We start from the raw sequence: 72,089 nt of genomic DNA, 5'->3' as shown, positions 1-72,089 counted from the left end.
GGCATGCGGTGATTGGGCATGCGGGCTACATGACTCAGCCAACGCAGCTTTGCCTGCGGAAGAAGCTCACTGATGAAAATGTGTTAAGACATTTCAAGGATTTGTGAGCTCCTCACACAATTCATCCTGGTTAAACTCTGGATGGATCGTAGGGAGGCCAGCCTGAATGCTTCTAACTAGCGCAGATGTTCCATTAGAGGGGTCCACGTTTCACATGAGTAGATACGGGAGGGCAGATCTGTGGCCGAGCAGATCTGAAGCTTCGTGCGGAGCGACAGACCAGATAGCTTCCACACAGCGTAACGCAGCCGATGAAAAGAGAATGCCGCCCGACTGATTCGGAGTGAGACCTCTGCTGTCAAACCGGAGCTGGCCTGCCTTACAAAGACAAAGATCCCTCATATAGCCTTAACATTCTGTTGGGGCAAGTGCTGTTAGCGAGCACCTACATAAACACGCACATGCCAGAACGTTAGACGCACCCACCTAAATGTGTGCCCGGTATGCAAATCTGATCTCTCACGCAGACAGGCGCACGCCGGCTGAACATCTCGCCACGGTGGCTAGCACTGGCGGAGCCAGTGAGGGGGGGCACGTGCCCCCCCCCCCCCCAATGATCCGATCGAAATCCCTAATTTGGATTGGATTATTGTGGTTTATTAATAATAAATCGGTATTTTGCGACCCCCACTGCCACTGTGTAGCATATTATTATGGGCCAGAGACTCTATGAGATGATAGGACATTAGTTTGAGTCCATAATTGGCAATTAGTAACGGCAAAGCAGTTATAAGTGACTCAGAATTGTGCGCAGTTGCGTATACAGTACACGACTTCCCTGAAAGCAAACACCTTCAGCAAGCGCGATGCCGATTACACAACGCGGTTTGAATTCGACCCTCGATCGACGGCTGGGCCATCGCCACACATGCGTCGAATAAAAAGCAAGGGACAAGTCCTTACTTACTAACAACTCCTCTATCATTTTTCATTGCTGGAGGCTCTGCCATTGGTGGCTAGGATATGTTAACTACCTCAGCTGGTATACAGGAGGCCGTGGGTTCAATCCAGCAGACCCTGACGCCTGCTGCTGTATAATTCGAGTTTTCGTCTCTCTCTCCCCGTGGTCGCGTGGATTTTCTCTCCGGGTTCTCCGATTATTCCCCCTCCGCAGTATTTGTCTGCTACTATAAATGTCCACACAGTGATGATGATAAGCCACTATGTTGAGCTAAAATTTGTGATAGCCAGGTCGCTTCTAAAAAAGAGCTACATACAGTGAGGGAAAAAAGTATTTGATCCCCTGCTGATTTTGTACGTTTGCCCACTGACAAAGAAATGATCAGTCTATAATTTTAATGGTAGGTTTATTTGAACAGTGAGAGACAGAATAACACCAAAAAAATCCAGAAAAACGCATGCCAAAAAATGTTATAAATTGATTTGCATTTTAATAAGGGAAATAAGTATTTGACCCCTCTGCAAAACATGGCTTAGTACTTGGTGGCAAAACCCTTGTTGGCAATCACTGAGGTCAGACGTTTCTTGTAGTTGGCCACCAGGTTTGCACACATCTCAGGAGGGATTTTGTCCCACTCCTCTTTGCAGATCTTCTCCAAGTCATTAAGGTTTCGAGGCTGACGTTTGGCAACTCGAACCTTCAGCTCCCTCCACATATTTTCTATGAGATTAAGGCCTGGAGACTGGCTAGGCCACTCCAGGACCTTAATGTGCTTCTTCTTGAGCCACTCCTTTGTTGCCTTGGCCGTGTGTTTTGGGTCATTGTCATGCTGGAATACCCATCCACGACCCATTTTCAATACCCTGGCTGAGGGAAGGAGGTTCTCACCCAAGATTTGACGGTACATGGCCCTGTCCAAGTTGTCCTGTCCCCTTATCAGAAAAACACCCCCAAAGCATAATGTTTCCACCTCCATGTTTGACGGTGGGGATGGTGTTCTTGGGGTCATAGGCAGCATTCCTCCTCCTCCAAACACGGCGAGTTGAGTTGATGCCAAAGAGCTCCATTTTGGTCTCATCTGACCACAACACTTTCACCCAGTTGTCGTCTGAATCATTCAGATGTTCATTGGCAAACTTCAGACGGGCATGTATATGTGCTTTCTTGAGCAGGGGGACCTTGCGGGCGCTGCAGGATTTCAGTCCTTCACGGCGTAGTGTGTTACCAATTATTTTCTTGGTGACTATGGTCCCAGCTGCCTTGAGATCATTGAGAAGATCCTCTCGTGTATTTCTGGGCTGATTCCTCACCGTTCTCATGATCATTGCAACTCCACGAGGTGAGATCTTGCATGGAGCCCCAGGCCGAAGGAGATTGACAGTTCTTTTGTGTTTCTTCCATTTGCGAATAATCGCACCAACTGTTGTCACCTTCTCACCAAGCTGCTTGGCAATGGTCTTGTAGCCCATTCCAATCTTGTTCCTGACATCCTTGGAGAGCTCTTTGGTCTTGGCCATGGTGAAGAGTTTGGAATCGGATTGATTGATTGCTTCTGTGGACAGGCGTCTTTTATACAGGTGTAGTGGAGTATGAAGGTGTGTTGTGGAAACTGCGTGATTGCATGATCACACGGACAGTGGGTTATCTTGGGTCAGCCTGTGGAGAAGGCGAAAACAGTGTGGGTCATGTTAGGACAGCCAGGTGCAAAGGCTGGGATGATGAGGTAACGGTTGGGCCAATTAAGCCAGAGGATCAGCAACGGCGGTGATTGGCTGTGGCTGTTGTCAAGGGCGAGGAGGCGTCGAGATGTCTGGAGAAAGGCAGGTGTTTGAGGACGCGAAGCGTGCGGAGGCACGCGGGCCAATTAATTAGCAATAATGAGAATGGTGATAAATTGGGGGGAGACACACAGAGAGCAGGGAGTTGGAGTTGGGAGCTGGACGAGGAAGACGTGGATTTTGGAAACAGAGTCTGGAGACAGAGTCTGGAGACAGAGTCAGGAGACAGAGTCTGGAGACAGAGTCTGGAGACAGATGAAGTAGTTAGCAGCGGAGCGAGCATAGCGGTAGCGGAGCTGAAGACGCTGTGTGCGGAGTTGCTGAACGTGAAGTCGCTGAGTGCGAAGCAAGTGAAGTGATAGTGGGGAGACAAGGTGGTGAGCGAGACGAGCGGAGCACGGCGAGCGAGCCGTGGTGACCAGGATATTGTGGAGTGTGGAGGACATGTTGAATGTTGTAAATAAAACGGTGTTCGAAGAAAGACAGAAGTTGTCCGCATAAAGTCGAACACTACACAGGTAACAAGCTGAGATTAGGAGCACTCCCTTTAAGAGTGTGCTCCTAATCTCAACTCGTTACCTGTGTAGTGTTGTAAGGACGAGCAGACTTCTTAGGAGGCACACTCTGTTTATTGTATTATTTCCTTATATAATGCTTAACACACACAGAGGGATATACGGTCCCCTCACCCGATACCCTAGGGAGGTACAGCCTCCGGACTTGGCGGGACTCACACATCTACCGCTAACCTCCTTGATACCTAAGGAGGTACAGCCTCCGGACTTGGCGGGACTCACACGTCTACCGCTATCCTAGTCCTCCGGCTAGGACCTAGGGGAGGCTATCTGACCCACCGCTGGCCCGGTGGGTCCTGACCACTGAGTATGCCGAGCCTTAGCCCTTAGAAGGGCTGGAAGGCTGGTCCAGGGTCCTAGCTAGGCTCCAGCCCAGTCTTCTGTCTTCGTGTAGGGAGAGAACTCCCCGAGGTCCGTTGGGTCAGCCATCTTATACTCCTTCGTGGCCAGGAAGAATCGATCATACATTCCCACGTGGAACCGTCTGATTGGTTCATACCAAACCTTGGCTACGATCCGTTTCACCTCAACTGACCCCAACTGTTGTACCCAGGGGTAATGCTGCACTGCCCTGGTGGCAATGCAGGTTACGCAACAGCGCGTAGTTAACACCTCTACACCTGTATAAAAGATACCTGGGAGCCAGAAATCTTTCTGATTGAGAGGGGGTCAAATACTTATTTCCATCATTAAAATGCAAATCAATTTATAACATTTTTGAGATGCGTTTTTCGGGATTTTTTGTTGTTATGCTGTCTCTCACTGTTCAAATAAACCTACCATTAAATTATAGACTGATCATTTCTTGGTCAGCGGGCAAACGTACAAAATCAGCAGGGGATCAAATACTTTTTTCCCTCGCTCATTGGGCCGTACCTGGTAAAATAATGTCAATATAATACGAATATGCCTCAAACGAATCGACGCACATAAACAACGCACACACCGGATTTTTAGACACACCCAAGGGGTCGGCAACCCAAAATAAAATTTTTGAACTTGATGTGATTATATGGTTTTCCCCTTTTTTCTGGCAACAAAACAGTTGTGTTAAGATGTTAAAACACCAAACTGAAACCTTTTACAATGAATCATGTCTGCATTAACCACAATGCTTGTGGTCAGTCACGTAGAAATAATAAATAACAATAAAATTACATAATAGCATACGACGTTTCGATTGCAACGCAAGCAATCATCATCAGGTACAGAAGAGCTAAATTTAAGAGAGAGAGGAAGCACAGAACCGCAGATGTATATACAGACACCTAAGTAGAGGGAATTAACACAGAGACACAAAGAGAGACACAACGTATGGAGCACAGAGAGATTGGGTCTCTGTGCTGAGGCCTTAGCATGTAGGGGAGACAAGGAGAGATGGAGAAGCACATCAAATCGAACACGATTTAGTAAAATTTGGAAACAATATAATGCAACACAGAGGGTCGGTCAAAACACAATTAACGCATGGTCTGGTTGATTACGTTATTTCAAAGATTGCTAAATTATAGGTTAAGTGTTAAAATTTGAGAGAGAGATAAGAACCTATATACGGAGACACAAAAACAGACATATAAGTAGAGAGAGAAGAAGCAGAGACACAGAGAGGAATATAATACAATACAGCGTAGATAACAGGCCAACATAACAGTCAACACTCTACCTGGCTGATTACGTTCCTCTAAGGATTGCTAAATTTAAGAGAGTGATAGAGTACAGATCGCAGACACATATATAGACATCTAAGCAGAGAGAGTTAGCACAGAGACACACAGAGAGAGACACACACATGGGACACAGTGAAACAGTGCCTCTGTGCCAAAGCCTTAAATAGAGGGAGAGGGGGGGGGCGGAGACTGAGAGATAAAGGGATACAAATTAGCAGGGACTGACTTGGAGCAAGTGGAGGCACACCACACACATGTCGCCGCAGCGTGGGGAGGGGCACAAAATCAGCATGCCCACTGGGACTGCGGAGAGAGACAAGACACATACACGTAGACACAAAGGCAGAAACACAGGTAGAGATAACACAGAGACGCAAACTTAAGTTAAGTGTGACATTTGAGAGAGAGACAAGACACATACACGGAGACACAAAGGCAGATACACCAGCAGAGACAACGCAAAGACACAGACTTGATACCTCCCCGTAGAGGTGGTTTAAACTTGATTCGGCGCTTTCGTGACTGCAGGAATTATCTTTGTTTTTTTTCGGTAAAGTCACGTGTAGAAATAAGAAATAATAATAAAATTACATAATAGCATACGACGTTTCGATTGCAACGCAAGCAATCATCATCAGGCTCAGAAGAGCTAAATTTAAAAGAGAGGAAACAGAACCGCAGATATATACAGTAGAGAGAGTTAACACAGAGACACAAAGAGAGACATGCAGTGTGTGTCTCTCTTTGTGTCTCTGTGTTAACTCCCTCTACTGTATATATATCTGCGGTTCTGTGTTTTCTCTCTTTTAAATTTAGCTCTTCTGTGCCTGATGATGATTGCTTGCGTTGCAATCGAAGCGTCGTATGCGATTATGTAATGTTATTATTATTTCTTATTTCTACACGTGACTTTACCGAAAAAAAACCAAAGAGTAATTCCTGCAGTCACCAAAGCGCCAAATCAAGTAAAAAAAAACATACTTTGATAATATATGTGGCATTGTCCTTGAAACTGATTGGTCCACACCAGAGACGGCTTTCTTTCCAAAAAAAACCCTCAGTATTTCAAGAGCCGCAATGCAATATGACTACAAGAGGGTGATGGTGCTTTATAAATAATGACACAGAGGTTTCCGACCCCCTGAGTTAGAGGGCCTGGCTAGAGAGGTCCTCTCTAGCACTCTCTAGCCAGGCCTTCTCTAGAGAGACCCTCTCTAACCCTGTCTAACGCGGCCCTCTCTTGAGAGGGCCGGGCTAGAGAGGGTTTCTCCAGAGAGGGCCTCTTTACAGAGCTTCCTCTTCTACCAGCAGTGACGTACGCGAGCACTCCCAAGGGCTGCGCCTTCATCCCTTGCGCTGTCCCAGTCCACGAGCGGAGCGCCTGTGTTGGCCTTAGACTCGGCGGGGGGAGGGGGGCCTCCTCGCCCCCTCGATGTTGAATGTTTAATGCATTCATTGTCGTGCGCGTTCAATCACAGCCGCCAACACGTTTACGCAACACGCGCAACACACGTGTGTGTTGTGCGTGTTTATGGCTGTGTTTGTTTATGCGCTTGTGCGTGTGTTTTACTGAGCGGTAGTATAGCGGTTAGTGCGTTGCGCTAAGAACTCGGCGACGCGAGTTCGATTCACTCTTACAGCCAATGCCAGTGACGATTATCTGAACCGGTCCTGGGCCTCCCCGAGGTCGACTCAGCCCCCGTATAGCCAGGCTGTTGGGCAAGTGCTGTTCGCGAACACCTCACACACAGACACACACAGGCACACACACACGCAGAAACAGACACACACACAGACGCATGTATACACAGACACACAAAGAGGCACGCATGGACACAGACACACACAGGCACACACACACACAGGCAGAGAGCGAGATAAGGCGCGGCGTGTAGAGCCATGCGTGAAATCGGTCGTGCTCATGGTACGACTCCCTGGCTGCCAGAGTCCGTGTGGACCGCGCGGTGCGAGCCCGGTCTCGACATCGTGAACTCACACGCACAGGCAGGCACACAGACAAAGATCTCCCGTGTAGCACTGATGAACGCTGGCACGGCACACGAGGGGGTTGGTGGCTAGCACCACCTTTGTCTCCCCAGTGGTGATGTTTATGCACCGAGCCAGGTACTCATTTGACGCTGAGTCGGGACAGATAATAATCGGTCCCGATAATCGTCACTGGTGTTGGCCGTGAGCGGGAATGGAACTCGGGTGGCCGGGTTCGTAGCGCAGCGTAGCGCTAACTGAAGCACAGGCACGAGACAAACAATGACGCGAAAATATGTACGCAGAGAAATAAATACTCAGCGACCCACCCACACAGAGACACACACAAGGATACGTATAGGCACACTTTTTATTTTCCCAGGTAAGGTCCACTGAGCTCTGCAGCTCTTTTTTAGATGTGGCGCATCATCATCACCACCACGTGTAAATGTCAAGTGGCGTATCATCATCATCACCACGTGTAAATGTAAAGTGACGTATCATCATCATCACCACGTGTAAATGTGAAGTGACGTATCATCATCACGTGTAAATGTCAAGTGGCGTATCATCATCACCACCACGTGTAAATGTGAAGTGACGTATCATCATCATCATCACGTGTAAATGTCAAGTGGCGTATCATCATCACCACCACGTGTAAATGTGAAGTGACGTATCATCATCATCATCACGTGTAAATGTGAAGTGGCGCATCATCATCATCATCACCGCGTGTAAATGTGAAGTGGCGTATCATCATCATCATCACCACGTGTAAATGTGAAGTGACGTATCATCATCATCATCACGTGTAAATGTGAAGTGGCGCATCATCATCATCATCACCGCGTGTAAATGTGAAGTGGCGTATCATCATCATCATCACCACGTGTAAATGTGAAGTGACGTATCATCATCATCACCACGTGTAAATGTGAAGTGACGTATCATCATCATCATCACCACGTGTAAATGTGAAGAGGCGTATCATCATCATCATTATCACCACGTGTAAATGTGAAGTGGCGCACCATCATCACCACGTGTAAATGTGAAGTGACGTATCATCATCACCACGTGTAAATGTGAAGTGGTGTATCATCATCATCATCACGTGTAAATGTGAAGTGACGTATCATCATCATCATCACGTGTAAATGTCAAGTGGCGTATCATCATCAACACCACGTGTAAATGTGAAGTGGCGTATCATCATCATCATCACGTGTAAATGTGAAGTGACGTATCATCATCATCATCACGTGTAAATGTGAAGTGGCATATTATCATCACCACGTGTAAATGTGAAGTGGTGTATCATCATCATCACCACGTGTAAATGTGAAGTGGTGTATCATCATCACCACGTGTAAATGTAAAGTGGCGTATCATCACCACGTGTAAATGTGAAGTGTTGTATCATCATCACCACGTGTAAATGTAAAGTGGCGTATCATCACCACATGTAAATGTGAAGTGGTGTATCATCATCACCACGTGTAAATGTGAAGTGGAGTATCATCATCACGTGTAAATGTATAGCAGCAGCCAAATACTCTGAACGCGTGTCGTTGATTTTAAATGTGGAGGGAAAACCAAAGGACCCGGAAGAAAATCCACGGGGAAAAAGAGACGCAAACTCCAAATATACGGCAGGCGTCTGGGTCTGGATCGAACCCACGCGCTCCTGTATACCAGGAGAGGCAGGAAACATTTCGCCACCGCGGCGCCACCCACAGACAAATATCCCCCGTATAGCCTTAACAGACTATTGCGGCAAGTGCTATGAGCAAGTAGCACCTATTAAAGTTGGCACGGCATACGAGGGGGTGTGGATGGCCAGCACCACGCCCGGCCAATAGACTTAACACTGCCCATAAACCCAACACTGCCCATAGATCCAATACAGTCCATAGACCCAACACTGCCCATAGACTCAACACTGCCCATAGACCCAAAACTGCCCAAAGACCCAAAACTGCCTATTTTAATGAACAGTGCCCATAAACCCAACACTGCCCATTGACCAAACACTGCCTATCGATCGAACATACGGATCCGAATAAGAACCAGAATATGTATTTATATTGGAGGAAGAATCCGCTGAGCTATAAAACTATTTTTCACAGATGTCTAGTAAAAGGGCACTGGGTCGGAACATTACAACAACAAATGATACGAAAGCACGATCGGAGCGCAAAGTATAATACATGTAAACAAATCACTTAAAAAATACATACAAAACTAAAAATATTATGTTTTACTTAATCAGGTAAAGCCCACTAAGATAAGCTTTTTTTCGGAAGCGACCACATCACAATTGATGGCTAATCATAACGTCAACATTTACAGCAGCCAAAAAATGTATTACTCTAAACGCGTGACATCAATTCTACATTTGGAGGGAAAACTGTAGAACACAGAGATATATACGCGAACACGGAGAGAGAGAGAAAGAGACACGTTAATTCCGAATATACAGCAGCAGTCAGGGCTAGGATCGAACATACGCCCTCTTGCATACCAGGCGAGGTCGTTAACATCTCCTAGCCACCGGACACAAGCCACTTTGGATGTCCATAGATGGCTGTCCTCGGGGCCCTGGGCCAATCACTGCCTCTCGCCGTGTTGCAGGGTATCTGTGAAAAAGACAGCTTCATAGCTCATCGGATTCCTCCGGAATAAATAAATATTCTGATTCTGTATGCAAGGCCTCGGCCATGAGTTATTATCTGCTGTCACCGTTCCCCGTTATTAATCAAAAAAGGTCGCAATACGAGCTTTGGCTAAATTTTTCCCCTTCTTTAATAGAGAAAGCATATTTATTTAACACATGATAATGAATCAATGCATCTTCCACACCGTGCAACACGTATATTTATTTTATGGAAGAGGCTGTATTTCATTAATATTTTATGAAACGGTAATTTTTTTTAATGACATTTTTTTGACACATCCCATCAGCCACAAACAAGCCCCTGCTTTTGAGGAGGGCAGCTTCTCAGCAGAATAGATTTTTGTTCGACCACGACTCTAGGGCTGGTTTCGATATTTAGTGGCTCATCAGCAGCTGTCAAGATTTGCAGATACAGTATATGAAGGAGACGTATACTCCGATTATTTATATTGTTTATCTGGTCATAGAGAGGGGACCGTAAAGCTTGGGAAATTATTTGTTAGCACTGGCATCACCACTGGTCTGGCTCATGCTGCCTCTCTCCGCGTGGTTTGTCGCTTCTCCTCGTCTCCTCCCTCTGAGTCCCCCCCCTCTCTGAGTCGTCCTCTTGCTCAATCTGAGTCATCCTCGCCTCTCTGCCTCTCTGAGTCGCCCTCTCTGTCTCTCTCTGAGTCGTCATCTGTCTTTCTCTCTGAGTCGTCCTCTCTCTCTTTATGAGTCATTCGCTCTCTTTCTGAGTCATTCTCTCTCCTTGACGGGGGGCTTACCTTAGGAGTCCCCGAGCGGGATCGTCTGGACAGCCCCGTCACCCTGCAGGAGCTCCACACCGCTGTGAAAGGGCTCGCAGCTGGTAAAGCCCCGGGGATTGACGGCCTGCCAGTTGAGTTTTATGCGGCCTTCTGGGATGAGCTTGGCCCTCCACTACTGCAATTGTTCACGGAGAGCCTGCAGAAGGGTGAACTCCCACAGAGCTGCAGAAGAGCAGTGGTCTGCCTGCTTCCCAAGAAGAGGGACCTGCGCCTCGTCGAGAATTGGTGACCCATATTCTTGGTTCATTCGGTAAAGTCACGTAGAAGGGAAACAATAGAATAATAAAAATATAAAACAATAAAATTCTCACGACGTTTCGACTGCAACACAAGCAATCATCATCAGGTGTGAAAACCACAGCAATTTTTCTTTCGTTTTTTCGGTAAAGTCACGTAGAAATAAAAAATAATAAAATAACATAATAGTGTACGATGTTTCGATTGCAACACAAGCAATCATCATCAGGTACAGAAGAGCTAAATTTACGAGAGAGAGGAGACACATAACCGCAGATATATATACAGACACAGATACAACAGGGGATACAGAGAGAGAGAGACGTGGGAGCACACTAAATCAAACAGGTTTTAGCAAGATTTGGAAACCATATAACGCAACACAGACGGTCGGTGAAAACACAATTAACGCAGGGTCAGGTTGATTACGTTATTTCAAAGATTTCTAAATTGTAAGTTAAGTATGGAATTTAAAATAAAAAAAATATACAGACGAGTTAGCACAGAGACACATGGAGAGAGACAGGCACACAGTGAAGCATCATCTCTGTGTCAAGGTTTTAAATAGACAGAGAGGGCGGGGCTGAGATGTAATGGGACAACAAATTCTAGCGCGGCCTCGAGGGCCAAAGCAGAAACGACACATGCTCGGCGAGACAATGGGACACAAATTAGCATGAAGCATGCAGCAAGGGGCGGCGCGGAGCCAGCAGAGGAAACGGCACACACTCGGAAACCCAAGGCACAAACACAGGCAGAGACAACACAGAGACACAAACCTATGTCAAGAACACAAAGGTACAGACACAGATACAACAGGGGATACAGGGAGAGAGAGGCGTGGGAGCACACTAAATCAAACAGGTTTTAGCAAGAATTACATCTCAACCCTGCCCTCTCTGTCTATTTAAAACCTTGACACAGAGATGATGCTTCACTGTGTGCCTGTCTCTCTCCATGTGTCTCTGTGCTAACTCGTCTGTATATTTTTTTTATTTAAAATTCCATACTTAACTTACAATTTAGAAATCTTTGAAATAACGTAATCAACCTGACCCTGCGTTAATTGTGTTTTCACCGACCGTCTGTGTTGCGTTATATGGTTTCCAAATCTTGCTAAAACCTGTTTGATTTAGTGTGCTCCCACGTCTCTCTCTCTCTCTGTATCCCCTGTTGTATCTGTGTCTGTATATATATCTGCGGTTATGTGTCTCCTCTCTCTCGTAAATTTAGCTCTTCTGTACCTGATGATGATTGCTTGTGTTGCAATCGAAACGTCGTACACTATTATGTTATTTTATTATTTTCATTTCTACGTGACTTTACCGAAAAAACAAAGAGTATTTACCGAAAGAACCAAGAATATTAATCCCTGCAGTCACGAAAGCTTTAAATCAAAATTGGTGATCCGTGTCCCTCCTGTGCACCGGCTACAAAATCTTCTCCAAGGTTCTGGCAAACCGTCTCAAGACAGTGTTGGGTCAGCTGATCCTGCTGGAACAGTCGTATTGCATCCCCGGATGGTGCATATACGACAACATCGGTACGGTCAGAGACATAATCTCCCTTGCAGAAGCGCACAACATGGACTTGGGCCTCCTCTTCTTGGATCAGGAGAAGGCCTTTGATAGGGTGAGCCACGAGTACTTGGACATGCTCCTAACGTCGCTTCGCTTCGGCCAGGCCTTCATCTCGCACGTTAGGCTCCTGTACACAGGGGGCACATCCAGCCTCTTGAAGATAAACCAGCAGGTCGGCGCCCCTTTCCCTGTGACGAAGGGGGTCAGAGAGGGATGCCCCCTATCGGGGCTGCTGTACACCCTGTTCATTGAGCCACTGCTACGCCACCTCAGACGAAATCTCTCTGGCCTCAAGGTCCTGGGACCTGAGAATGGGGTCGTCAAGCTCTCGGCTTACGCAGACGACGTCATGAGTCGTGCTCAACGACGCGCATGACGCCTCCGCGCTCTGCCAGGCGGTTGCAGTGTACGAGAGGGCCTCCTCCGCAAGGGTCAACTGGGCCAAGTGCGAGGCCCTATATTTGGGGTCACGTAGCGGCGTTCGCTCTGTGCTCCTCCCAGGAGGAGTCAGGTGGTAGGCCGACGGAGTCAAGTACCTGGGGGTTTACCTCGGGAAACCATGCGTCACTCTGAACAACTGGACCGAGCTGGCCGACACAATCGAGACTAAATTACTGACATGGGCACGCCTCACTCTGCAGTTGTCTTTCAGGGGCCAAGTGCTCTGGTAGGTCGGCTAGGTTGGCGCTAACGCCCTGGCAGCATCCGTGCTGTGGCCCAAGACCAAGGCCCTCCAGCCTCCTGCTTGGCTACTCACCTGAGTCAACCACTCAATCGCGCACTTCGTCTGGCATGGAAAGCACCGGCTCAGGCCGGGCGTTCTCTGCCTGCTGGTGGGCGAGGGTGGCCAGGGTCTGGTGGACGTCGCCGCCAGGGTAACGAGTTTCAGGCTCATGGCCGTCAGGCGGCTGCTGTACGACCAGGAGGAGCTACCCTGGAAGTCGCCGGCCTTCGTCCTGCTGGGGAATGCAGGGGGGTCCCTGGGGTACAGAAAGGAGCTCTTCCTGATGGACCTGAGCCTGGTCGACTACACGAGGCTGCCAGGTTATCACCAGAGCCTCTTGGACGCGTGGCGGATCTTCGAGTGGAGCAGAACACGCGCGCCCTATGACCCCGCGCAGTTCCTGAACGAGCCCTTATTCTGCAACGGCCCCTTCCAAAGGATTAGAGGAGAGAGGACCCTGGCCCTACGCCTCACATCAGCAGGGCTGCGGACAGTCTTCCACCTCGTGCACGCCCACCAGCGCAAGTGGAAGACGGCAGCTGAGATTGTCAGCACCGCTAGGGGACTCCGCTCCGTGCTCGCTGGGGAGAAGCTGTTGTGGGACGTGTTCCATGCCATGAAGGAGCTGCGCCTGAAGCTGGAGGCGCCGGGGGATGGTGGCGGCCCTCCCCCCTCCTCCTTCCCGGAGTTGTGCTTCTCCTGCGCGCAGCCCCCTGGCCACAGCGACTCTGGCAAGCTCCTGAAGTTCCAAGGCTGCAGGAATGTGCCCCTGAAGAGCACCCCGAACAAAGCGCTCTACACGTGCTGTGTCAAGGTGCTGCATTCCCGGGACCTGGCCGACCTACCGGACACAAAATGGAGAGACCATTTCTCCCCCCTCATTGCGGCCGCCCCCCAGTGGAAACAAATGTACAAGTCTCCCATAGCCAAATGCTGCGGTGACCTCCAGTGGAGGTTGGCACACTGCACGTTGCCATCGGCCGTGTGGCTCAGCCGAACCTCGCCGGGGGTACCAGACTTGGGCATTTCCTGCGGTGCCAGGGAGGATCTGCCCCACCAATACTTATGCTGCCAGCACCTCAAACCAATGTTCCGCCTTTTGGGAGACATCTTCAGGAGACTGGGGGTGCCCGTCTACAACAGCAGCTCCGTATATGGGGTGCCTTACCTGGCATAACAAGCGCCATGGCCTCGCCAACTTCGCCTGTGCTCAGGCGAAGATGGCGCTGTACAGAACGAGAAAAAAGATGCTGGAAGGTGACACTGACGGCTGCTCTGTGCTTCCAGTGTTCAGAGGCTTGCTTAAGGCGCGGCTCTGGCTGGAACACGCATACCACACACATGTCGGTGATGTGCGCGTCTTCCTCAAACGCTGGGGGGCCGGAAAAACCCTCGATACCAGCGTGGACAGCACCCTCATGTTCACCTTCTGAAGCGCTCGCTCGTCGCAATGGCTCACGCGATGACCACCACCACGTGACTTTTATTTTGTGTTGTGCGTGTCGCATTTAGCGCCACAGCGCGTGGATTTATAGCGTTTGTTATTTGTTTGCTGGTGACTGTATTTCGTATCAGAATCGCCTCCAGTGCTGTTGCTGCTGGCGGAAATAAAGTTGTTTAAAAGTCTCCGAGTCATCTCCTCCTCTCTCATTTTCTCTGAGTCGCCCTCTCTCTCTCTCTCTGAGTCGTCCTCTCGATCAATCTGAGTCGTTCTCTCTCTCTGAGTCGTCTTCTCTCTCTCTCTCTCTGAGTCACCCTCTCTCTGAGTCGCTCTCTCTCTCAGTCGTCCTCTGTCTGTCTCTCACTCGGGGTGAGATAAATCTGTGTAGCGTTGCGCTACGAGCTGAGATTATCAACATTATTCATAACTACTATAATTCATGATTAATCATAATATTAATGATTAATAATATTTATAATATTATTCTGCGCTGCTGCAGCATTCTGCCCGAGGCGATGTCGCTAAAGCCACTGAACGTGCCCACAGCCACGAAGCAGAATGCAAATCGAGAATTCAAGTCCCGTACGCTGTCTCAGCAAACACTCATTATATCATCCGTATGTATATAGGCACAAAAGACAAACATCCCCGTATAGGCTATTAACAGACTGTTGGGGAAAGTGTTGTTAGCGAGTAGCACCTATGAAGACGGCACGGCACACGAACCGGTATGGGTGGCCAGCACCACGCCCGGCCGCCTTTGTCTTCCCGGGTGGTGATGTTTACACACAACCTATTGGAGGCCCATGACCGGTTCAGATAATCCTCACTGGTGTGGGTGGCCATGAGCGGGAAACGAATTCGGGTCGCCGGGTTCGTAGCGCAGCGCACTAACCGTTACACTCCCGCTCCCCATGTGTATATAGACACATACACACACATACGTATAGTATATGGACTCTCCGGGAGGGTGAGTGAGTGCGTATAGCTATTGTGGGGAGCAGTGGCGTAGCAGTTAGTACGCTACTATTACGAACCCGATGACCCCGAGTTGGATTCCTGCTCACGGCCACCAGTGACGATTATCTATATCGGTGCTGGCCTCCCATAGGTCAACCCAGCATCAAATGAGTACTTGGTGGCAATGTGTAAAAACTTCGCACACAAGGGAAACAAAGGCGACCGGGCGTGGTGCTGGTCATCCACCTCATCGTGTGCAGTTCCGGCCATCATAGGTGCTGGCTAACAGAACTTACACCAGCAGTATGTTAAGGCTATAGGAAGAGGATCGTTGACTCCCAGCAATAGAGCGCCACGTCTTAGTTGCGCAACATTAGCGAGATGTTAATTACCTTGCCTGGTATACAGAAGGTCGTGGTTTCGATCCCAACCCTGACGCATTTTGTATATTTGCAGTTTGCTTCTCTCTCTCCTCGTGGTCGCGTGGATTTTTCTCCGGGTTTTCCCTCCACCTTTAATTATAATCAACATCACGTGTTTAGAGTATTTTACTGATTCTATACGTGTCCACGTGATAAGCCACTTCGTTGAGCTATCATTTGTGGCCAGGTCGCTTCTGATAAAGAACTACATGGCTCAGTGGGCCTTACCTTGTAAAATAAATATTTTAAAAAATGTATGCGTGTCTTTGTCTCTGTGTGGGCGCGGTGTTGGCCACCCACCCTCTCCTGAGCCCTACCGGCCATCATAAATGCTAAGAGCTAACAGCACTTCCCCCAACAGTCTGTTATAAGTATAGGGAGGATACTCTTTGGTTCTATTGGGTAAAGTCACGTAGGTAAAAAATAAAATAACAAAAATAACGACGTTTCGGCCACAACACAAGCGGCCTTCATCAGGTGAAGGGACGAGACTGTCTGGAGGACAGCGCTGGAGTGAAAAAGCCACGCTCAGATCACGACCTTTAAGCTTGTGATCGCGGCATCTTTTGAGGAAGGTCAGCGTCTCGATGAGCTGTGACTTCTTGTCCCGTTGTCTGTTAAAAGCTCTAACAGATAGGTGAAAGCCCTCCCCATAGATGTTATCAATTCTAGATTTAAAGCTTTCGTGACTGCTAGGATCCATACTCTTTGGTTCTATTGGGTATTTTTTACCTACGTGACTTTACCCAATAGAACCAAAGAGTATGGATCCTAGCAGTCACGAAAGCTTTAAATCTAGTATAGGGAGGATCTTTGTTTTAGTTTGCACTTTGTGTCTCCCACTCGTGGTATTCGCGCGGATGTAGCGCCCTCTCGCGTCCGCCACGCAGAAGCCAATTGCCATTACAAATCAGGAACATTATCATTGTTCTTAACGCCACTACGACATACAAAGAGGGCTGAGAGGACGTCATCCTAGGAGATGGAGCGATGGTGGAATCGTTTCATCGAGTATAGCGGAGCAAGTGCCGGGTGGATCGTTACATCCAGCAGTGGATTGACCATGGCTGCTATGATGATGGTGGTTGGCGGAGGCATTGGGAGGCTTTCATCCAGCAGTGGATTGACCATGGCTGCTATGATGATGGTGGTTGGCGGAGGCATTGGGAGACTTTCATCCAGCAGTGGATTGACCATGGCTGCTATGATGCTGATTAATGTAATGCATGAGCAATGAAGGTGGTTTCAAAATATGGCTGTATATTTTAGATTTGTCGATTTTAGTTTAAATGCGTAACGAGTAAGGAAGGACATGTTTGCTTCTCTCATTGTGCGAGCATAGTCAGCTGACCAGCAAGTTTTTCCAACATCGGGCTCGTGCAGCATGTTCACAATTGTTGATATATAATATAACCCATCGATCCACACACAGACCCACAGATTCACCTAGGTGAGCGTGGCGGTAAGTGTGGTGGTGAATGTATAGGTGAGTGTATAGGTGAAAGTTTAGGTGAGTGCGGTGGTCATGTTGTTAGGTTGTTAGTCCCCTGCTGAGTGAGATTTACTTGGCAGCCGATGCACCGATTCAGATATCAATCGTCACTGATGTTAGCCGTAGCAAGGAATCGAAGTGAAGCGGCCGAGTTTGTAGCGCAGAGCGCTAGCCATTGCCCCAACGTGACCCACACAGACACGCACTCTCGAGACAAAGACAACGATCTCCCGGGTCGACTCAACCGACTGTTAGCCAGCACGGCACATGAGGAGATGGGTGACCAATACCACACCGGCCGCCTTTGCCTCCCGAGTGGCGATGTTTGCACATCGAAGCAGGAACTCATTTGAGGCTGAGTCGACCTAGGAGAGACGCAGGACCAGATCATCGTCACTGGTGTTGACCGTGAGCGGGAATCTAACTCGGGTGGCCTCGTTCGCAGCTTCCCACACACATGCACGCACACGCACAAAACACACACCTTGTGTATAATTTCAACCGGAGCTGTCCAGGGCTGATCTCAGGAAAATCTCCCTCCCCCCATAGCTACCACCCCAGCCCCCCCCCCCCCTGCTATATGCAACTAGAGGGAGGGGGAGCCTCAAAAATATTCCATAAGAAATTAAGCTGCGTGCATCACCCCTACCCACCATATACACAAACGCACGTACACACAACACCCATATATATACACACACACCACCACTAGCTCTCTCGCATAGAGAACACGGTCCAGGGACAATCGCACACGACTGCTCCTCTATCATTGCGGTGCGTGTGCGTGCGTACTGTGTACACAGATAGACACACGCGTACACACAGCACACATATATATGCACCACCACTCGCGATCTCGCATAGAGAGAACCCGGTCCAGGCACAGTCGTGCACGACTGCTCATCTCTCATTGTCGTGCGTGTGTTCGTGCGTGTGTACACACACAGACACACAGGCACACAGAGAGACGACAGCGTATACACACAGTGCTACAGCCAACACACCACACACCACACAGGAGACACGCAGGGAGACACGGCAGGGAGACACGTGTATGCTATTGCAACCGCAATGGAAGCGTAGCGTTGAAATTGAATTGCGGGGAGGCAAAAATAACGTTTTGATATTGAATTTAAAAAAAAATTCATTGTTTTATTTTATTATCTTAAATATTTTACGCGAAATAGCCACTACCACCACCACCCCACCTCACCCCCGGGGGGGGGGGTGTTCGTGACATGCGTGGGAAGCAAAGCCGCGGGGAACAATGGAAGAAGAAGCACCGCTAAGGAACATCGCCAGCGGACACCACGGTGGAGGGGGTTGCCGGGGAGGTGGGGGCGCGGGGGATACAAAGGCGGCTGTGGGGAGGTGGACTGCTGTGCGCGCAATGTGACTGACACTGGGAAGGAATTATCCATCGATATTTAATCACTGAGAGTCGGATCGTCTAGGTGAGTTACATTTTTTTTAAATAATCAACGGCATTGGTGATGATGATGGTGGTGGTGATGGTGGTGGTGATGGTGGCGATGGGGAGCGGTGGTGTAGTGGTTAGCGCTACGCTGCGCAACGAACCCGGCGACCCGAGTTTGATTCCCGCTCACGGCCAACATCAGTAACGATTATCTGAACCGGTCCTGGACCTCCCCTAAGTCGACTCAGCCTCAAATGAGTCGCTGGTGCGGTGTGTAAACATCGCCACTGGGGAAACAAAGGCAGTCGGGTGCAGTGTTGGCCACCCATCCCCTTGTGTGCCTTCCGGCCTTCAAATGTACGTTGAACTTCTTTCGCACCGTACATAGCCAACCGTGCTAATTGGAGGTGCTTCTCGCTAACAGCACTTGTCCCAACAGTCTGTTACAGGCTATTCGTCTTTGATATTGGTGGTGGTGGTGACGATGGTGGAGATTGTGTTTATGATGGTGGTGATGGTGGTGGTTGGCGATGGTTGTGATGATGTTGGTGATGCATAATACCGGGAGGGTTAGATGTGAGGGAGCATTCCGGATCTGACCGTGCGCTCTGACTGCGAAGACAGTATATATGTATACTGTAATAATAACAACGGTTCTATATGCTGTCACTAATGCAATACGCGGAGGGGTAGGGTAAGATGTGGACACGTGCGAAATATGGAGACCTGGGGTGTAAAAACATCTTATTTTAGACGGCAAATGACGGCAGCTCCCCTTCCGAGGACAAAGACAGTATGTAATAATAGACTGTATATATACTATTACTTACAATATATACTATTACTGGCAGTATATACTATTACTGGCAGTATATATTGTAAGTAATAAACGGACGAGAAGGAAGGGATGACGCGGAGTCAACGTGCGGGTCAGTTCGTCTGAACACTGCAGGTGTGACAGGTGTGACCACTACAGGTGTGAACACTACAGGTGTCACAGGTGTGAACACTACAGGTGTGCACATTACAGGTGTCACAGGTGTGAACACTACAGGTGTGACAGGTGTCAACACTACAGGTGTGAACTCTACAGGTGTGACAGGTGTCAACACTACAGGTGTGAACACTACAGGTGTGAACTCTACAGGTGTGACAGGTGTCAACACTACAGGTGTGACCACTACAGGTGTGAACACCACGTGTGTGCACACTACAGGTGTGACCACTACAGGTGTGACAGGTGTGAACACTACAGGTGTCAACACTACAGGTGTGAACACTACAGGTGTGACAGGTGTGGACACTACAGGTGTGACAGGTGTGAACACTACAGGTGTGGTAGGTGTCAACACTACAGGTGTGAACTCTACAGGTGTGACAAGTGTGAACACTACAGGTGTGGACACTACAGGTGTGAACACTACAGGTGTGACAGGTGCGAACACTACAGGGGTGAACACTACAGGTGTGACAGGTGCGAACACTACAGGGGTGAACACTACAGGTGTGAACGCGCATCCGCGCGTGTGTGTGTTAATGTCTTTGTGTGTAACAATACATGAACACACAATACATGTGTGTTTCTGTACATGTGTGGTCGACTCAGCCTTATTTGAGTACCTGGTGGCGGTGTGCGGTAAACATCGCCACTAGGTAGACAAAGGCGGCCGGGAATGGTGCTGGTCAACAATCCCCTCGTATGCTGTGCCGGCCCTCATTGGTGCTACTCGCTAACAGCACTTGCCCCAACAGTCTGTTTAGGCTATACGGGGGATCTTTGTCTTTGTATAGGGAGCGGTAGTGGAGCGGTTCGCGCGCTGTGCTACGAACCTGGCGACCCAAGTTCAATTCCCGCTGATGGCCAACACCAGCAACGGTTATCTAAACCGATAATGGGTCTCCCCGAGATCGACTCAGCCTGAAATGAGTACCTGGTGCTGTGTGTAAACATCGCCACTGGAGAGACAAAGATGGCCGGGTGTGGTGTTGGCCATCCACCCTCTCGTGTGCCGTGCGTGCTTTCGTAGGTGCTCGCTAACAGCACTTGCCCCAACAGTATGTTCAGGCTATACGGGGGATCTTTGTCTTTGTCATGTCAATGTAAGTCGTCTTGCATACGTCTGGCTGTGTGTTGTGTGCGTGTTGAAATTATTTCGCACCGTACGGTGCCAACCGTGCTAATCTGAGGTGCGGAGGAAGGACAACAAACTAAACACAGAAAGCAGTTATAAAGAAATGAGATTTAAAAATGCATATCTCGAGTGTCTTCCTAATATCTGAAAGAAGAGCGTTCCAGACGGCCGAAGAAGCGCATCTGAAAGCGCGCGATGCAATGACCATATTTGTTCGATGGCTGAGCCAAAAGCTGCTACAGCGAAGATGATCGGAGTTCGCGTGATTGTTCAAGCCCCTTGACGCGATCCGCAAGGTATTGTGGTTCATTTGAGGCTTGTGTGTAATGAGTGCGAACTCATAATGTATTCGTTCAGCAACCGTATGTATGTACGTGTGTCAGTGTACCTATGTATGTGCGTTTGGAGATCGGTGGCGTGGTGGTTAGCACTCTGCGCTGCGAACACCTTGCCAACATCAATGGCGAATGACGAATATCTGAACCGGTTATTGTTCATGGCTTCTCATAGGTCGGCTCAGCATTAAATGATTCGCTGGTGTGATGCGTACACGATTAACACTGGGAGACAAAGGTGGCCGGGCGTGGGTCCTCGGCCCAACAACAATTTACACCATGCCGACCGTTATCGGCGCTCGCGAACAGCATTTGCCCCAATAGTCTATGTCGGCGACACGGGGGGGGGGGGGGGGGGGTCCTTGTCTTTGTATGAGTGTAGCTGTGTCTGTGTGTAGCTGTGTCTATGTGTGGCTGTGTCTGTGTGTGTCTGTGTCTGTGTGTAGCTGTGTCTGTGTAGCTGTGTCTGTGTGTGGCTGTGTCTGTGTGTAACTGTTTATGTGTAGCTGTGTCTGTGTAGCTGTGTCTGTGTAGCTGTGTCTGTGTGTAGCTGTGTCTATGTGTGGCTGTTTCTGTGTGTGGCTGTGTCTGTGTGTAGCTGTGTCTGTGTAGCTGTTTCTGTGTGTAGCTGTGTCTGTGTGTAACTGTGTGTAACTGTGTCTGTGTAGCTGTGTCTGTGTAGCTGTGTCTGTGTAGCTGTGTCTGTGTGTGGCTGTGTCTGTGTAGCTGTGTCTGTGTAGCTGTGTCTGTGTAGCTGTGTCTGTGTGGCTGTGTCTGTGTGTAACTGTGTCTGTGTAGCTGTGTAGCTGTGTCTGTGTGTAGCTGTGTCTGTGTGTAGCTGTGTCTGTGTAGCTGTGTCTGTGTAGCTGTGTCTGTGTGTGGCTGTGTCTGTGTAGCTGTGTCTGTGTAGCTGTGTCTGTGTAGCTGTGTCTGTGTGTAGCTGTGTCTGTGTGTAGCAGTGTCTGTGTAGCTGTGTCTGTGTAGCTGTGTCTGTGTGTAACTGTGTCTGTGTAGCTGTGTCTGTGTAGCTGTGTCTGTGTGTAGCTGTGTCTGTGTAGCTGTGTCTGTGTGTAGCTGTGTCAGTGTGTAGCTGTGTCTGTGTGTAGCTGTGTCTGTGTGTAACTGTGTCTGTGTAGCTGTGTCTGTGTAGCTGTGTCTGTGTAGCTGTGTCTATGTAGCTGTGTCTGTGTGTGGCTGTGTCTGTGTAGCTGTGTCTGTGTGTAGCTGTGTCTGTGTAGCTGTGTCTGTGTAGCTGTGTCTGTGTGTAACTGTCTGTGTGTAGCTGTGTCTGTGTGTAGCTGTGTCTGTGTGTAGCTGTGTCTGTGTGTAGCTGTGTCTGTGTAGCTGTGCCTGTGTAAATGTGTCTGTGTGTGGCTGTGTCTGTGTGTAACTGTGTCTCTGTGTACCTGTGTCTGTGTAGCTGTGTGTGTAACTGTGTCTGTGTGTGGCTGTGTCTGTGTGTAACTGTGTCTGTGTGTAGCTGTGTCTGTGTAGCTGTGTCTGTGTAGCTGTGTGTGTAACTGTGTCTGTGTGTAGCTGTGTCTGTGTGTAACTGTGTCTGTGTAGCTGTGTCTGTGTAGCTGTGTGTGTAGCTGTGTCTGTGTAGCTGTGTCTGTGTAACTGTGTCTGTGTGTAGCTGTGTCTGTGTGTAGCTGTGTCTGTGTGTAACTGTGTCTGTGTAGCTGTGTCTGTGTGTAGCTGTGTCTGTGTGTAGCTGTGTCTGTGTAGCTGTGTCTGTGTGTGGCTGTGTCTGTGTGTAGCTGTGTCTGTATAGCTGTGTCTTTGTAGCTGTGTCTGTGTGTAGCTGTGTCTGTGTAGCTGTGTCTGTGTGTAACTGTGCCTGTGCAGCTGTGTCTGTGTGTAGCTGTGTCTGTGTAGCTGTGTCTGTGTAGCTGTGTCTGTGTAGCTGTGTATGTGTAACTGTGTCTGTGTGTGGCTATGTCTGTGTGTAGCTGTGTCTGTGTGTAGCTGTGTCTGTGTAGCTGTGTCTGTGTAGCTGTGTCTGTGTAGCTGTGTCTGTGTGTAGCTGTGTCTGTGTGTAGCTGTGTATGTGTAGCTGTGTATGTGTAGCTGTGTCTGTGTGTAGCTGTGTATGTGTAGCTGTATCTGTGTAGCTGTGTCTGTGTGTAGCTGTGTCTGTGTGTAGCTGTGTCTATGTGTGGCTGTGTCTGTGTGTGTCTGTGTCTGTGTGTAGCTGTGTCTGTGTAGCTGTGTCTGTGTGTGGCTGTGTCTGTGTGTAACTGTTTATGTGTAGCTGTGTCTGTGTAGCTGTGTCTGTGTAGCTGTGTCTGTGTGTAGCTGTGTCTATGTGTGGCTGTTTCTGTGTGTGGCTGTGTCTGTGTGTAGCTGTGTCTGTGTAGCTGTTTCTGTGTGTAGCTGTGTCTGTGTGTAACTGTGTGTAACTGTGTCTGTGTAGCTGTGTCTGTGTAGCTGTGTCTGTGTAGCTGTGTCTGTGTGTGGCTGTGTCTGTGTAGCTGTGTCTGTGTAGCTGTGTCTGTGTAGCTGTGTCTGTGTGGCTGTGTCTGTGTGTAACTGTGTCTGTGTAGCTGTGTAGCTGTGTCTGTGTGTAGCTGTGTCTGTGTGTAGCTGTGTCTGTGTAGCTGTGTCTGTGTAGCTGTGTCTGTGTGTGGCTGTGTCTGTGTAGCTGTGTCTGTGTAGCTGTGTCTGTGTAGCTGTGTCTGTGTGTAGCTGTGTCTGTGTGTAGCAGTGTCTGTGTAGCTGTGTCTGTGTAGCTGTGTCTGTGTGTAACTGTGTCTGTGTAGCTGTGTCTGTGTAGCTGTGTCTGTGTGTAGCTGTGTCTGTGTAGCTGTGTCTGTGTGTAGCTGTGTCAGTGTGTAGCTGTGTCTGTGTGTAGCTGTGTCTGTGTGTAACTGTGTCTGTGTAGCTGTGTCTGTGTAGCTGTGTCTGTGTAGCTGTGTCTATGTAGCTGTGTCTGTGTGTGGCTGTGTCTGTGTAGCTGTGTCTGTGTGTAGCTGTGTCTGTGTAGCTGTGTCTGTGTAGCTGTGTCTGTGTGTAACTGTCTGTGTGTAGCTGTGTCTGTGTGTAGCTGTGTCTGTGTGTAGCTGTGTCTGTGTGTAGCTGTGTCTGTGTAGCTGTGCCTGTGTAAATGTGTCTGTGTGTGGCTGTGTCTGTGTGTAACTGTGTCTCTGTGTACCTGTGTCTGTGTAGCTGTGTGTGTAACTGTGTCTGTGTGTGGCTGTGTCTGTGTGTAACTGTGTCTGTGTGTAGCTGTGTCTGTGTAGCTGTGTCTGTGTAGCTGTGTGTGTAACTGTGTCTGTGTGTAGCTGTGTCTGTGTGTAACTGTGTCTGTGTAGCTGTGTCTGTGTAGCTGTGTGTGTAGCTGTGTCTGTGTAGCTGTGTCTGTGTAACTGTGTCTGTGTGTAGCTGTGTCTGTGTGTAGCTGTGTCTGTGTGTAACTGTGTCTGTGTAGCTGTGTCTGTGTGTAGCTGTGTCTGTGTGTAGCTGTGTCTGTGTAGCTGTGTCTGTGTGTGGCTGTGTCTGTGTGTAGCTGTGTCTGTATAGCTGTGTCTTTGTAGCTGTGTCTGTGTGTAGCTGTGTCTGTGTAGCTGTGTCTGTGTGTAACTGTGCCTGTGCAGCTGTGTCTGTGTGTAGCTGTGTCTGTGTAGCTGTGTCTGTGTAGCTGTGTCTGTGTAGCTGTGTATGTGTAACTGTGTCTGTGTGTGGCTATGTCTGTGTGTAGCTGTGTCTGTGTGTAGCTGTGTCTGTGTAGCTGTGTCTGTGTAGCTGTGTCTGTGTAGCTGTGTCTGTGTGTAGCTGTGTCTGTGTGTAGCTGTGTATGTGTAGCTGTGTATGTGTAGCTGTGTCTGTGTGTAGCTGTGTATGTGTAGCTGTATCTGTGTAGCTGTGTCTGTGTGTAGCTGTGTCTGTGTGTAGCTGTGTCTGTGTAGCTGTGTCTGTGTGTAGCTGTGTTTGTGTAGCTGTATCTGTGTAGCTGTGTCTGTGTGTAGCTGTGTCTGTGTGCAGCTGTGTCTGTGTAGCTGTGTCTGTGTGTAGCTGTATCTGTGTATCTGTGTCTGTGTGTAGCTGTGTCTGTGTAGCTGTATCTGTGTAGCTGTGTCTGTGTGTAGCTGTGTCTGTGTGTAGCTGTGTCTGTGTAGCTGTGTCTGTGTGTAGCTGTGTCTGTGTAGCCGTGTCTGTGTAGCTGTGTCTGTGTGTAACTGTGTCTGTGTAGCTGTGTCTGTGTAGCTGTGTCTGTGTAGCTGTGTCTGTGTGTAGCTGTGTCTGTGTGTAGCTGTGTCTGTGTGTAGCTGTGTCTGTGTGTAGCTGTGTATGTGTAACTGTGTCTGTGTAGCTGTGTCTGTGTGTAGCTGTGTCTGTGTGTAGCTGTGTCTGTGTAGCTGTGTCTGTGTGTAGCTGTGTTTGTGTAGCTGTATCTGTGTAGCTGTGTCTGTGTGTAGCTGTGTCTGTGTGTAGCTGTGTCTGTGTAGCTGTGTCTGTGTAGCTGTGTCTGTGTGTAGCTGTGTCTGTGTAGCTGTGTCTGTGTGTAGCTGTGTCTGTGTAGCTGTGTCTGTGTAGCTGTGTGTGTAACTGTGTCTGTGTGTAGCTGTGTCTGTGTGTAACTGTGTCTGTGTAGCTGTGTCTGTGTAGCTGTGTCTGTGTGTAACTGTGTCTGTGTAGCTGTGTCTGTGTGTAGCTGTGTCTGTGTGTAGCTGTGTCTGTGTAGCTGTGTCTGTGTGTGGCTGTGTCTGTGTGTAGCTGTGTCTGTATAGCTGTGTCTGTGTGTAGCTGTGTCTGTGTGTAGCTGTGTCTGTGTGTAGCTGTGTTTGTGTAGCTGTATCTGTGTAGCTGTGTCTGTGTGTAGCTGTGTCTGTGTGTAGCTGTGTCTGTGTAGCTGTGTCTGTGTGTAGCTGTATCTGTGTATCTGTGTCTGTGTGTAGCTGTGTCTGTGTAGCTGTATCTGTGTAGCTGTGTCTGTGTGTAGCTGTGTCTGTGTGTAGCTGTGTCTGTGTAGCTGTGTCTGTGTGTAGCTGTGTCTGTGTAGCCGTGTCTGTGTAGCTGTGTCTGTGTGTAACTGTGTCTGTGTAGCTGTGTCTGTGTAGCTGTGTCTGTGTGTAGCTGTGTATGTGTGTAGCTGTGTCTGTGTGTAGCTGTGTCTGTGTGTAGCTGTGTATGTGTAACTGTGTATGTGTAACTGTGTCTGTGTAGCTGTGTCTGTGTGTAGCTGTGTCTGTGTAGCTGTGTCTGTGTGTAGCTGTGTTTGTGTAGCTGTATCTGTGTAGCTGTGTCTGTGTGTAGCTGTGTCTGTGTGTAGCTGTGTCTGTGTAGCTGTGTCTGTGTGTAGCTGTGTCTGTGTGTAGCTGTGTCTGTGTAGCTGTGTCTGTGTGTAGCTGTGTCCGTGTCAACGCACTGCGCTACGAACCCGGCGACCCGCGTTAAATTTCTGCTCACGGCCAACGCCAGTGGCGAATCTGTGAATCGTCTTCGGCCCTGTCCTCGGTCGACCCAGCCTCAAATGAGTATCTCATGCATTGTGTACATATCAGCGATAGGGAGACAAAGGCGGCCGGGGGTGGTGCTGGCCACCCACCCCCTCGTGTGCCGTGCCGGCCTTCATAGGTAAGAAAATGTGTGGCGGGGAGTGGGGTGAGATGAGAGGGGATAGGCAGGAGAGATCGTGGGGATGCGCAGCCTCCCGAATAATCTGTGGCGTGTGGAGCAGCCGGATTCGAACCCATCGAAGCTCTTCATTTTGGTCCGAGCCTACCTAGGGGATGGCCCGTGCCAGATGCCGCGGTGGCGAGATGTTAATTATCTCGCCTGGTATACAGGAGATCGTGGGTTCGATTCCGACGCTGACGACTCCTGCTGTATATTTGGAGTTTGCGTGTCTCTCTCTCTGTGATGCATTATTCTCCGAGTCCTGCGGGTTCTCCCTCCACGTTTAGAATCAACATCACGCGTTCAGAGTATTTGGCTGCTGCCAAACATTTCCGCGTGATGATGATGATGATAAGCCACTTCGTTGAGCTATCATTTGTGATAGCCAGGTCCCTTCTGAAAAAGAGTTACATAGCTCAGTGGGGCCTTATCTCGTAAAATTAAAATAGTGTAATGTGTTGATGCTACAGAAACATACTCTTTGGTTCTATTGGGTAAAGTCACGTAGGTGAAAATAAAATAACAAAAAAATAACAAAAAATCACGACGTTTCGGCCACAACACAAGCGGCCTTCATCAGGTGAAGGGACGAGACTGTTTGGAGGACAGCGCTGGAGTGAGAAGCTACAGAAACAATTTAACGATGGCAGGAGTCGACCTCGGGTAGGGCATGGTCAACAGCGCGTGAATTGCCACCTGACTGCTGCAGGTTGACCTACAGCGGGTTGTCAACTGGTGTCTGAACTTGTACAACGGGCATCTTATCTCGGTCGACTCAGCCTTACATTTGGATGCGTAACTTGTGCCGTGTGCGTAAGGAACAGCAGTTCTGGGGATACAAAGGCAGCCGAACACACTTTCGTGTGCCCCGCTGGTATTCATAGGCGCTGCTCGCTCACAACACTTGCCCCAACAGTCTGGTGAGGCGATACGGGGGATATTTGTCTGTGTGTGCGGGGAGTGGTAGTATAGCGGGTAGTGTAGCGGTTACCACGCTGTACTACGATCACGGCGACACGAGTTCAATTAACGCCTACGGCCAATACCAGTGACGATGTACTGAATCGGGCCAGGGCCTCCCCTAGGTGGACTCAGCCACAATGTATGTGTGTGGAACTTCTTTCGCACCGTACATAGCCAACTGCGCTAATCGTGTGCTGATGCAAGCCTTCACAGGCGCTCGCTCACATCACTTGACCCAACAGTCTGATAAGACCTCTCCGGAGACCTTTATTTTATTTGTGTTTGCGTGCTAAGGCCGATTACAGCACACGAGGGGGTAGTGTGGCTAAAAACCACGCCCGGACGCCTTTGTCTTCCCCAGTTTTTGCACATCGCAACAAATACTCATTTAGGGCTTAATCAGCCTCAAGGAGGCCCAGCACGGGGTTCAGATGTTGGTGGCCATGAGCGGGGGATATCCAACGCAGTTGCGTAGCGCAGAGTGCGCCAACCACTGCGCCACCGCTCATGACATATCGGTGCTGCTCGCTTCACAGCCCTTGCCCCAACAGTCCGTTAAAGGCGATAGGGGCGATATTTGTCTTTGCGTGACATGTATTGTTATGGGGAGCGGTTTGTGTAGTGTTTAGTACTTTGCGCTACGAACCTTACGACCCGTGGTGATTGTCTGGAACTGGTCGTGGGCAGCCTCAAATGCGTATTTTATTGCGACGTGTTAAAACGTCACACTGGGGGGAGACAAAGGCGGCTGGGCGTGGTACCCCTCGTGTGCCGTGCCGGCCTTGATAGGTTCTGCTACTCGCTTACAGCACTTTCCCCAACAGTCTGTTAAGGTCATACTGGGGATCTTTGACTATGTACATGTGCGCGTGTTTGTGGGAGCGGTAGTGTATGTGTGTGACGTGTGTGTACGTGTATGTGTGTGACGTGTGTACGTGTGTGTGTATGTGTGTGACGTGTGTGTACGTGTGTGTATGTGTGTGACGTGTGTGTACGTGTGTGTGTGTATGTGTGACGTGTGTGTACGTGTGTGTGACGTGTGTGTGTACGTGTGTATGTGTGTGTACGTGTGTGTATGTGTGTGACGTGTGTGTGTACGTGTGTATGTGTGTGACGTGTCTGTACGTGTGTGTATGTATGTGTGTGACATGTGTGTGTATGTGTGTGTATGTGTGACGTGTGTGTACGTGTGTATGTGTGTGACGTGTGTGTGTATGTATGTATGTGTGACGTGTGTGTACGTGTGTGTATGTGTGTGACGTGTGTGTATGTGTGTGTGTATGTGTGTAACGTGTGTGTACGTGTGTATGTGTGTGGCATGTGTGTACGTGTGTGACGTGTGTGTACGTGTGTGTGTGTGTGACGTGTGTGTGTATGTGTGTGACGTGTGTGTACGTGTGTGTGTATTATGTGACGTGTGTGTGTACGTGTGTATGTACGTGTGACTTGTGTGTGTGTGACGTGTGGTGTATCCAGAGTAACAGCATTACGGACGGCAATTTGATTGCACAAATGGCATCAGGGCCTTTTAGCTGATGAATCCCCTCTTACGCAACAATGCCCCTACAGAGTAGAGTCGTGAGCACGACAGAGCGGCAATACCCCGGCGGTTTACATCACGGGAGGGGTGATGCGTTCACTGAAAGGCGCGAACGACGTCAATCGAAACGAAGGACAGAGGCGGTGTGGTTCTGCATTGTCAAGGCCCCGCGCGGGGCCCTGACAATCCACAAGCGAGGAAAACACCACCCCATCGCCATCGTGCTGCTGTCTAAAACCCGCCAATGGCTTCAAACGCGTGGCGGCCCTCACTCCCTCACACTGATTATTGTCGAATCGGCGAATGCGCCTCCTCTCTCGTCTGAAGATGGTTGAGGAACATTACGTTGGAGCCTCGTTGAGTCTCTGTGGGTCTCTGTGCATGTCCATGGGTTTCTGTACGTGTATATGGGTCTTTGTGTGAGTCTGTGGGTCTCTGTGCGCGTCTATGGGTTTCTGTGCATGTTTTTGTGAGTATGTGCGTATCTATGGGTCTCTGTGTAAGTTTGTGGGCCTCTGTGGATGTCTATGGCACTCTGTGAGTGTCTATGGGTCTCTGTGTGCGTCTATGGGTCTCTGTGTGTGTCTATGGGTCTCTGTGAGTCTGCGTGTCATCGCTATCATCATCATCACCGCAATCATCATAATCGCCATCATCTTCATTAACGTCACTGTCCGTTATGATCCCCGAGTGAACAGATTTTCAACTTTTATTATTTTCAACGAAATTATTTCAACAAATTCCTTATCTCGTACGTATTATTTAAATATATATAATTCCAATTTCATATTCTTTAATATACAGATACATCTATCTGTGGCTACTGCAGAATCAATTCGACTGTTGAGAGAGGAGAATGCTGGGATAGGCGAGCTATGTGCACAACAGGGTTGCTGTAGGCTGGGTAGCGGGCAGCACAGCAAAAGCCAGAGTTGTGCTGTCCTGTACTTGCATGCTCCCATGTGTGTGTATGGATGAGTAGTCTCTTATGTGTGGGGAGCGGTAGCACGGTGCGCTTCTAACCCGGCAAACCAAGTTCGATTCCCGCTCACGGCCAACGCCAGTAACCATTATTTGAATCGGTCCTGGACTTCCTCTCGGTCGACTCTGCTTCAAACGATTACATGCTTTGATGTGTAAACATTGCCACTAGAGAGACAAAGCCGGTCGGACGTGGTGCTGGCCACCCACCCCCTCGTGTGCTGTGCCGGCCTTCATAGGTGCTCGCTAGCAGCACTTGCCCCAAAAGTCGGTAAGGCTATACGGGGGATCTTTGTCTTTGGTGTCGTGACCCCACAGAGAGAAGTGCCTATTGCGAGTCGAGTCTGTGTGAGTGGAGTTTGTATGTTCTCCCTCTGTTATGGAGAGTGTGAGTGAGTGTGCGAGTGACTGAGTGATCTTGTGTGTGTGAGTGGAGATTGTATGTGCTTCCCCTGCGTTAGTGTGCTCGAGTGGAGTTTGTATTCTTTCCCCCTCTTCTGCCAGGTTCTCCAGTTTCCTCCTCCTTGTCGCTAAACCTACACCCACAGTAGCACTAACTGCTATCGGCTAAAACCACATCCACAATAATGATAACAAATCACCAGGAGATCACTCGACTGGGATCACAGCAACAGCACATCACCCCAGACCGCAAAAACACAAACTGCTGGAAGGCAGTAGCAACAGCCACGTGATGAGGAGCCAGCGATACCAACAAGTTCCCAAGCTCTGCGGTCCTCTAAATATGTGAAGATGTTTCATCCAATTTCTAAGCGTCATAAATTCATGAACATCACGATCTGTAATGGGCAGTTCGCAGGTAGTAGGTGCCCACTGCACATTTCGTCATTTGTTTCCACATTTCTATCTGACTTGTTGTGCCAATCTGCTCATGTAGTGGCCACATCTTTCTGGCACCAATCTCTTAATTTTGTCGTCAAGCCTTTCTCGGTTAGGTCTTCCTCTCTTTCTGGTTCCTTAATATATAATCGATTTTTAATATTCTATGGGTCTTTCGGTAAAGCCACGTAGATAGAACAAATAATAAAAAATATATAATTACAATATCACGACATTTTGATCGCAACACAAGCAATCGTCATCAGGTGAAAAAATATATTCTCAGAAGCTCTCCCGCTACATTTTTCACCTGATGACGATCGCTTGTGTTGCGATCGAAACGTCGTGATATTGTTATTATTTTTATTATTTTTATTATTTGTTCTAACTACGTGGCTTTACCGAAAGACCCAAAGAATATGAATTCCTGCAGTTACGAAAGCTTTAAAAGTCAAGATTCTATTCTTAATACATAATCACGTAAAAGTCCATAACCAATCGGATCCTAATAATCTATAGTTGCACTGCTTGATCTGTTGCCATACATCCTGCAGCTACCGGCTTGATCATATCTATATTTTGTTATTATTTAACAGGTAGTAGGCTTTCTTATTTGGGTCCTTCGGTAAAGTCACGTAGATAACACAAAAACGACGTTTCGATCGCAACACAAGCGGTCGTCATCAGGAAAAGGGGGTTAGTCTCTCAAGGCAAACTGTTTATAAAGGTTTAAAAATGGGAGTAGCCCAAGTGTCAGCAGCATGGGCGGTGTAGCTAATGTTAATGTAAGGGAAGTTGCTGCTAGAGGTGATGGTAGTCGTTGGTAGTGATGGTGCTAGTGGTGGGCTTCCATCAATTAAAGGGAGTGGGCAGTTATGGTCCTGGTGGTTGGCTTCCACCAATTAAAGGGCTGCTAGAGGTGATGGTAGTTGTTGATAGTGATGGTGCTAGTGGTGGACTTTCACCAATTAAAGGGAGTGGGCAGTTATGGTCCTGGTGTTTGGCTTCCACCAATTAAAGGGCTGCCAGGTCTAAAATGGAAACATTACAGCCAGTTATGACTTAAACTGGTTGATAACATTCTTCCAGTGATTGCTCAGTTTGTACCCATCTTCTCGGTTGAAATTGTGTCTATGTCTGTATATATGGCTTCATGAACGAATCTTTGTTGATAGCCAGTGTGTTTGCAAAGTACCTTCGTTTTAGAAAAATATATGTCGTGTGAGCCAACCACATTAAAACAATGATCAGCCATGGCTGAGGTATTGGTCCTACCGTGTTTCAGATCTGCCTTATGTTCACCAACACGGTCCAAGACATGTCGCTTAGTTTCCCCAATGTAACGACTGCCGCAGACACAGCTTAGTTTGTAGACTCCGGGGTATTGCATGTCAGGGATCACATCCTTCACAGATGGGATCAGATCACGAATTGTATATACAGTGTTGAATCGAACCTGGATCTTGGGTTTGCTCATTATTTTTGAAATATTTTTGGTGACCCCTATGTATGGCAAGGTGATGGTTTTGATTGGGTCCTCAGCTTGGTGTACGTGTTCCAGTTTACTGGCTAGGTGATGATTGTCGGAAATACATAGAGCTCTATGGTGTAGAGTTTTGATGAGGGAATTATTCAGGGATGGATGGTGGTGGGAGTCAGGTTTTAGGTAGGCATCCGCATGGGTTGCTTTCCTGTAGACAGAGTGTCCCATTGAGCCATCTGGCCTCTTTTCGATTAAAACATCCAAGAATGGTAGCTTGCCATCGTTTTCCACCTCCATGGTGAATTTGATGGATGGGTGTATGGAATTGATGTGGTTAAGGAATTGATTCAGAGCTGGTCGGCCATGTGGCCAAATGACGAACGTGTCATCTACGTCCCTCTTCCACAGGGACGGACGTAGAGTAGATGCCTGGATGGCGTCTGTCTCAAATTTTTCCGTGAAAATATTGGCTACAACCGGAGATAAGGGAGAACCCATTGGGGTACCTTCAACTTGTTTGTAGACTGTTCCATTCCAGGTGAAGTAAGTGTTGGTGATGCAGTGTCTCACTGCATCAGCATTCAGTCCTTGTTGGATCAAATATTCAACGATTGCAATGGTGTCAGGCACAGGAACTTTGGTAAACAAAGATACTACATCGAAACTAACGAGCAAATCACCTGCAGATAATGAGATTTCCTTAATTATCGATACCAAGTGAGCTAAATACAGCTGAGGCGGTATTGCCAGTGAATGGTTGTAAGGTCTCAGACAGAAATCGGGCCAGTTTGTAGGTGGGTGAGTCTTTTGCAAATCATATTATTCTTAATAAAGGTTCATCTTCTTGGTTCTTTCGGTAAAGTCACGGTGAATGGGGATAAAATAATAATAAAAAATAAAAATTCTCACGACGTTTTGGAGGCAACACAAGCTTCCGTCTTCAGGTGGGACAGTCACAGCAAGATCGCTAATCAAGTGGGGAGGCTCTGAGAGCCTCGAGCATAAATACAGGTTAAAGGGGGGGGGAAGGAGGGCGGGGCCAAGTGGGGGACATTGATGGGGTGTGGGGCTAAGTTAATCATTATTTTGTTCTGTTGATGGTGCGGTACGTCCGGTGGGCCACTGCACGGGGGCAGTGGGAATATGTTTTGAGTTATACAATGCGTTACTGCGTACTACCCTATACTTTAGACTATAAAAACATATTAGACTTGTAATATTACACTATGTCTTATTCTGTCAATCTTAATGTATGACACACTGCTGTATATTCATTATGCAATTGCGATACTATATATTGCCTTATGAATTATGTTAAACATTACGATGCTGTACTATTTATTATTATACTACATGTTATAAACCATACCATTGACTGTGGTGTGAAAGATATCAAGAGGCAGTGCTAGCGAATAGACTACGGTCTGAAGGTCACCGTAAAATACAATCAATTAAGAACTGAAATGGTTTATAACATCTTTCCAATGGTTACTAAGCCAGAATCCATCTTCACGGTTGAAATTGTCTCTGTGTTTGTATATGTGGATGGCCTCATGAACGAATCTCTCATGGTAGCCGGATGGCTTGCAAAGAACCTACGTCTTGGAGAAGTCAATGTCATGTGAGCCCACTGAATTATAACAGTGATCTGCCACGGTCGAGGAGTTAGTCCGACCGTGTTTCAAGTCTGTTTTATGTTCGCGAATGCGGTCCGAGATATGTTATTTGGTTTCTCCAATGTAGCTTCTGCCACAGAGACAACTTAGTTTGTAAACACCGGACGTACCGCACCATCAACAGAACAAAATAATTATTAACTTAGCCCCACACCCTTCAATGTCCCCCACTTGGCCCCGCCCTCCTTCCCCCCCCCTTTAACCTGTATTTAAGCTCGAGGCTCTCAGAGCCTCCCCACTTGATCAGCGATCTTGCTGTGTCTGTCCCACCTGAAGACGGAAGCTTGTGTTGCCTCCGAAACGTCGAAGGAATTTTTATTTTTATTATGATTTTATCCCCATTCTACGTGACTTTACTGGAAGAACCAACCAAGAAGATGAATCCCTGCAGTCACGAAAGCTTTAAATCGAAACATAATAAAGGTATTTTTGGTGAGATCTCTTTAATATAAATGTGTCGTGAACCCACCACCACTCGACTCAGCTAATTAGTGTAAGGTTTGTACACATAAAAAAAACCGTACAGCTTTTGTTGTTGTTCTTGCATAACCGCTAACTGCATTTTATTAAAGCCAGTTAAAACCGGTTACCCCTTTCCGCATGAATATAAATGTCTAGAGCCATAAACACAACACAACGGAAAGTTGTACCACGATGTAACGTAGGGCTGCCACCTTGCCGTTTGTACATTCACGTACGTAATAGGCGCCAAGGTGGCTAGCATATGTGAACTCCCTCGCCTGGTATGCAGGAGGTGTTTTCATCTCTCTCTCGCTCTTTCTCCCCCGTGGTCGCATGGATTTCTCTCCGGATCCTCCGGTTTTTCCTCCACATTTAAAATGAACATCACGCGTTTCGAGTATTTGGCTGATGCTATACCAGTGTATCATCAATTAAGACATCATCATCCACGGGAGAAGACGAGTAGCCTGCATTTGCACTTGTTGCTGTGGAAGATTTCATTTATAAACCTCTCACACAGATTTTCAACCTTTCACTTATCAAAGGTTCATTTCCGCTAGGGTGGAAATCCGCCCTTATTCGTCCTAATAATTATAGCCCGATCTTTATTATTCGAAAAAAAAACAAATCACAAATTAACTGCTACCTAAAAACTCACAATCTCCTTCACAGTAAACAGTCTGGTCTTCGAGAAGAGTACTGCACCACCACAGCAATGGTGAATGTATTACATTTCATCTTCGGTAACCTGGATAAAGGCCACTACTGCTGTGCACTATTCCTCGACTTGTCAAAAGTCTTTGATAATGTTGACCATGATGTTCTACTCACAAGACTTGGTCAACTAAAGATTTCAGACACTGCAATAAATGGTTCAAGAGCTACCTCTCAGACCGTCCTCAAAAGGTGCACCGTGATAACATCTCGTCCATAAATATTTAAATAATAAAGAGTGTTCCACAAGGTTCCATGCTGGGTCCAATTCTGTTCTCATTATATTTCAACTATCTTGTACTAAACTTAAATCACACATAATTAAATATCTTTGCTGATGACACTGTCATACTAGTATCATGTAAATTTCCTAACGAAGTCAAACATAATCTCCAACACGATTATTATTTAATTCAACATCAATTGTCCTCACTAAATTTGCTCCTAAATCCTATTGCTCTAACAAAATCCAGTTAATTATCTTCACTCATATCAGAAACAACATCATTGAACAAACGGAATGCTTCAAATGCTTGAGTTTACTGATTGATTCAAAACGTATATTCCAACCCCATTTTGATCACATCTCGAAGAAAATGAATAAAACAGAGGTTATATTCTTGGTTCTGTCGGTAAAGTCACGTTAAAGGGAAACAATAAAATAATAAAATCTATATAATATATATAAAACAAGAATATGAATTACTGCAGTCACGAAAGCTTTAAATTAAAACATAGGTTGTTTATTATGGACACATTGTTTTCCCATTCGAATACGCCTACAAATTGTTGAAGTTATCATTCTACCACTGTTTGACTACGATGATGCTGCTTACAAATCAGTTCGTAATAAATCACGAAACAAACTAAACCCGCTTCATCATTCTGCTATTCGATTCGCACTGGATGTACCATGCAGGACCCACCATTGTGACCTCTACTTAAAATCCAATCTCACATCACTTGATGTAAGAAGAAATCGACATTGGGCCCTGTTCATTCATAAAATCCTTATTGGCAAATCTGCACTAGACTTCGCTACTTCATTACGCCATCGTAAAATCCAAGAACCTAAGGCTTCCCTTTAAATGCCTTTTAACTTTCCCGAGAACAAGAATCGGAAAAGGTGACAAAGCCTCATAACAGGTACGGCTGTTTTAGTGCAGAGACTCGACAAGAGGTACAAGAGCAATGTGCTTGCATAATGTAAAGTTGATTACCATATCAATAACGTAACCGGCAATGGCTACTTATTGTCATTTATATGGATTCATTAATCCCCCCTGCACTTCGCTCAAGAAGGGCTCGCAAAGTGATGTAATCACATCTACCCCTCTATTTAAGCAAAGCAACAGGAGGATCTATCCACAAATCTGGCGGTCGCCCGACGAAGCTGGTTGTAATTATTGGCGAGACTTCGTACTCAGATTCTAAATATTGTGGCTTTGCTCTCCAACACACCGGCGTGCTGTACTAGTAACGAATTGGCACGTTCTGTTTACTTGACAAACCTTGCTAATTGGCTGTGTCGGCAGGTGGCGGGTTTAACGACACATTTACGCCTAACCCAAAAAAAAACCTGTATTTTGGATGATATTGGTCGCGAAAGCCTACGTGTTAAGTTGTATTTTTATATTTTGAAGTGATATGTTTACCTCCGATACTTTGCACTCCTTTCGTGTTTTTTGTATTGTTTGTTGTAACGCTCTGACCCCGCGTCACGACTGGACATCTATGAAAATTGCTTTATAGCTCATCGGAATCCTCCTCCAGTCTGTAATAAAGATTCCGATTCGAATCGCTTCCGCCTCCTTTGCCGTCCCCCCCTCCTTGCCCTCCACCACCGCGTTCATCGCGCGCCTCGCACACGGAGACCATGCGGTGATTGCGCGCCGCTGGGAATCTGGAGATCAAACAACCCACCCCACCCACTCCACCCTCTCCCACCCACCCCACCCACCCACCCTACCCACCCACCCACTCCACTCCACCCACCCTACCCCACTCACCCACTCACCCTACCCCACCCACCCACCCACTCCACCCTCTCCCACCCACCCACTCCACCCTCTCCCACCCACCCACTCCACCCACCCTACCCACTCCACCCACCCACCCCACTCCACCCACCCTACCCACCCACCCACTCCACCCACCCTACCCCACTCACCCACCCACTCCACTCACCCCCACCCACCCTCCCCACCCCTTCCACCCACCCACTCCCCCCCACCACCTCCACCCTACCCGACCCCTTCCATCCACCCACTCCACCCTCCCCCACCCCGCCCATCTAACCTTCACCCCCTCCTCCCCCACCCCGCCGATCCAACTCCGCCCCCACCCCACCACAAAACAAACATCCCCCGTTGAGCCGAAACAGACTGACGGGGCAAGTGCTGTTAGCGAGCATTACCTATGAAGGCCGACGAGGGGGTGGGTGACCAGCACCACGCCCGGCCGCCTTTATCTCTCTAGTGGCGATGTTTACACACCGCACCAGGTACTCATTTGAGGCTGACAACTGAGTGAAGGCTCGGACCGGTTAAGCTAGTCGTCACCGCTGTTGGGGGTGAACGGGATTCGGACTCGGGTCGCCGGGTTCCTGTGCAGCGCGCTCACCACTACACCACCGCTCTCCCCCACCACCCTCACCTCGCACCCTCGATTAGTGCGGTTGGCTACGTGCGGTATGAAAGAAGTTCAACACACATACACATCCCGCCACAGAGCGTCACTCCCTCACAGCCGTGAGCATAGATTAATGAGCCCGCGTTGATGTGTACGATGCCTCTGTGTTAATGGACGGATGCGTGAGGTGCTTGGCAGAGTGAGTGGCAGAGTGTTGGGATGTGTGGGTGGATGTGTGGTGCAGGAGAGTGGATGGCAGGGTGAGATGGGTGGTGTGCGTGAGATTCGTGGGTGGCAGGGTGGATGGATGAGTGGCTGGGTGGGTAGTGGTTTGGGTGGCTGGGTGGGTGGTGTGTGGGTGGCTGGGTGGGTGGTGGCTTGGATGGCTGGATCGGTAGTGATTTGGGTGGCTGGGTGGGTGGTGGCCTGGATGGCTGGATCGGTAGTGATTTGGGTGGCTGGGTGGGTAGTGTGTGGGTGGCTGGGTGGGAAGTGGGTGAGAAGTGGGTGGGTTGGTGGGTGGTTGGGTGGGAAGTGGGTGAGTAGTGGGTGGGTGGGTGGCTGGGTGGTTACTGGGTGGGTAGCAGTTTGAGTGGCTGGGTAGAGGGTCAGGTGGCTGGGTGGCTGGCTGGATGGGTAGTGGTTTAGATGGCTGAGGGGATAGTGAATGGGTGGCTGGGTGTGTTGGTTAAGCATTGGAAAAAGACGACCACTGTATCGCATGCTTTCAGATGCGTTTCTGCGGCCGTCTGGAACGCTCTTCCTTCCAATATTAGGACGCCACTGGAGATATGCAATTTCAAATCATCGAGGTTTAAAACTAACTTATCTAGAGCTGCTTTTTGTGTTTAGATTGTTGTCCTTCCCCCGCACCTCCAATTAGCACGGATGTCTATGTATGGTGCGAAAGAAGTACACACATATACACTATTATACACTACACTATTATACACTACACTACTATACACTACACTACTGTACTAAATGGAAAACCAATTTCTTTCGAAGCGCTTTCTTTGTTTAGTTTGTTGTCTTTCTCCACACATCTCCGATTAGCACGGTTGGCTACTTACGGTGGTGCGAAAGAAGTTCAACATACATACGCACATTTATTCATCAAGGTGGCCTGCTAGCTTCGAACCGTGACACGTTGCAACGGGTTGCGGTCTGCGATCGCTGCCGTACGGTGCAAAAGAAATTCAACACATACGTACATACTTGGAGAGGGAGGATGAGGAGGATGAGGAGGTGGTGGTGGTGGTGGATGGCGTCTGCGATTTGATGCTCGCCATTGCTGCGTGGCCGCGGCGCAGGCCAAAGTGAGAGTTCTCGTCAATTGATTTTGTTTCCTCGTCAATAGAGGATTAAAATGTCATCAGGGCGCTGTAATTATTCACTCGCTCAGCGGAAGCCCGAGAGCGGGTGGGATGGTGAGGGGTAGGGCGCGCCGCGTGTAAATCTGACGTTAGGAGAACATTGCCTCTGTGACTTCATTCATCGTTTCGCCGGGGTGGTTTCCTCGCCGCTTGCCGATAGCGCGCAAGGGGGGGGGGGGGGGGGGCAGAGGCTCTCGATCGAACGCGGCGGGCCGCCCTGGTTAACATCTCTCCGCGGAGGCTAGAGAATGTCAACTACCTCGCCTGCTTTGCAGATTGTATGGGTTCGATCCCGACCCTAATGCCTGCTGTATATTTGGAGTTTGCGTGTTGGTCTCGCTCTCTCACCTTGGTGGTGCGGAGTCTTTGTCCGGTTCCACCAGTTTTTTCCCTCCACATTTAAAATCAACGTCACGCGTTCCGAGTATTTGTCTGCTACTATACATTTTCACGTGATAATGATGATAAGCCACTTCGTTGAGCTATCATTTCTGATTGCCAGGTCGCTTCTGAAAAAGAGCTACAAAGCACAGTGGGCCTTCCCTGGTAAAATTAACAATAGTTTAAAATTGATTTGACGCTTTCGTGACTGCAGGAATTACTCTTTGTTTTTTTCGGTAAATCACGTAGAAATAAGTAATCAAATTACATAATAGTGTTCGACGTTTCGATTACAACACAAGCAATCATCATCAGGTACAGAAGAGCTAAATTTAAGAGAGAGAGGAAACACATAACCGCAGATATATATAGACGGAGGAGCACACTAAATCAAACAGGGTTTAGCAAAATTTGGAAACCATATAAAGCAACAAAGACGGTCGGTCAAAACACAACGCATAGTCTGGTTGATTACGCTATTTCAAAGATTGTTAAATTGCAAGTTAAGTGTGAAATTTAAGAGAATGATAGAATACAGACCACATACACATATATAGAAGACATCCAAGCAGAACGAGTTAGCACAGAGACACATGAGGAGAGACACGCACACAGTGAAGCAGCATCTCTGTGTCGAGGCCTTAAATAGACAGAGACGGCGGGGCTTGGACTGAGAGAAAATGGGACACAAATTAGCATGAAACAGTAGCACATACTCGGCAAAGGACGGCGCGGGTGGATAACACTAGTTGTCAAGCACATAGGGGCTGCGGAGGACACAAACCCAAGCCAAGACACAAAGGTTGACACACCAGCAGAGACAACACAAAGACACAGACTTCATACCTCCCCATATAGGTGGTTCAAACTTGATTTGATGCTTTCGTGACTGCAGGAATTACTCTTTGTTTTTTTCGGTAAAGTCACGTAGAAATAAGAAATAATAAAATTACATAATAGCATACGACGTTTCGATTGCAACACAAGCAATCATCATCAGGTACAGAAAAGCTAAATTTAAGAGAGAGAGGAAATACATAACCGCAGATATATAGACAGAGGAGCACACTAAATCAAACAAGGTTTAGCAAGCCCCGCCGTCTCTGTCTATTTAAGGCCTCGACACAGAGATGCTGCTTCACTGTGTGCGGGTCTCTGCTTGGATGTCTTCTATATATGTGTATGCGGTCTGTATTCTATCACTCTCTTAAATTTCACACTTAACTTGCAATTTAACAATCTTTGAAATAGCGTAATCATCCAGACCATGCGTTAATTGTGTTTTGACCGACCGTCTTTGTTGCTTTATATGGTTTCCAAATTTTGCTAAACCCCGGTTTGATTTAGTGTCCTCCTCCATCTATATATCTGCGGTTATGTTTCCTCTCTCTCTTAAATTTAGCTCTTCTGTACCTGATGACGATCGCTTGTGTTGCAATCGAAACGTCGTACGCAATTATGTAATTTTATTATTTCTTATTTCTACGTGACATTACCGAAAAAAACAAGAGTAACAATAGTTTAGTTTTAAATATTTTTGTTTGGTATTACCATATTTTATTACCACAACATCAACTGCGCGCCCATCTGTTTCACTCTTCGCTGATGTTCATCAACATCTTTATTTAGACTGCAGGAGGAGGAACACGATGAACTATGATGCTCTTCATCGCAGATGTCCAGTATGGGCGCATCATCAAGTTACAACAAAAAATAGTACAACACGATAGGAGTGCAAAATAGAGACAATGGTAAGCAAGTCTCTACATATAAATAATTATAATTATTATTTTAGTAAGGCTTTAATTATATAAGTCCGATCCAGTGACAACATTCCCACGAGTAGGCCATTGTGTGCCAGCGTCACGGTCAAAAAATATTCCAAGTGTAGTGAGTTCAACTGAGTCGCAGACTTAGAGGCAGCACAATTATTCTACTCCAACACACGGGGTAACTTTCCCCTTAACAGAATAACAACCGATGGTGGTGACCACCAGGCTAACTACACTAGTTACTACACTAGTAACTACACTAGCTACAACGTAACTGGTATAGTTAGCCAGGTGGTGACCACCAGGCTAACTACACTAGTAACTACACTAGCCACCAGGCTAACTACACTAGCTACAACGTAACTGCTACCACGGATCGGGACCAACAGCTTGGGTCCGGCTCCACGTGTTGGAGACTCGTTGAATGGAGAACGTAGACGAAGGTTTCTTCCAGGATGAACAACAACCCTGGTCCCTCTGGGGACCCGGCTCATATTCTCTGTGGCGTGGCTGGCTCCGCCCTTGGCCATGCCCACCTTCCAGAATCCTCGGGAAGGATCTGGATCCAAACCACGTGACCACCCCGAGCCCCACTTGGGGGCCCCTTTGTAGACTTAACTGGTCACGTGTCCTCCCGGGTCAACCAGAGTGCCATGGCCTTGAGTAACCTCATCCTTCGGCCGGCACTCACACACCCTGTCCTGTAGGGTTGGCACTGCACGCCAAGCATGGTGCCATCCAGCGCTATCAATCAGCGCTCACCGGGCCCCTCTAGGGCCGGTACTACGCCCACATCACTGTGGTATCCGCGATGTCGTTACAACGCACGCCGTGCCTCTCTAGGGCCGGCACTGTACATTGACATCTCGCGATGTGACTACACAAGTAAAAAAAAAATACAAAATCAAATCAGGATATTGGGATCCCGCACAGCAGCAACAGCAAACATCACCCTCGACTGCGCAAACATGGCAGGACCCTCTTTAAACTTGGCCATGGGACACGTTTCATGAAATGAGTTTATCAATCTCATTTATTTTAAAGTGCATAACCCCAGTACCTTCCAAATATTGGAAGGAAGAAGGTTTCCAGACGGCCGCAGAAGCAGCACATCTGAATGCGCGCTATGCTGTGACCGTCTTCGTTCACTTGCTAGCCAACAGTCATTGCGAAGATGACCGCAGTTCGCGTGATGGTCGTTTATGCTCCTCGATGAGACCAGCCAGGTATTGTGGTGCATTTGTGGCAAACACTTCGTGTGTAATGAGTGCGACCTTTTCATGAAATCGTTCGGAACTGGAAGCCAGTATGGTACCAAGGTTCTTTAGATGAGTAGAAAATGTAATCCTGTGACCGTCACAGCCGATCCTCCCACAATTACTTTCGCCTGAGTCCGAGTGCCAACCAGCAGAACCTCCGATTTTTCTGGATTAAGCAGCATTTCGTTTCGTGCAAACCACAAATGCACCACACACGTACAATCTTCGCGGTTTCTGAAGCTCTCTATATCCAACTTTGACTTCACTGTCGTGTACAATTGTGTATCATTCGCATAATTATGGAACTTGATGTCATGCGATGAGATGACATCGGCGATCGGAGAGATGTTTGTTGAAAATAGGAAGGGCCCAAAATGGGCCCCTGTGGTACGCCAACAAAGTACGGCATAGGCGATGACTGTTCGTTGCCCAGCTTGACGAACTGTGGTCGACCATGTAGGTATGACTCAATCCACCCCAGCGCTGTACCCGATACACCGAACCTTGACCTTAGCCACCCGATGGGTATCTCATGGTCGATGGTGTCGAAGGCGGCAGAGAGATCGGGGCTAACCAAGGCTGCGGCACACCGGTCATCCATGCTCTTGTCGAAGTCATTGGTGATCTTTAGTAGAGCCGTCTCAGTGCTGCGAAACTTCCGGCACAACGACTGCAACAGCCCTTCGCTGAACGAAAGATGTTCCAGGTGGACAATCAGCGGCGAAAGCAACGTCCGAGCATGATTTGAGAATCGATGCGTGGATGTAGTTGAGCGACGATGTCTTATTTGGCAGTCATGCGATGAACATCGACACCTCTGCCACCGACCTTGGTGCCAGGGTCTCGAGTTCTGCATCGGTTCCAGGTTGATCAAACTCAGACGGCAGACCGGGAGAATGCGTTGCCTTCAAATTAGAAACTGCCGTCTTCATTGTCACTGTTTTATTGGCGAGGAACGTCGCAAGTGCTGTGCACAGGCCGGGTCGACTGGTCGATGGGTGGTCGGAGTACAGCCAGGACCCTTCACGACGAGCCACAGAGCACGGGGATCAGGAGCCGACTCATTGACGCGCAGAGCGCAAAACGATCCGACAGACTCAATGACGAGCCGGTTGGTAGATCTGCAAGACGACTCTCATTTTCTCTTCCTGGGTAAGGCCCGTGAGCGAATCTCCCTGTCGTGCATGGATGGAATTACTCCGCTTCCCCCCTCATCATTCCGGGCCCATGGCCCAGCGTCGCGAGGTTATTGCGAGTAGATATATAAATATAAACTGATGATGATGCTGCCACTCTGCTGATACTACTGCTGCTGCCGATGCTGATACTGCTGATACTACTGCTGATACTGCCATAGTCAGGCGCTCCCACGTTCGCCACTCGTTATGCGGACATTCGCAGTTCAAATCTAACTATTATTGAGCCATTTGCACTGCCCTGCCATCAGTCCCTCAATTTTTGCTACCGCTTTTAAATGTTGTTATGGATGTAGCACGCGCTCGCCTTGAGCAAAGGTGCCAGCGCTCTATACATTAATATATATATAAAAAAATACATAAAAATAAGATAAACCTATAACTATTAAAACTAAACGATTTTTTTTGTTTTCCAAGGTAAGGCCCACTAAACTATTTAGCTCTTTTTCAGAAGTGACCTGGTAATAAATTATAGTTCAACAAAGTGGCTTATCACGTGGAAATTTATAGCAGCAGCCAAATACTCTGAACGCGTGATGTTGATTCTAAATGTGGAGGGAAAAACCGGAGGACCTGGAGAAAAATTAGCTCGATCATGGGGAGAGAGAGAGACATGCAAACTCCAAATATACAGCAGGCGTCAGGGTTGGGATCGAGCCAACAACCCCCTGCATACAAGGCGATGTAGTTAGCATCTCGTCACTTCGGCACGGCACCGCTAGCAACACAACTTCACACTTAAGGCAGGTTGGGTCCCTCTCTGATCATGGCTACAACAGAAAGACCCAACGCAGAAGACACCTGGGTTTGTGGGTTTGATTTTACACAAAACTCATGGTCCACCCGAAACTGCATCCACTGCACAAACCATGGCAGCAGATGCGGATACCTGATGCACTAAATGAATTATTTTAAGTCGCCAGTCGTGTGGCGACTGTGGTCATCCAGAACAGACCGTACAACGCAATGCCCCAATCTACAAATACACTGAGACATCACAGCGATACACTCCGCTGCTCCTCGCGCGGTTTTCTGGCTTGACCACCTGGATGTGGAATTGTTGTTGTTGCTCTGCAATCTGCATCATCCGTAGGAAAGAAGAAGACCACCACCGCAGTTATCGTGACCTCGCGATACAAACGGACGAGGTGGCAGCATTCGTGCGTTCGACGTTCATTTGATTGCGTGAAACAGAATGGCTAAACAACATAATAAAACAATCCGTGTGCAGTGAAGTGACAGGTCGCGTGAAGTGGAGTCATGAAAGAAATTGGTTTTCACTTTAGTATAGTGTATAGCAGTGTATCATAGCGTAGTGTATAGTCGTGTATATGTTCGTGTATATGTGTTGAACTTCTTTTGCACCATCAGTAGCCAACCGTGCTGATCGGAGGTGCCGGGGCAAAGAAAATCAACTAAACACACGGAAAGTAAGTGAAGTGGCGAAGCCATGTTTCTACCCTCGATGCAGCGGGGGGTGGGCGACTTGAAGCTGTGTCCCCATCATCGCACACCCCGCCTCCCGAGTTGGCGGGCGAGTGTGAAACCTATGATTCCGATCGATCGCGCGGCCCCTCGAGAGAGAGAGAGAGGGGGGGGGGAGAGCCACACGCGAGCGATCTGCGTTGCCCAAAGTTTGTCAAACGAAAAGCAGGAGAGGGGGGGGGAATGGGTGGCGGCGCGAATGTCGTTCATGATCACCGGGGAGGGAGAGGGGTGTCGGGGAGGCTGCTGAGGGCGGCATTGATTTTGGTGACTGACACCAATCTCAATGTGTTGTGTGCGTGGCGCGCGCGTGTGTGTGTGTGTGTGTCACGAAGATTATACTTACAGAAATAAAGGATCTTTGTTCGCAACGTTGTGAGATGCAGGTAGAGATGGGGCGGTGACGGGGGTGGAGGGGGGGGGCGGCGAGCGGCGGCGAGCGGCGGCTCCTTGTTGCAGAGGTTCGCGGTTCGAACGAAATGGCCGCCATGGTTAATGCTGCGGGTGTACGGACCGTAAGAAAGTAGTAGGCGTCGTCTCTGATTGAAGACGAACTTCAAATATCCCTCCTAACACCCCTCCACAGGAATAAACCCCCCTGTACATTGAGCAGCACTGCTCATAGACTCAACACTGCGACTCAACATTGCCCATAGACTCCGCACTGATACCCATAAACTAAACACTGTCCCTGTACATGAAGCAGTCCCCTCCTTAACCTCCTTCCGTTCCTCTCTTAAAGCCTCACCACCTCTTCTCCATCATCGCCACTCCCTTCCTCTTCCCTCCCCCCTCCACTCCTTCCCGTCCCTCCCCTATAGCCCCTTAGTGACCCCCTCTATAAAGTACCACTCTATCACTGTCACTCAACCCTTGTAGCACGCTCCCTGCATCTAAATCATTATTTTCTCGATGCGACTGTTGAAATATTATCTCTTACAGTGGTATATACCACCGCCTTAATCCGAGGCGCTTAACAACAATGATATTGAACGTGAGATGCTCGTGATTACAGTAAAGGGTGGTTGGGTTGTTGTTAAAAGTGGTGGTGGAGTTATGGTGACAGTTAGGAGGGCAGTTGGGAGTGTTTAAGGAGGGGTTGGGGCAGGGATAGTGATAGGGGTCGGTTTATCAATAGGGGTAGTGAGAGCGGTTGAGGTAGTGATAGGCGTTTGGGTAGTGATAGAGTTGGGGGTAGCGATAGGGTTTGGGTAATGATAGGGGTTGGGGTACTGATAGGGGTTGGGTTACTGATAGGGGTTGGGGTAGTGATAGGGGTTGGGGTAGTGATAGGGGTTGGGGTACTGATAGGGGTTGGGGTAGTGATAGAGTTGGGGTACTGATAGGGGTTGGGGTACTGATAGGGGTTGGGGTAATGATAGGGGTTGGGGTAGTGATAGGGGTTGGGGTAGTGATAGGGGTTGGGGTACTGATAGGGGTTGGGGTAGTGATAGAGTTGGGGTACTGATAGGGGTTGGGGTAGTGATAGAGGTTGGGGTACTGATAGGGGTTGGGGTACTGATAGGGGTTGGGGTAATGATAGGGGTTGGGGTAATGATAGGGGTTGGGGTACTGATAGGGGTTGGGGTAGTGATAGGGGTTGGGTAATGGATAGGGGTTGGGGTAGTGATAGGGGTTGGGGTATTGATAGGGGTTGGGGTAATGATAGGGGTTGGGGTACTGATAGGGGTTGGGGTAGTGATAGGGGTTGGGGTAGTGATAGGGGTTGGGGTAGTGATAGGGGTTGGGGTACTGATAGGGGTTGGGGTAGTGATAGAGTTGGGGTACTGATAGGGGTTGGGGTACTGATAGGGGTTGGGGTAATGATAGGGGTTGGGGTAGTGATAGGGGTTGGGGTAGTGATAGGGGTTGGGGTACTGATAGGGGTTGGGGTAGTGATAGAGTTGGGGTACTGATAGGGGTTGGGGTAGTGATAGAGGTTGGGGTACTGATAGGGGTTGGGGTACTGATAGGGGTTGGGGTAATGATAGGGGTTGGGGTAATGATAGGGGTTGGGGTACTGATAGGGGTTGGGGTAGTGATAGGGGTTGGATAATGGATAGGGGTTGGGGTAGTGATAGGGGTTGGGGTATTGATAGGGGTTGGGGTAATGATAGGGGTTGGGGTACTGATAGGGGTTGGGGTAGTGATAGGGGTTGGGGTAGTGATAGGGGTTGGGGTAGTGATAGGGGTTGGGGTACTGATAGGGGTTGGGGTACTGATAGGGGTTGGGGTAATGATAGGGGTAATGATATGGGTTGGGGTAGCAATATGGGTTGGGGTACTGATAGGGGTTGGGGTAATGATAGCGGTTGGGGTAGTGATAGGGGTTGGGGTAATGATAGGGGTTGGGGTAGTGATAGGGGTTGGGGTAGTGATAGGGATTGGGGTAATGATAGGGGTTGGGGTAGTGATAGGGGTTGGGGTACTGATAGGGGTTGGGGTAGTGATAGGGGTTGGGGTAGTGATAGGGGTAATGATATGGGTTGGGGTAGCGATATGGGTTGGGGTAGTGGTAGGGGTTGGGGTACTGATAGGGGTTGGAGCAGCGACAGGGGTAGTAACACATTCTGGTTTATTGCTGGAGGGGGTTTATCAATAGGGGTAGTTAGGGGTAGGAGTAGTGAGAGGGGTTGGGGTACTGATAGGGGTTGGGGTAATGATAGGGGTTTGGGTAGTGATAGGGGTTGGGGTAGTGATAGAGTTGGGGTAGTGATAGGGGTTGGGGTAGTGATAGGGGTTGGGGTAATGATAGGGGTTGGGGTAGTGATAGGGGTTGGGGTAGCGACAGGAGTTGGGGTACTGATAGGGGTTGGGGTAGTGATAGAGTTGGGGTAGTGATAGGGGTTGGGGTAGTGATAGGGGTTGGGGTAATGATAGGGGCTGGGGTAGTGATAGGGGTTGGGGTAGTGATAGGGGTTGTGGTAGTGATAGGGGTTGGGGTAGTGATAGGGGTTGGGTAATGCTAGGGGTTGGGGTACTGATAGGGGTTGGGGTACTGATAGGGGTTGGGGTAGTGATAGAGTTGGGGTACTGATAGGGGTTGGGGTACTGATAGGGGTTGGGGTACTGATAGGGGTTGGAGTAGCGACAGGGGTAGTAACACATTCTGGTTTATTGCTGGAGGGGGTTTATGAATAGGGGTAGTTAGGGGTAGGAGTAGTGAGAGGGGTTGGGGTAGTAATAGGCGTTTGGGTAGTGATAGTGGTACTGATAGGTGTTAGGGTAGTGATAGAGTTGGGGTACTGATAGGGGTTGGGGTAGCGACAGGGGTAGTAACCCATTCTGGTTTATTGCTGGAGGGGGTAAACACCTTTTATTAGTTGTCATCGTTGCGTGTATTTAGTTTGTGTCATTTTAGGTAATCTTTTACAGAACAGTTTGTTGTATATTTTGTCGTCACCAAGACATCTCATTGTGACTCCATTCCCTCTCACATTTAATATCATTCATTATTATCTTTGCAATTAAATTACGTTTCAAATGTAAGTTTGTTTAAAAAAAAAAAACCGGATGCCTGTAAAGGGGACAGCCAAAGAGCCGCAGATTGCCGAGCCATGTGGTGGCCGCTCATTCGCAGCCCGCACGGGCAGAGAAGGGGAGAGAGCAGCCGCACCCCACTGCCTGTACCCCTGTGAACCCCGAGCAGACATCACCCAGTGTCTGTATCACCCCCCACCCCCGCCACGTCTAGCCTCCCCCTCGTCTCCCCCCTCGTCTTGCCCCCCGCACCATGCCCCCCCCCCCACCACCCCCCATCTCTCCTTCCCCCCACCGCCTCCCCCTCCGTCTCCATCCCCCGTCTAACCCCCACCGTCCCCCCCCCCCCCCCCCACCGTATGCTCCCCTCCCCCCGAGTGCGTGGCTCTAACTAAGCGGGCTCACCTCGCCGTGCTGCCTCTTGACCTCTGTAATTGGCAGCGCGCGACCCCTGGGTGACGATGCGCGCCGCTCGCCCCGGGGAAACTGAGAGGCGCTCCCCCCTCCCTCCCTCCACGCCTCTGCTCAGCCTGCCCTGACCCCCGTGCAGGGGCCAACGAACGCGCCGTCGTCGCTCTCCGAGAGACAGAGAGACAGGGAGAGAGGCAGAGACAGAGAGACGGGGAGAGAGGCAGAGAGAGAGAGGCAGAGAGACAGGGAGAGAGACAGAGAGACAGGGAGAGAGACAACAGAGAGACGGATAGAGACACAGATGTGGACATAGGGAGGGAGAGAGAAATACAGATAGAGCGAGAGAGAGACACAGAGATAGAGAGACAAAGATACAGAGAGACGGAGAGACAGATAGAGGCAGAGAGAGAGAGACAGGGAGAGAGACAAAGAGAGACAGTGAGAGAGAGACAGGGAGACAGAGAGAGAGGCACAGAGAGAAGAGAGGGACTCTATGTGTAGAGAAGGGCAGCGACGATCATAATCGCCCCTCGCTCTGTGAGGATGAATGATCGCATGCAGCGTGACATTCAAATACAATGGGTGACACTTCGTACATTGTATTTACATTACTCGTAATAATAATATCGTTGTTATTATTACTGCTACGATTCCACTTGTGCTACCCAACAACGACTCACCGAGTCTAATGACTTTTCGTCAGCAGAACCCTGCCAACTCTTCACAGCCTTCGTACCTCCGATTAGCATGGTTGGCTATATATTGCGAAATAAGTTCAGCACACACACACAAACCACTACACACTAACACTACTATAGATAACACTACTATATAATACACTATACACAACACTATACGCTACACCATACATTACACTGCCACACTATACACTAGTAAACAATACGCTACACTAATATACACTCCACTATACTGTACCCCCTAACCCCTTAATTCCCATTGAATCAATGGTTGCTACAACGTGACCTTTCCATAACGTGGTGTTTTTCAGGAACGCAACTACCACCGCGTTATAGGAGACTGTAATTGTCCATACGGGTGCCACGTGACCCCACAGACGGAAAGCTCCTTCTCGAATGCTTGTCAACCCTGTTGGAGACTGAAGAAAATTCCATTCGAGAAATAACGCACCCACCTCCCTCTCGTCTTCTCTCTATCCACAGGACTGACTTCAACATCACCACCGCCATCATCATTGTCGTTATCATAGCCATCGCCACCACCACCATCATCATCATCAGAAGAAGACATCTCCCCGATAATCTTATCAACATCATGGAGAACCTCACTCTGTTGGGCGACCCGGGTTCCTATCGGACCACCAACGCCAGCAACGGCACCCACCCCGTGGACGCGGACGTCAACGGCACCGTGGGCGCGTCGCTGGCGGCAGGTGGTCCCTACCAGACCTTCGAGGTGATCCTCATCGCCATGGTGGCGGGCTCGCTGAGCCTCGTCACCGTGGTGAGCAACATCCTCGTCATGGTCTCCATAAAGGTGAAACATGCATGAATGGATTATTGAGATGATTCAGATTATTCACATGACTCGGATTGATCAGATTATATGGATTATTCAGATTATTTGGGCTAATATTAATTTCCAAACGATGGTGATAAGCCACTTTGTTGCGCTATCATTGTGATAGCCAGGTCACTTCTGAAAAATAAGTTAATAGCTCAGTGGGCTCTGCCTGGTAGGATGTGGAAGTTTTAGTGTAATTTGTGTGTTTTTGTGGTTATTTATTTGCCTTTCCTATATTTTACACTCCTATCGTGTTTTGTATTATTTGTTGTTGTAACGTTCTTACCCCTGCTGCCCCCCTTACTGGACATCTGTTTTAACAAAAATAAAGAGCTTTACTGCTCATCGGATTCCTCCTGCTGCAGTCTAAAACAACATTCCGATGATTCCGATTCTCGAAGGTGAACCGCCAGCTGCAGACGGTCAACAACTACTTCCTCTTCAGCCTGGCGTGCGCCGACTTCTTCATCGGCGCCTTCTCCATGAACCTGTACACCCTCTACATCATCGCGGGCCGCTGGCCCCTGGGCGCGCTCGTCTGCGACCTGTGGCTCGCCCTCGACTACGTGGCGAGCAACGCCTCCGTCATGAACCTGCTCATCATCAGCTTCGACCGCTACTTCTGCGTCACCAAGCCGCTCGCCTACCCGACCCGCCGCACCACCCGCACGGCGGGATGCATGATCGCCGGCGCCTGGGCCCTCTCCTTCGTGCTCTGGGCGCCTGCGATCCTGTTCTGGCAGCACATCGTGGGCGAGCGCACCGTGCCCGACGGCGAATGCAACATCCAGTTCCTATCGAACCCCGCCGCCACCTTCGGCACGGCCATCGCCGCCTTCTACCTGCCCGTGGCCATCATGATCGCGCTGTACGCGCGCGTGTCCAGGGCGAGCAGGAGCCGGGTGGGACGTCGCGGGAAGAGTCGCAGGACGAGGCGCGGGAAAGCGGACGCCATCGGCAAGATGCTGAGCGGCGAGATGGGGAGGAAGGCGTCCGGACACGGTGGTGGCGGTGGTGGTGCTCAGCCTGGCCGCTACGCCATCCTCTCGCGGCTCAGGCTGACGCGACGATTGGTGACGGAGCGCTGTGGTGGTGGTGGTGGCTGCGGTGGTGGTGGTGGCGGCGGTGGTGGTGGTAGTGGCTGCGTCAGGTCGAAGGTGTCGGACGCGACGGCTGTGGTTGTGATGAAGAACGCCGACAACAACGGGCTGCTCGTGCTGGAGGCCGCCTGCAAGCGACACGCGGAGGAGGAGGAGGAGAAGGAGGCGGCGGTGGTGGTGGTGATGGTGGTGGATGAGGAGGAGGCAGCTGCTGCCGTGGCTACCGACGAGGGGAGGTGCGACGGGGAGAAGGAGACATCGGAGTCGAGTTCGCAGACGCCGAGTTCCAAGAAGGGTCCCGAGCTGTGCGATGAGGAAGACGACGACGAGGAGGACGACGATGAGGACTCGACGCCCGAGGAGGAGGACGAGGTGGCGACGGGAGACGCTGCCGCGTCGCGTGCCGTGACCCGCTGCGCGGGCGGAAGCAACGCCACGTGCCTGACGGTCATCGACACGACGCCGGTGTGCAGCAGCAGCAGCAACGACGCGGCCACCACCACGAGCACCGGCAGCACCACCGCAGCCACCACCGCGGCCACCACCACCACGTCCTCCTCCTCCTTCTCCTCCGCCTCCGTAGCCGCTGCCACCAATGTCAACGCCACCGCGGCAGCCTCCGCGAGCAACGGCGATGGAACGGACAGGGCGGTGAGCAGCGGCGCTTCCAAACGGCAACGGCGGCAACAGCAGCAGCAGCAACAACAGCAGCAGCAACAGCAGCAGAGACAACAACAGCAGCAGCAGCAGCAACGTCAAGCGGACGTCGGGATGCAACTCGGGCAAGCGCTAGGCGGAAAGAGCGGCGCCGGGAAGAAGAAGAAGCAGCGCCAGGCGGCCGCGCGCGAGCGGAAGGTGACCCGCACCATCTTTGCCATCCTGCTGGCGTTCATCATCACGTGGACACCCTACAACGTGATGGTGCTCATCACGACGTTCTGCGACCGCTGCGTGCCCGCCGCCGTGTGGATCATCGGCTACTGGCTCTGCTACATCAACAGCACCATCAACCCCGCGTGCTACGCGCTCTGCAACGCCGCCTTCAAGAAGACGTTCAAACGCCTGCTGCTGTGCCAGTACAAGGACATCGGCACAGCCAGATGAGGAGTCCGGGGATGAGGAGGAACGCGTGGCCACCCGGTAGAGGCCGTAGTGCGGTGGTGATGGTAGTAGTGGCGGGTGGTAGTGGTGGTGGGTGGTTGTGGTGGTGGCGGTGGTAGTGGTGGTTGGTGGCGGTGGTGGATTTGTAGGATCCGTTGGTTGCCTGATGGCCGTTTCTCACCTTCCAATGACCGTGTTTGATCGAACATACCGATGTAGTAAGAACCCTCGTGTAGCAGATATCTTGGGGACTCTGCGTGGACTTGCTGGGTAAATGAGTAACTCGTGTATCATGATATCAGTAGTAGTATTGTCACCATTCGTCACAATGTCGTTGACGTGGCCTGCCTTCGTACTGACGCAGCTTGCGCCAAACAGTGCCGCCATTTTTTGCGATCAAATCTGAAAATCAAGCAAGCAAACAAAGACAACCAACATTCTGGAATGTCGAGGTCTCTTTCGGGCCGATTTCTCGCAATATGCGGATTAACGTTATGAACTACAGCGGGATTCCGCAACACTTATCTGCACCGCTCCCCTCCTAGAAGTGCAAAATACATCCATCGAGACCCACAGACTTACACGGACCCACAGACTTAGACAGAGACCGACAGACTCACACAGAGACCCACAGACTCGCATAGAGACCCACAAACTCACGCATAGTCCCACAGACTCACATAGAAACCCATTGACTCATACAGAGACCCAGAGACTCACACATAGATCCAAAGACTCACGTAGATTGGAAACTGATTTCTTCGGAACGGATTGTTGTGTTTTTAGTTGGTTGTCTTGCCACCGCACTTCCGATTAGCATGATTGGCTGTGTATGGTGCGCGAAAACATTCAACATACGTATGTATATCGTGCGTTAAACTTTTAAACTATTTTTTTATTTTACCAGGTAAGGCCCCACTAAGCTATCCAGTTGCTCTTTTTCAGAAGCGACCTGGCCATCATTAATGATAGCTCAACGAAGTGGCTTATCATCATCATCACGCGGAAATGTATAACAGCAGCCAAAAACGCGTGATGTTGATTCTAAATGTGGGGGGGGGGGGGGGGAACGGAGGACCCGGAGAAAAACTTCATGTGACCACGTGGAGAGAGAGGCGCAGAATCCAAATATACAAACGCGTGATGTTGATTCTAAATGTGGGGGGGGGGGGGAACGGAGGACCCGGAGAAAAACTTCATGTGACCACGTGGAGAGAGAGGCGCAGAATCCAAATATACAGCCTCCTGTATAGCAGGCGAGGTAGTTAACAACTCCTTGCAACCGCGGCACCCCCATGGTGGCGAGATGGTCTAACAACGCCACTCCACCGCGATATTTTCCCTACAACAACGCCAACAAATTGTCTCTGCTTTGGTTTCTCAAAAAACCGGCTGGTTCGGTGATTTGATTTCAAAATACAAGTCGTGGTTTAAACAAGGACGGTGACAATAATACATAATTATGAATTATGATCATTATAATCATCATGATGCCGGCAGCAGCAGCAATGCGCCATTAACTGCACTGGTGGAGGAGGCGACAGCGGCCCTGTTAATTACAGCAACACAGTAATTTTGTTTTCGAGGTTGAATGGTGGTAGTCAGATTCGTTATAATGATGATTATTATTTTGATTGTGTCCGTTGGTGGCCGTGGCTCTAAGTCTTTGTGTGCCAAGTGGACCCCTACACATCGCAGCGTCGTCAGAGGTGGTTGCGGTGGTAGCATGTGGTCGCTGAGGAGGCCTTCATCCAGCAGTGGATTAACTATGGCTGATGATTATGTTGAGAATGATGATCATCGTGGTGATGTTGGTGACGGTAGAATCCTGTCAACGGTCTTACAATCCAGAGACTTCCGGCGAGGATTGTAAGAGCGTCGCCTGTCCGTGTGTGTCCCGTGTGTCCGTGAAAGTGTGTGCGTCCGTGTGTGTGCGAGCCTCTCCCTGTATCTCTGTGTGTCCGTATGTGTGTAACCGTGTCAGTCCGTGCGAGTGTGTCTCCGTATGTGTGCGAATCTATCCGTGTGTCTTTACGCGTGTGTGTGTCGTCTGTCCGTGGTTGCTCGTGTCTGTCAGTGTCTCTCCTCGTGAGTGTGTGTGTGTGTGCCCGAGTATGTGCTTCATTCGTGATTAGATTAAATACATTTGCACAACGTTATTCCGATAATTATGTTACGTATTTCTTTTCCGAGCAATAACTCGGCAGAATAGGAACAAGAACGGCTCTTAGTTTGTCTAGGGTTTTCGGGTTGCCAGTTTGGATTTCATCGTTATGATATATCATCGTTGTTGTAATTATTGCAATGTGTCTTTGAATATGTGGAATCTTGGGACCTGACTGCTTCGTGAGGTTTAGGCCCAGCAGCTCCCTAGCAGGCGATGAGGTCTGCAAAAAGTGCCAAAAAAATAATTTAGCTCCGTGACGCGGGCGCCTGACTCGAGCGACCAAACGTTGTAGGGAGTCGTCAACGTTCGTCGCGAGTTGGAGTGGATGGGGCGGTAGGGAGTTGGAGTGGATGGGGCGGTAGGGAGTTAAAACTACAAAGATATAAATTGTTGTGGTGAACATTCTGCCACCAAATATCCGCTAGAGGCATCGCGCAAACTGCACAGGGAGCTGACACGTTTTCTTAACAACTGGGAACCATCACCCACAGCCATCATGTAAAATAAAATATTTAAACGAAAACTATTTTATTTTACCAGGTAAGACCCACCGCTGAGCTACGTAGCTCTTTTTCAAAATAAATCCGTTGAGCGCCACGGTGGCTAGGAGATGTTAACTACCTCGCTAGGTATACAAGAGGCCGTGGGTTCGATTACGACCCTGACGCCTGCTGCTGTATATTTGGAGTTTGCGTCTCTCTCCCCCCGTGGTCGCGTCGATTTGTCTCCGGGTTCGTCCGGTTTTCCACATTTAGAATCAACATCACGCGTGATAGCCAGGTCGCTTCTGAAAAGAGATAAATAGCTCAGTGGGCCTTACCTGCTAAAATTAAAATTGTTTTATTTCATAGTCTATATTTCCCCAGAGATCCTGAATCCTTCGGGAGGAGAATGAACGAAATCTCTGCGCGTTAACACATTTTGAATCATCATTTACTTCGACAGAACCACCACGCAAAAAACAAAGACAACGATCCCCCGTATAGCCTGTTGGGACAAGTGCTATTAGGCAGTAACACCTATAAAGGCTGGCCAGCACCACGCCCGGCCGCCTTTGTCTCCATAGTGGTGATGCTTACACACCACAATCAAGTATGTATTTGAAGCTGAGTCAACCTAGGGGAGGCTCTGAACCGGTTCAGATAATCGTAATTGGTGTTGATGGCGTGAGCAGGAATCGAACTCGGGTCGCTGAGTTGGTAGTGCAGTGCGCTAACAGCTACACCACCGCTTCCCACTTAACTTCTACAGAACCACCATCATCAATCTCAGCTCCATTGACTGAGCCTGGCGCTGGCATTGGCAGCGGTGCTGCTGGTGCTGGAGGATGAATCAGAATCAGAATCTTGATTTAGACTGCAAGAGGAATTCGAAGAGGTGTGAAGCTCTTTGTCATAGACTTCCAGTATGGGCGGTTCACTGTCCCTAGGTCCCCACGTGGCGATTATCTGTTTGTAACCTCATTGGCCGTCTAATTGTGAACGCTGATCACCTGTTGAGAGATTCCATTGTGAGAAATCGTATCTGGTGGCGAGATGTTAATTACCTCGCCTGGTATACAACAAGTCGGTGGGTTCAAGATCCCGACCCTGACGACACCTGCTGTATATTTGGAGTTTGCGTGTCTCTCTCTCCCCGTGGTTACGTGGATTTTTCTTCCGGTCGCACAGTTTTTTAATCCCCTCCACATTTAGAATCAATATCACGCGTTAAGAGTATTTGGCTGCTACTATAAATTTCCACACGATAATGATGAGCCACTTCGTTGAGCTACCATCTGGCCAGGTCGACCCTGAAAAAGAGCTACATTGGGCCTCACCTGCTAAAATACAAACACATATTTTAGTTTTAATAAATATAGTTTAACCTAATTTTTATGTATTCACATATTTACGTATAGAGCGCTGGCACCTTTGTTGAAGGCGCGCGTGTGCTACATACATAACACTATTTAAAAGCGGTAACAAAAATCGAGTGACTGGTGGCAGGGGCAGTGCAAAGGGCCGCTGAATGAGTTGACCGTAACCAGAGGGGTCCTTAGGGGGTCACGGAAGGGGCTCTAGGGGAGGGACCGGCAGCATTTGGAGGGGTGAGGGGAGGAGGGAAGGGGAATGGGCGATGATGATGGAGAAGAGGTGGTGAGGCTTTAAGAGAGGAATGGAAGGAGGTGAAGGAGGAGGATCGCTTCGTGTGCAGGTGGAAGAATGACTGCTTATGAGTTGTATATCGCTGCAGTATCGATGAGTAGACACAGTAATAATAATAATTCCTGGGCTTCCCAAATGCAATTATATGCAAATAAGGCGTGTACATATTATGTAGTGGAAGTATATTTATATTTTTATATATGGGCACACACATACATACCACAACAACCGCCATTTGCCACTAAGTGGCGGTGACGTCACCACGGCGCCTGTGCCAGGCTAGGTGCACGTTGAGGCCACGTGAAGTGTCGAACGCCCACTAGGAGGAGGTCACAGGGCAGACCCAGGTGCCATGGGTCGACTGACGCATACATACATACAGACACACATATACATGCATACTTGTGTATTAACACGTGTATAAGCACATACGTATTTACTCAAACACGCGTACATTATTCGGTGCGATCATGATACAGAGACAAAGGTAAAGATCCCTCGTGTAGCTTTTCAAAGGCTGTTGGGGAAAGTGCTGTTAGCGAGTAGCAGCACTTAATATGAATGCCGAGACACGGCACACGAGGGGGCGGCCGCCTTTGTCTCCCCAGTGGCAATGTTTACACACCGCACCAGGTACTCATTCGAGGCTGAGTCGACCTATGGGGCGCCCAGAACCGGTTCAGATAATCGTCGCTGGTGTTGGTCGCCGTGAGCGGGAGTCGAACTCGGGTCGCCGGGTTGGTAGCGCAGTGTGCTACCACGCACGCGCACATACATACACACGTGCACACATAAATACACGCACACACACATACACACGCTCACACACACGCACATACGCACGCACACATGCGCACAGACACACAACAACCACAACCGCCATTCGCCACTAAGTGGCGGGGACGTCACCACGACGCTTGTGCCAGGCCATGTGCACCTTGAGGCCACGCGAAGTGTCGAACGCCCGCTGGCAGGAGGTCACGGGGCAGACCCAGGTGCCACGGGTCGACTGACTGAGATGACTGGCTGATCCACCACCTGTGCCCCCTACTGTGCCAACCTGCTGTGCTTTCGCCACCCGGCGCTCCGCTCGTTGTTGTGAGCGTCGCTCCTCCGCCCTCCGTTGTTGTTGGAGGGCGACTGCCTCCAACTGCCCAGTAGCGCCCTTCACGAGCCTCCTCCACAGAGGCCGATCTTGACACCGCTGGTACCAGTCATCGGCAAGTCCACTCAGCTCCACGTCCTCCTGTACCACATCACTCCATCTCTTCTCTAGCCCGTGCCGCGCCCGTTTAGCCCCCTCGATCCGTCCGAACAAAAGCTGTTTAGGCATGCGGTGGCTGGGCATACGAGCTACATGACCCAGCCAACGCAGCCTTTGCTGCCGGATGAGCTCACCGATGGGACCGTGCCCAGATCTTTCAAGGATTTGTGAGCTCCTCACACAATCCAGCCTGGTTAAACCCAGGATGGATCGTAGGCAGGCCAGCCTAAATGTTTCTAACCGGCGAAGATGTTCCATTAGGGGGGTCCACGTTTCGCAAGCGTAGAGAAGGGAGGGAATCACCGTGGCCGAGAAGACCTGAAGCTTAGTGCGGAGCGACAGACCAGGTAGCTTCCACACAGCGTTACGCAACCGATGAAAAGATATTGCCGCTCGACTGATTCGGAGTGAGACCTCTGCTGTTAAACTGGAGCCGGTCATAAGCACACTGCCCAGGTATGGGAAACTCTCCACTCTCTCCACAACTGCCCCATCACCGATTGGGAGTTGTGGGGGTGGAGTGTCCGATGGTACAAAATACGCAGGCAGGTGCTTAGTTTTGGTGGGGCTGATGGTAAGGCCCCATCTCTTAGTAGCACGCTCCAGTCTTCGCAGCAGCGTCTCCAACTCCTCCTCTGAATTAGCAGCTATTACCAAATCATCGGCATATATAACGTGGTTGAGCAATAGGGAGCCATCCCTTGACCGCACCCGGGCATCGATCAGCCTCCCATTATATCTGTACCATATGGAGATCCCCCCGGTACAGCTATTGAAGGCTTCACGAACTACGTGGTCAAAATAGATGTTAAATAATATGGGAGCCAGAGGACATCCCTGTCGCACCCCAAGGTGTACAGGGAATGGCTCTGACTCCTGGCCACGTAATTTTAGCCGGGCACGCTCACCATCATGAAGGTCCTTAATGATCGTGAGCAGAGGGTCAGGTACCATCAGTAGGCCAGAGCCCATACCTACTGATGGTATCATAGGCCTTGACCAGCTCAATACATCAGAGATGTAGGTCTTGCTGGAATTCCCTACACCTCTGCTGTAGCAGTCTGACAGAAAATATGGCATCTGTGCAGGACCGCCCTTTCCTGAAACCGCATTGGGGTTCCGCAAGCCTCTCCTCAGCGTGCCTGGCAAGGCGATATTGAATAATCCTTGCCAGGACCTTTCCCGGCACACTGAGGAGTGAGATGCCCCTGTAGTTGTTAGAGTCTGTGCGGTCCCCCTTCTTAAAGAGGGGAACCACCAGGGCATCCTTCCAATCCTGCGGAACCCGTCCAGTAGTCCAGACTGTTGTTATGATGTCATATAGGGCAGTCTGTGCACAAACGCCACCCTCCCTCAGCATTTCGCTTGGGAGATCATCTCTGTCCGCTGCCTTTCCTGGTCTCAGACTCCGGATCGCCTTCAGTACTTCCTCAACAGATGGCACCTCAGCCAGCCACTCACAGGGTGTGACTTCTTCCAATATTTGAGGCAGCGTAGCCTCAGCAGGGTCATCCTCACTTTGTGCCACGATGTTTTCCTGGCTGAGGGATTTTCCCTCCCCCAGGACCTCACAGAAATGCTCAGCAAATCTGCAAACCTGTTCCTCGGGGTCGGAGATTGGATCACCGTTTTTCCCCTAATGATGGTAATAGGTGTGGCGCTGCAGGTTACTTTTTTGATGGAGTTAAACTGAGATTTGTGATCGCGGGCCACTGAGGCAGACTCCATCTCCTCAGCAACCCGCGACCACCACCCATCCTTGCAGCGCCTCACGGCTCTCCGAACCTCTGAGCGAAGGCTGCGATAAGCCTCCTCATTCTCTGACGTGGGATTCTGTAGCCGATGACAGTGGGCCTGTCGCTTTTTCTCAACCATCCTGAACACCTCCTCTGTCAGCCAGGGTCTCTGGGGAGGTCTGGACCGCGTACCCAAAACCGCTATTGCAGCTGCATGAGTCACAGTCCTAAACCTCGCCCATTTACCCTCGACATCAGGAGGAGTCGGGGACGATGCCAATCCCAGCCGCAAGCGATGATGAAATTCTCGCTAGAAACTTTCATCAGATAACTGAGACCAGGCCACTTTAGGTTGGAATGGGGTCCTGGGTGTACACCCACCACCGCAGTGGAAGAATGGCAGGCGCATCTTACAGATGACTAGTCGATGGTCAGAGGGCAGATCAGCTCCACGGTACGTCCTGGTGTCAAGGACATGGGCTCGCATCCGCTGGTCCGTCACTATGTAGTCTAGCAGATGTTCTTTCTTGGACCCGGCATGCATCCATGATGTTGTGTGGATGCGCTGATGCCGGAACAGCGTGTTGGTAATTACAAGCCCATGGGCTGCACAAAAATCTAGCAGCCTCCTACTGTTGTTATTGAGCTGATGTGGCCCATGCCCTCCAATCACTCCAGACCAGGTGCCAGCATCATGACCAACTCGGGCATTGAAGTCACCCAACATGATGACTCTATCCCGAGGTGCCACTTTAGCCAGCACCTGTAACAGGTCATAGAAGGCATCTGACTCATCGGCTTTGCCTGCATCCCTCCACGAATGTTCGTCTTCCGTGGGGGCATAAGTAACCACGACCACCACTCCTCGCCTCCGGTTGATGGGAAGGCGAGCCCAAAGTAGCCTGGGGCTTACAGCTTCCCACACCTCACCGCCACGCTCCCACGCCCCCTTCATTCTTTTGTTCAAAAGAAGAGCCACACCCTGTTGTTTGGCAGTCTGCTGCCCCGAGTAGAGGACTGTCCACCCCTCATGGTGGCAGGTGCCAGAACCGGTCCACCGGACACATACATATACGCGCACACACACGCACAGTTATTTCACACAAAAGCAAAGGTAAATGTGACCCAGTTTTCTCCGGTGGACTCTCGGCGCAAGGAGTCATCATCCAGCGCCGGCTCTGGGCTGCATCCGGCCCATGGGTAACACGGCACGTGCGTGCAAAGACAAAGCTCACCCGTGTAGCCCATACAGACTGATGGGGGCAAGTGCTGTTCGCGAGTACCTATTTAGTGCCGGTACGAGGGGGCGGTGTGGCCAGCAACCGCGCCTCGCCCCGGCCCCCTTTGTCTCCCCCAGTGCTGATGTTTACAATAAACCGCGCACCCAGGTACTCGCTTTTAAGGCTGAGTCGACCTCGGGGTTAGGCGCCAGAACCGCTTCAGATATATTCGCTGTCACCGATTGTAAGCCGCGTGCGGGCATCAAACCCGGCCCACCGGGTTTTATCCACGCTATCACGGTGCAGTGATAATCACTGCGCAAGCGACTCCCCAAAACACACATCTTTGCAAACTTTGGGGCAAGTGCTGTGAGCGAGCACCTTATGAAGGCCGGCACGGCACACGAAAGGGTGCATGGCCAGCACCACGCCCGGTCGCCTTTGTCTCCCCAGTGGCGATGTTTACTACACACCGCACCAGGTACTCATTTGAGGCTGAGTCGACCTAGGGGAGGCCCAGGACCGGTTCAGATAAACGTCACTGGTTTTGGTGGCCGTGATCGGGAATCGAACTCCTGCCGCTGCATTCGTAGCGCAGCGTAGCGCTAACCGCGACACTCACATAGCGTCTCCCACACCACCACACTAGTGAAATCCTGACTCTGGCAAGCAGCTGTTGAGAAGCAAAGGCTGTTTTAAAAGTGGATACAGGAGGAGTGTTTAATGAGTTGTCATATTCCTCGTCGTTGGCATCTGCAGCATTGAAACCTCGGACGAGTTGAACAAAAACCAGGAGCACGAATGGTAAACCCCACGAACGCGCTTCGTGAATAGGGCCGCCAATCCTCCAGCGCTAAACATTGATCCAAAGCTATTTGCTCCAAGTCCTGCACAGTCACCTTCATTGGACCAACACCGCCACAGACGCACACGTACAGTGACACTCCGAAAATCCTCCATCCAATCAACCCTCCACTCCTTAAATCCGCGATAACCCCCCAGCTCCCCAACGCCACCTCGCCCCCTCCCACCCCCTCAGGGGGCCAAACAGCTTCCCCTCTCACCCACCCCCTCTGAAGCCCCGAGCGCTCAAAGCCAGTGGCGGTTCCACTCCCGAAATCCGCGCGCGGTTTGAGAAACAAAACCACTCCTAAAATCCGCTGTCGCTTTAAAAGGCTGTGCGGTTGCCCGACTCCTAAAATCCGCTATAACATAAATCTTCGCGAATTTTACGAGTCACAAATCGCGGCTACAACAACAATAAACCATCCTAAAATCTGCGAAATGTTTTTGTTTGGCAATGGTAGTCGCAGTATCTGTACACACGCACAGCGGCCATGCCCCGTATCCAGCACGGATTTCTCTTTGGGGGGGGTTTCACCGTCCATACAGAGGGGGCTGCCACAGGTGGGCGATGTACAGACTGCGTGTACGTACAGACCGTGGATGACGTACAAACAGCGTGTACGTACAGTCCGTGTATGACGTATAAACAGCGTGTACGTACAGACCGTGGATGACGTACAGACAGCGTGTACGTAAAGACCGTGTATGACGTACAGACAGCGTGTACGTACAGACTGTGTATGACGTACAGACAGCGTGTACGTACAGAGAGCGAGTACGTAAAGACCGCGTGTGACGTACAGACCGTGTCTGACGTACAGACCGCGTGTATTTACAGTCTGCGTGTGATGTACAGACCGCGTGTGATGTACAGACCGCGTGTGATGTACACGCCGCGTGTATTACATATATGTGTGTGTGTACCGTCGCGTGTGATTTTTATGACTTTAGGCGCGACGTGGCGGGCGAGCGGGCCGGCGAAGTTTACCGCGCGTGAGTTTTTGTAAGGTTTACCTTTGGTGAATTTTAAAGCAATATTGCTGCATCGTAAACTTTTTTTTTGAAACAGAAATATTTAAGGAAACAAAAAATACAAATAAACATTGTGTTATTGGTGGTGGTGTGAACAGAATATTTACACGTCTTGTGTGAACACACGCAAAAAAAATATCCTGGTTTAATTACGCTTAAAAAATATATAAAGAAAACATTTAGTCCTTTTATTAAAAGGTTGTTGTAAGAGTTTATATATAAATATTGTGTCGCTTCCGTGAGGATTTGTCGGTGCCAGCGGCGGTTTTCGATCTTTGTGTGCCCCCGGTAACATAATAATAATAAAAACACGGGCCAAGTCGATAAATATGGAAGAGTCGAATTCCATGCGGAGAGACGAGGATGGGGAGCAGGCGTCATTCAGTTTGGCGGTAACATTCTCCACAACGATCGTTTCTAGAGCTTTGCGACCAATTAGGAACCTTATCTCACACATAGAGAGAATCCTTGCCTACACACACCCGGGCATGTTCACCAGCGTTAGATCAAGCGAGCCTGACTCTGCTGATGATGAGATACTGAATGTCGAAACCAGTCATTGCCGAAAACATCTGGCTGTTCACCAGCATTTGTTCGAGCAAAGCCTGACTCTGGTATGCAGGAGGTTCTGGGTTCGATGCCAAACCTGACACCTGCTGTATATTTGGAGTCTTCGTCTCTCTCTCTGTGGTCACGTGGATTTTTCTCCGAGCCCTCCGGTGTTTCCCTCCACATTTTGAATCAACATCACGCGTTCAGAGTATTTGGCTTCCGCTATCAATTCCCACGTGATGATGATAAGCTACTTCGTTGACCTATAATTTTTGATAGCCAGGTCGCTGCTTAAAAAGAGCTACATAAATTTCGATTTAAAGCTTTCGTGACTGCAAGGATTCATCTTCTTTGGTTATTTCGGTAAAGTCACGTAGAATGAATATTATTGTGTTGTTTTATTTTATCAATTTATTATTTTATTCTCATTCTACGTGACTTTACCGAAAGAACCAAAGAAGAAGAGCTACATAGCTCAGTGGGGCATTACCTGGTAAAATAAAAAAAAAATACTATTTTTAGTTGGTTTAGGTGAGTTTTCTTGTGTTGAACCAATGCTGCTGATGAGATGAGTTCGTCGCAGAGTGATCCACGGTGGGCGTTGAGAGGAGGGATGGTGATTTTTTTCTGGCACCCGAATCTTCACCCCAAGTCCATTCCGTAAAATGCGACTCATTCCACGTTTCGCTGTGCGGGTTTTTTGTTGCGGTGTTGACGTGGTGGAGGTGACGGCCGTGGGAGAATCCATGGAATTATTTACTCCGGCCCAAAGGTTTTTTTTTATCTTGCGCTTGACTGTACTGTAAGCAGTGATATAATAACGACGATGATGATGATGATGATGACGATCATGATGATGTTGATGACGGCGACGATGATGATGATGATGATGTTGTTGCACCAGTGCTCATTTGCAAATTACGCGTCCCGCGCAGACACGCGTGTGTACATGGGACGTCTGTGGTCTGTGTGTTGCTTGTCATGTGTTCCAGAATTCCCGGAATAAAACATTTAATATATATAACAATATAAATAAATTATTGGGTTGGAAAATAGGAAAGTTCGGCTTATAATCTACACAAATCTTCGTAAATTCATAATAAAGGATTTTTGTTAGGAAAGATTGCATAAATATAAATGTGTCGTTCAACCCAACACCACCATCCGACACAGCCAATTAATAAGGGTTGCCACGTAAACAAAACGGACCAATTAGTCACTAGTTCAGCACATCGGTGTGTTGGAGCGCGACCTTCTGCTGGTGATTACAACCAGCTTCATCAGGCGATTTGCCAGAATTATCTGACAATTAAATTATCTGGCAATTGACTGGCAAATCGTCTCTGATTTTCACGCGATCTAACCCATAACACCTTTATTACGAAAAATATTGGTCGTGAAAAACTACGTGTTAAGTGTCTCTATAAATTCTGATTGTTGCGAAAATGTGACGTCAGACGTAAAATGACGTCACGCGGTGTGAAGTCACGCGGAGTGAAGTCACGTGGAATGACGTCACCCGGAATAACGTTACGTAAAATGGCGTCACAAAGCGATCGTCGTGTCTCCAGTTGAGGTTCCGCGGTGCTGAGTGACGTCACTTGTTGGGGCGATGACGTGTTTGTGATAGCGCATTAAAATTTCCCAAATCATTCTTCTAAATTCACTAAATTCTGCCAATTCGCATTTTTTTTACTGGGAAACTCAAACCTATCGACAGCCGGGGTTATGTTTCCGAATTTCGAATTTTAATGAAAAATACATCAAAAAAAATAAACAATCGGGCCCCATATCACATTTTGGACGATCTGATTGTGGTTACCGGTTCGGATTGTTCCCAAGATGTGACGTCACAGGGAGCTAACGCGGTTTTGCAGTGGCGTGCTGCTAACCACTGCACCACCGCTCTCCCACACACACATTGACACGCAGGCAATAACTCATTCACGGTCGGTATGAAATTTGCATTTTAAATGTTCTGATTATCGAACTTTTTTTAAATAATAGTTTCTAAATATGCATTTAATATTTTGCAATGGCTTCCAACCGCGGAGCAAAGTAACCCCTGCGTCCTCGTGCAGATGGCAGTAACGTCACCCGACGCACCGTGACGTCGCATTGCGTCACATGTAAATTTTCTGACCAGTCCAAAATTTCGCTTCTGGTCTCGAATTTCAGGGGGAATTTTGGGGGGATTTTTGTTTTTCGGAAATCTGGGACCACGACGCTCGTACACACAAAGATCCCCGCCTTTAACAGACTTGGGGCAAGTGCTGTTAGAAGCGAGTCGCAGCACCTACGAAGGTCGGAACTGTGACACACGAGGGGGTGCGTAGCCAGCAACTACGCCCGAATTTGTCTCCCCAGTGGCGATGTTTACTACACACCGCACCAGGTACTCATTTAAATGCTGAGTCGACCTAGGGGAGGCCCAGGATCGGTTCACATGAACGTCACTGGTATTGGTGGTCGTGAGCAGTGGTGCAGCTAACCACTGCACCACCGCTCCCCACAACCGACGCACACGCGCACACACCTGTTCGATTCCATGAGTGTATTTGCTAAAAACAATAGGGAGCGGTAGTGTAGCGGTTAGCGCGCTGCGCTGTAAATCGAGCGTGCCGAGTTCGATTCCCGCTCTAGGTCAACACCAGTGACGATTATCTGAAACGACCCTGGGCCTCCCCTAGGTCGACTTGGCTTCAAATAAGTACCTGGCTCCAGTGCGTAAACATCGCCACTTGTAGATAAAGAGGGCCGGGTGTGGTGCTGGCCACCCACCCCCTCGTATGCTGTTCCGGCCTTCATAAGTGGTGCTCGCTCACAGCACTTGCCCCAACAGTTTGTTACAGGCTATAACGGGGGGATCTTTGTTAATCACTTACGTGCACCATGAACCTCGCTATGATAACCACTAGGGATGACATCGGTATCATCAGTAAGTCCAGCTGAGCCAACGGCGTGCTCACGCTACTGCTATAGAGGGGGAAGCTCTCGACGAGATGAGCGCCTGTCCAGCACGGGTGTCTCTTGGCCTACTCTGTCACGGTGGCGGGATGGTGCCATGGTTGGCGAGATGTTATCTCGCCTGGTACAGCCGAGGTCGTGGGTTCAATGCATACCCTGACGCCTGCTGTATATTTGGAGTTTGCGTGTCTCTCTCTCTCTCCGTGGTGGTCGCGTGGATTTTTCCTCCAATTTCTCCCCTCCAAATTTAGAATCGACATCACGCGTTCAGAGTATTTGGCTGCTGCTATACATTTCCACGTGATTATGATGATAAGCCGCCACTTCTTTGAGCTATCATTTGTGATAGCCAGGTCGCTTCTGAAAAAGAGCTATCTAGCTCAGTCGGGCCTTGCCTGGTAAAATAAAAATAGTAAAACAAACTTAGTTTCTCGGTGGAAGAGGTGGTGTGGGAGGGGGTAAAGTGTGGGTAACTTCCACCTTTCCCGAGGCATCAATCCAGCGTTAAATAAAGAGTGATCCGCAACACCACTCTAGTACAAAAGACAGAGGGGGGTAATAAAACCACCAACTAATTTGTATTTTACCAGGTAAGGCCCCACTGAGCTGTGTAGCTCTTCTTTCAGAAGCGACCTGGCCATCACAAACGATTGCTCAACCAAGTGGCTTATCATCGTCATCACTTGGAAATATATAGCGGTGGCCAAATACTCTAAAGGTGTGACGTTGATTCTAAATGTGGAGGGGTAAACCTGGAGGACCCAGAGAAAAATGAACGTGACCACAGGGAGAGAGAGACGCAAACTCCAAATATACAGCAGGCGTCACGGTCGGGATCGAACCCACGCCCTCTTGTGTACCCAGCGAGGTAGTTAACACCACCTAGCCACAGTGACACCACAAATGCTCTCTCTCTCTCACTTTAGAGAGTGGCTGGACGAAGGTAATTGCAGGACTCCAGCTTTGCCTTTGCTGAAGTAGACACGTGCTCCTATGATGAGGTTGTTACGATGAGGTTGTGCTGCATATGAATAATAATAAACTCGCGCTGTCAGCAACCTCATGAACCTTCACTCCTTCCGCGTGTTCTATGTCGTGCTTCATCCATGACGTGTTGTGTTATGCACTATGAAGGGCGCCCGAGGTGGCTAGGAGATGTTAACTATCTCGCCAGGTATAAAAGAGTATACCTGGCCAGGTAGTTAACATCTCCGAGCCACAACTGCGCCCCTAGCGAGTAGCACCTATGAAGGGCTGCACGGTACACCAGGCGGTGGGTGACCAGCACACCGCACCATGTACTCCTTTGAGACTGAGTCGCCCTAGCGGAGGCCCAGTGCCGGTTCAAATATTTGCCACTGTGATTGGTCGTGAGCCGGAATCGAACTCGTGTCGCTGGGTTCATAGCGCAGTGTGCTAAACATTGCACCATTACTCCCCACAGACAGCCACCGCCACCATCATCACTACCGCCGCCACCACCACCACTGCCACTGCCATCACCAACAACAAAAACAACCAACATTCGCTACTAAGTGGCGGTGACGTCACCACGGCGCTTGTGCCAGGCTGGGTGCACTTTAAGGCCACGTGAAATGTTGGATGCCCGCTGGCAGGAGATCACGGGACAAACCCAGTTGCCATGGGTTGACTGAGATGACTGGCTGATGCACCACCTGTGTCCCCGAATGTGCGAACTTGTTGCATTTCAGCCTCCCGGCGCTCCACTCGTTGTGAAAGTTGCTCCTCTGCCCTCCGTTGTTACTAGAGGGTGACTGCCTCCAACAGCCCAGTGGAGTCCTTCACGAGCCTCCTCAACAAAGGCCGATCTTTATACCGCTCGTACTAGCATCGACAAGTCCACTCAGCTCCACATCCTCTTGTACCACATCACTCAATGTCTTCTCTAGCCCGTGCCACGCCCGTTTAGCCCCCTCTAACCGGCCAAACACAAATTATTTAGGCATTCGGTGGCTGTACATGCGGGCTACATGACCCAGCCAACGCAGCCTTGCCTGCCAGAGGAACTTACTGATGCAACTTTGTCCAGATCTTTCAAGGATGTGTGAACTCCTCACACAATTCAGCCTGATTAAACCCAGGATTCGCTGTAGGCAGACCAGCCCGAGTGTATCTCACCGGAGAAGATGTTCTATTCGGCGAGTCCACGTTTCACAAGCATACAGAAGAGAGGGCATGACTGTGACCGAGAAAATCCGAAACTTGGTGTGGAGAGACAGACCAGGTAGCTTCCACACAGTGTTACGCAGCCGATGATTCGGAGTGAGAACTCTGCTGTCAAACCGGAGCTGTTCATAGAACACTTCCCAGTTAACTCTCACTTCCTCCACAACTGCCCCATCACCAATGGTTATTTGAGGGGGTGCAGTGTTTGATGGCACAAAATACCCAGGCAGGTGCTAAGTTTTGGTGGGACTGATGGTAAGTCCCCACCTCTATATGGCATGCTCCAGGTCGACCAGCAGCTCCTCGAACTCCTTTGAGTGAGCAGCAATCACCAGATCATTTGCATACGTAAGATGGTTGACCAATAGGGATCCATCCCTTTACCGCACCCGGGCATCAATCAGAGGACATCCTTGTCGCACCCCAAGGTGAACAGGTAATGGCTCTGACTCCTGGTCATGTGGCTTTATCAGGGTCTGCCCACCATCAAGAAGGATTTTGAGCAGAGAGTCAGGGACTCAGAAAGCTCGAAGAACAAACCCAAAGCCCAGGCCTATTGATGGAATCATAGGTCTTGACCAGGTCAATAAAGCAGAGATGTGGGTCCTGTTGGTATTCCCTACACCTCTGCTGTAGCAAACGGACAGAAAACATGGCATATGTGCTGGACCGCCCTGGCCTGAAACCACATTGGGCTTCCCAAGCCTCTCCTGAGCGTGCCTGACAAAGTGATGTTAAATAACACTGTGTAACTTTTTTTTTGTTCCTGGGTAGTGTTATTTCCTAATTACTTATGCCGCAAAAGTACAGAAAATGGCTATTATTCCCCACAAACTTTGCTTTTGTGACCAGGACAGTGATATTTAGAAATTTACCTATTTTCCAGAACATTCCAGATAGATTCAGTGCTGAGTAAACTTGGAGTAACTTCTAGAACATTCTGGAACTTTCCAGTAATATAAATAGTAGCATAAATACAGGGGCCTTAAGCCCACCAATTCAGTTTAGTTCCAGCTGCCTAAGTGGATACATATCTGCATTTTTCTGAGATGGCATCAAGAGATGGCATCAAGAGTATGATGAGTATGGCTGGGAGGTCATCGGAGACTTTAAAATGGTGACATTCCTGATGGGTCTCCAAGGCGGTTTCAACAAGTTTCCCTGCTATATTTGCCTTTGGGACAGCAGGGCACCAAGGCCCACTACCACAGGCGGGACTGGCCACAGCGGACCAAGTTCTCTGTGGGGAGGAACAACGTCAAGTGGGAGCCATGGGTGGACCCCGGGAAGGTGCTGATGCCACCACTGCACATCAAATTGGGCCTTATGAAACAATTTGTCAGAGCTGTAGATAAGAAGTCGGCAGCCTTCAAGTATCTTCAAGACTTCTTCCCTAAGCTGTCTGAGGCAAAGGTCAAAGCCGGTGTCTTCATCGGACCACAGATAAAAAAGATCCTGGAGTGCAATGAATTCCCCAAGAAGCTCACTAGTAATGAGAAAGCAGCTCAGAACAGCTTTGTCATAGTGGTCCGTGGCTTCCTGGGCAATCACAAGGTCGAAAATGATGTGGAGCTAGTTGAGACTGTGGTGAAGACCTACGGCACAATGGGCTGTAGAATGCCACTCAAAGTCCATATCCTTGATGTTCATCTTGATAAATTCAATGAGAACATGGGAGCATACACGGAGGAGCAAGGCAAGCGCTTCCACCAGGATATACTGGACTTTGAACGCCGCTACCAAGGACAGTATAACGAGAACATGATGGGAGACTACATTTGGGGGCTGATTCGTGAAACTGATTCACAGTATAATTGTAAATCTCGAAAAACTACTCACTTCTAAATCGTTTGTAGTCATTTTTGTATTACTTTAGTATAATATATATATTAATTTTGATTCATGTTGTTTTTTCTGACTTCATGTGAACGAAAATACACAAATTAGCCCGTTTTCTCATTGAAAATAGGTAAAATTTAAAAATATCACTGTCCTGGAAAAAATAGCCATTTTCTAGACTTTTAGGGCAAAGGCAATTACGAAATAACAGCTACTACCCAGGAACAAAAATCGTGTTAGAAAGTGTAATCATTGCCCACGACCTTTCCTGTGCGGTCGTCTCTCCCCCCCCCCCCCCACACACAAATAATAGCTCAACGCAGTGGCTGATATTAAAATGAAAAGAAAAATTGGCCATGCACTTTCTGGCAATACAACAAGAGTTGTGTTAAGATGTTCAAACACCAAATAGACACCCCCACTGCAGGGCATCAAGTCTGCATTCACCACACATACTTACGGCAAAAATAATGTAAACAAACATGTTCTGATATTAATGTATCCATTGTCTTTGAAACTCATTGGCCTACAGCAGTGTTCGACTAGAGAACTTCAAAAGGTGAACAGTACAAAGGCAACGCAAGTATCAAAGTCTTAATAGCTCAGGTTGAGCAGTTATATCTACGGGACCTCTTGTGCCACACGAATGTATGGTTAATGCAGACGTAATGCCCTGCAATATGGGTGTCTAGTTGGTGTTTTAATATTTTAACACCTGTTTTGTTGCCAGAAATGTTCATGCCTTTTCTTTTTTTCATCATTTTGACATTTGCAAAAGGTACCACGTCTTGGCATCGTATCGAAATTCATGGCAACCAAATACGGTCTGTCCTTCTAAAATGTGTGTGGTTTAAAAACGCGTATTTAATATAACGCGATGGATGTATGAGGGAACACCTTTTTTTTGTTATAACGCGGACGCGA

General features: G+C 49.1%; 1 protein-coding gene across 2 annotated transcripts; it reads left to right on the top strand.

The window, feature by feature from the left end:
* The first annotated feature begins 17,916 nt into the window (after positions 1-17,916).
* Positions 17,917-68,206, top strand: LOC116956383 (muscarinic acetylcholine receptor M4-like). Of its 2 annotated transcripts, none has more exons than XM_076054354.1 (3): positions 17,917-18,086; positions 50,647-50,980; positions 51,409-68,206. In XM_076054354.1, exons 2-3 carry the CDS (start codon positions 50,759-50,761, stop codon positions 53,209-53,211), a joined length of 2,025 nt encoding a protein of 674 aa, XP_075910469.1. In that variant the 5' UTR covers positions 17,917-18,086; positions 50,647-50,758; the 3' UTR covers positions 53,212-68,206. The 2 variants fall into 2 exon arrangements, with proteins under 2 accessions (XP_075910469.1, XP_032833857.2); XM_032977966.2 differs by having other exon boundaries at positions 17,917-18,766.
* The last annotated feature ends 3,883 nt before the right edge of the window (positions 68,207-72,089 follow it).

This window comes from Petromyzon marinus, chromosome 65 (genome assembly GCF_048934315.1).
Source record: "Petromyzon marinus isolate PM22_M1 ecotype Great Lakes invasive population chromosome 65, UKy_Petmar_22M1.pri1.0, whole genome shotgun sequence".
NCBI classification, from domain to species: domain Eukaryota; kingdom Metazoa; phylum Chordata; class Hyperoartia; order Petromyzontiformes; family Petromyzontidae; genus Petromyzon; species Petromyzon marinus.
Note: the sequence above shows the minus strand (reverse complement) of the source record. Positions and strands in the feature narration are given on the sequence as shown.

Coding starts and splice junctions, on each gene's coding strand:
- LOC116956383 (XM_076054354.1), top strand. CDS start 50,759: ATGGAGAACCTCACTCTGTTGGGCGACCCGGGTTCCTATCGGACCACC. Junction 50,981..51,408: donor TCGTCATGGTCTCCATAAAG/GTGAAACATGCA, acceptor CGATTCTCGAAG/GTGAACCGCCAGCTGCAGAC.